Genomic DNA, 71,579 nt, shown 5'->3' with positions numbered 1-71,579 from the left:
CTTTGCATTTTGGTCCTGGACTCTATTTATTCATGGTTCTTCTCTGCCATTCAGACCATGGAAAGAAGTCATACAATTTGTAGAATGAGCCACCCATAACTCTACCACCACAAGAACATTCCTGTGCAGTTGCTCTGTATCGTTATCCTCTGCACACCTCCAGACAGACTGCATGCAGAAGCATAGCTAAAAAGAAGGGTGAACTGGGAATCAATGCATTGCAGCCACTCTACACCCCAAAAAGCCAGTGAACAGATTAAATCATTCAAGATTCTCTGATACTGTGTAATTGTAGCATGGTGGCAACAAAGACTTGACTGTGATCCTAAGCTCAGAAGTGTCCTGGAAGTAGAAAAATAGCAATCATGCCACTGGGAGTCAGACCTTAGAAAGGGATCACAGTGTGTAGCGTTGGGACTATACCTGCTCAGATCCCTCCAGCAGCACTGGGAGCAGGAAGGCCATGTCTTCAGCTTCAAGGCTAGTCCCATCTCTGCTCTTTGTCTCTTTCTTAGATGACCCAGCGCTGATTTGTGCTCACTCCTACCTCTTTTGAGTGACAAAACTCAAACCTCTCCTCTTTGTGGGGAAATCCAGAACCATGATGGGAGGCAGCATCACTCCAGCAGCACAGGTGAAACTGGTCCTTCTCTTTGATCCTTAACTTTGATAGCAGGACTAGGATCTGGCAGAATTAGGACAAAGCAGGCTGTGGCAGTGATGGCCACAAATGGGGATGTTTAATGTGCAGGGCCATATGGAATGGCAAATACTTGAGGGACCTTTTGAACACAGGTATGAGGAAAATAAACCCCATCCAGCTCCACCTCTGGTAGATTCCATTGGTTGCATTTGTGCTTGTGTTGGTGATGCTTGCTTCACTGAAGGAGGGAAAGGGGGAATTGTTTTGAAGGGAGCTTGTTAGATCTAGTTAAAGGTGGTCAGAAGGCAAAGTTACAAGAGTGGGAGAGATCAAGGTATTTTTCTTACTTTTGGGGACACAGATGAAGTATATACTGGTATTCCTTACCCAAATGGTGTAACCCAGCTGTGCTGACACCGTGGGGTCTCTGGGCACTCTTTGGATTTTTAGTGTGAAGGACCAAAGGTCCAAGGTGCATTTGCCTCTATTCCCTTTCCCAGTTTCTCCAGAAAGGCAGGAATACAGCAGACCAGGGGTGTGACACCAAGGCAAGCATGGCTGTGCATCCAGTGCAGACAGACAGTGGAATTCAAGGGTGCGAGGATACATATGCGCTACAGATGAACTCAATGGTACTGCTCTGGCCTCTCTGTTGCCTACTGTGTAACACTCATCAAGTCACTTTCTTCTTCTTTCTGCCTCTGATTTATCCACAGAGATCCTACATTTTTCAAGGTCTGACTGATCTCCTATTTCTGCTCAGTGTCTGGTTAACAGTGCTGCACATTATTGGCTTGTGCCTCTCAGCACCATTGTGATACAACAATAGTTTTAAGAAGGAGGCCAATTTTCTTTCATGCTAGGATTTGGCTAATTTTACTCTTACTAATTTATAAACTGACCCACACTGAGAATTCAGAAATGCCAGGATTACAACTTATTATTTAGACTTGGAAAAGAAAAATAGACGAGAGCCTAAATCCTATAAAAATATAGTGCAAAATATGAAAGGAAATTCATGAGGATACTCTCTTTAAAGGAAAAGAACAGGTTTCTTTGTTCAATAAAGAAAGAGGAGGTAGGTAGGCACAACAGAGACATGATGATAACAAATCTCTTCTGCCCTACAATGAGCTGTAGTGGCACCAACAGTACTTTAATAGTGATCCTCTTCAGGAGAACATTCAGCATAGCTGCCTGCCCAGCAACTCCTAATGCAACAACCCACAGCTAAGGCAACTTCCCTGGTTCTTAACCTTCATGTGAAACTTCTTGCTTGGCTGAGTGAGTTTAACAGTCTCAAGCAACAGGAATGGCACCAGAAGCCTCCTGTGAAAACCCTCTGTCACTTTTCAGGTCTTTATCAAATTTGCAAAATCATGTTCAGGCCTGTTTTTCAGCCTTCAGATTATATTTATATGAGTGAGAGAAGTCAGCTATTCTGTTTTGCTTTCCTTTCCATGGTCTTTTGGCCCTTTAAGCCATGTAGTGTTTAATCCTTGCTATACAAAACTGCCAAGCTTCAAGCTGGCACAGAGCAGGATTGTGAGGCAAAGAAGAGAAACTACTATACTACTTTTGTGTTACTATTAGATATTGGGCACTTGCATTTCAATTGCCTGAGTTTTCCAGGTTAAGTGAGCTGCAGCTATGTGTTGCTCCCAGGAAGCATATCCCACGCTTCTGCATTGGAAGGCTTTTTAGGGTTTACTTCTTGGCACTCCCTTGCCTCTTTGCAGTGATGTAAAATGCCCTTTGCAGGGATATAAGAGATCATCTAAGTTGCAAAAAATAATTCCTGCAAGTGTTATTAACTTGCAGTCAGGTACTCTTCTCATTGCTCTTGATACTTAACAGGAAACAAAAGTGGGATCAGGGGGAAAGTTAAACATTTAGTGGATATTCCCTGTATTTGCACAGAGAAACTTAGAGCTATTTTCTCCACGTTTAAACGGTTCTTGGCTATGCTTTTGTAATATTGTGTTATTCTTCTGATTACCTTCCAAGGGTCACTTTACATTGAAAAGCCAGTAAGAAGACAACAGGTCTCAGAAAAGCTATGCATCACTGCAGCCTTCTGCAGCTCTAGGTAGGTACAACACAAATTTCTCCGCTACTTAAGTAATCTGCTGTACATCAGAAAAAATATTGTCTCACTTTTAAGACCATGGTTCAGATTATTCTGTAATAGACCATGCTTAAAAACAGCAATAGCAACTATGAATACTTTCTGCACTCAATTACACTGAAAAAAACAGAGATGAACCTAGGCTCAGAAAAAACAACAAAGTCTTGTGGTTATGGCCCTGGGGAGTGCTGGGTTCATCTCCTTGCCTTGCCATTCTGTCTGCTTTTCGGCAAGTGATCAAATCTTTCTGGGCCTTAATACCCCCAGATTAAACTATGGATGTCAATAAAGCTTTCTTCGTCTTTGTATCTTTTAAATCACCAGCACAATTTGCAGCAGAGTTCTGGCCTGTGCAAAACAGCATTCCCTCAGGCAATGTATGGACATGATTCAAAGGACACCAGTGTGCCAAGGAGCATTCATGGTGGGCAGTTTCCTTCCTGTGCTGGGAAGGAAGAAGGGTCAGGCACGAAGATCTGGACTGTGCTACACCTGCCCTGCTGCTCAGAACAGAGCTGATGGCTTTGTTTACTCATAAGCATAGAGCTTGGGAGCAGAAGGGACTTGTTGCTGGGGGCTTGTTGAACTCACGTCAGCAGATGCGGTCAAAGGTCCCCATGGCACACTTCAGCATGTCTGGAAGTAGGGATGCTTGTCACTTGGAAAATCCCTCCCCAAGAGCATTTTATATTTAGTCTGTGTTGCAAACATGTTTGTTTGCTTCTTTGTTTGTAGACTCCATTTCCTCATTAGGAGAGAATCTCTGTGTTCATTCAGAAGGGAAAATTCTAGGCCGTCTTTATCCATTACAGTTATTTAGAAAAAACTCTGACAGCCTGAATACAACAGGCACAAAAACCATGAGGTAAATAAAAATCCATAATTACAATGCTTTTTTCACTTACCATTTCTGTGTTACTGACTTGTGACCACTTTAATGTGTGGCATTGACAGGATAATAATCTATTTTTGCCTATAACTGAATATATTAAACTATTTCTCTGTCACATGTACTTAAATGGATTTTATAAACTTTTTATAAAATTTTTAAATGTTAATTTAAAATTTTAATTTAAATTTATTTTTTAAATAAATAAATAAATTTTTTAAATAAATAAATTAATTAATTTAAATGTTAATTATAAAATTTATAAAATTTTATAAACTTAACATTGGAACAGAATTTATTTCAGCTAAATAAAATCATTTAAAAGCTTCAGATCTAGTTTAAACTGGTCCTCCAGACTTTTTCTAGAGTCAGTGGTGAAAGGCACTCTTGGTGGAGAAATATCCACCTTGTCTGAATGAGATCAGTTGTCATTGGAAGTGCCTACTGATGTTACAGGAAGCCAAAGAGGTGTCTTAAACAAACCACCCATTTTGAGGGGGCTAGATTTGATTGAGCTGAATCCCATCTGGACAGACTTATTCAAGGCAACACAAGAACCATATAGGAAAGGATAAACTGGAACCTAGGTGTCTCTAATCTTGAGTTAAGGCTTTAAACTTTTTTTAGATTCTACTTGTTTCCATAACTAAAAAATATGAAATTCCTCAGACCATTCAAAAGCCACAAATCATGAAGATTAAAAAGTATTTTAGCTGTTCAACTTTCATTGTTTTCCCAAAGGTTTTAAATTGCTGTTTTTTTCCTGAAGAAACACAATTAGGACAATGATGTTATTAGTATTTGAATGATCTCAGTTTGACTGTGAAAGTCACTATTACACAGACCTGGGCAACAGAGGGAACATGAATTTGACCCTTTGTTGTTGCAGAAAATTGTTGGTACTTGTAAGGCTCTGCTAGTAAGGCAACAGAACATTCTCTGTGGCACTCTCCAGGCACAAAAGAGTAATCTTTCCCAGAAACTGAAAAGGAAGATTGGAACAGTGGGGTCAGTAAAAGTGTAAGTATTGCAAAAGCACCCATAAAGCCATGAAAATAAGGCAAATCCTTGAACCTTCGTATTTTCTTTGCAAAGTCTTCACTTGCCCCCAAAAGCTACAATATCATTTCATGTTGTTAATTAATAAAGTTTCAAGCTTTGTTAATCCAGTTCAATAATGTATTTCCTCTTACCTGTTCTCTATCATATAAGTTACAGCTCTGCCAATCTGGCAGAGAGAAAGAACGTGTGGTTTTATCCCAAAAGTTTTGTATACTGGTCTAGTGGAAGGTGTCCCTACCCATGCCAGGTAGGTTGGAACTAGATGATCTTTAAGGTCCCTTCCAATCCAAACCGTTCTGTGGGTCTGCAATTCTATGACTCTATAATTTGAATTCTTTTCAAAGGTACTTTCAGTCCACTGATCAGTCCAGATAGTTGCTTAATCCATCAGACTTGCTATTGATATGTAGGCTTCAAGACGTCCAAATGATGAAAGGATAGAGATCATATGCCAGGGAAACAGTTATTGAAGGATTCACATTCTGGTTACAGTCCTATAAATGTTAGTTGCCCACAGGCATCCCTTACATCACAGAGACAGGCACCCTCCATATGAAACGTCATCCTATCTATCTTCAGCTGGAGGTTGCCTGCCCTTCACATATCATAATAAGAACCTATATAATCAATTTAAAATAGACTGCCTAACTTATTCATCTCTCTCGTGACCCAGCTGACTAGACTGCTGGGGCTCCTTGAGGAAGGTGGCTATTCTTTGTAAAAACAGATGAGCAGCAGCCATAGATTAGATGGACAAAGGGATTAAGTATTGATTGTTGTGATGGTGAAGACTCTGGTCTAGATCGACCAAACCAGAGGAGACTCAGGTAACTAAGGGAAGGAACTGTGCTAATGCATGCTAACAGGATAGCACAGACACAGCCTCTAAGACTGATTAAGCCCCCATATTAGTCTATGACTCACTTTGTTCTGCCAGCTCTGCCATAAAAGTGCTGACTTTTGGCAAAACATTAATAATAAAAACCAGAAGAATGATGTTATCTTGAACGGTGGCACCCAGCTGCTAAATTAATGTATGCCGAAACCCCAGGGTTTGCAAAGCCCACTGAAGCCAGTGGAAAGATTCCCATTGACCACAGTGGGCTATGAATCATTCTCGAATGGAAACAGAGCTCCAGTTCCAGTGGCTGTTCTCATCTCCATGAAGATCCTCGGGACAGAACCCTTATCAGCCATGGTGTTTGTTGAGTGATAAAGCTATTGCTGCTGATAGGCAAAGCATACCCTCATTGTACTCTGAAGTGGGGATGGAATGCGTTCATCTAATCCCATTGGACATCTACATCTAAGTTGATCACCCTCTGCTTCTCTGGTACTCAATGAAGAGAAATCAGCATTTTATCTGGAACTCATCACTCTAAAATGGACATCTAAAATAGGTCAGATGACTCACACTCTAAATGCCTGTTTCTTCCCATTGACAATAAAGGGAGCCCGAGGTAATTTTCTCAGATTCAGACATTGACATGCGGTTAGAAAGAATTTCACTCCAAGCATCTTCATTAGACAAGCTTCAAAAATGTTGTGTTTTTATATCTGATTGCTAAATGAAACAGCTAAGTCAACACAAGATCCTAGCAGAAACAGGTTCATGTAAATCCAGTTGGCTTTGAGTTGTCTTGCATGAACTACAAAATTTACTTCAGTAAGATTTCATATTAACAGCTTAAAAATATATCAAGTTTTTTGCAGTGACAAGATAGCCTCTGAAGTACTCTGCTCTGGTTATATGTTCTGGATGACAGGTCCAAAATAGCCTCAATTATATTCCAAAGATCACAATACTACATGGACAAGCGGCTTCAAATTATTGCCATTACTTTGTTCTCAGAAAGCTCCTATCCCACTGGTGAATGCTGTAGGGTTAAATTCAGCATCCATTTCAAAACTAAATGGACATGTCTATAACAGACTGTCAGGTCCTGTAATACACAATGAAGAACTAGTCAATACAGGCAATAAAGAGTGGAAAGCAATTCACTTGCCTAGAGGTACTTACTTCAGAGTGATGTGCACTACCCTGTGGGCTCTGTTGGCTATAGGAAATCTTTCTCCAAACCAGGAATTTGGCCACTAGCTCTGATTTTGTCACTACACAAAGAAGATATCCAAATTAGGTAATTGTAGTTGAATCTCATCCACTGGAAACTGCCTGCTTGGTTGCCTAGTAATAAAATCCTTACCTGGACCACATCCTGACAAGACACAGTGTGATGAGATCTGCCATATCCTGGACTACTAGAGCTATTATGTCAGGAGATAATGAACTAATACAGAGACAAAAAGAAACCCAAAATAAGTTTTGAAGTAACAATTTAATTTTGAAGTGAAGTTTCCTGTGTACACACATACATACATATAGATTTGTTTTTTTAAAGCAATGTTTTTCTAAACAAGCAGGAGATTTTTTATAGTTGTGGCTTTGTTCATACTGAGAACAAAAATACACTGTAAAACTTTGACATGAAATGGAAATGTTGAGTTTCAGACAGCTCAAGTAAATTCGATAAAGCCCTGCAAAGATGAAGTGTAGAACATCTTTAGCACAACCAAAACCATAAACTGGCTCCACAAGGGGACATGAAGAAAGACTGCCAGTCTTTGTTGTATCAGTCTGATCCCCTTCCACCAGATGTTTCTCGGATGATAGTCCAAACACACCAACATAAAGCTTCTCACAAAATTGCCCAAAACATAATAGAGTCCTTGTGTATTTGAAAAGCTCTATTCTTAAACACAGCTTCTTATTTGGCACTAATCCTTAAAATATTCACGATTGTCAGCAGCTATTAAAAGCAAGAATAACAATAGCTATTTCCATAATAGCTGCATTTTGAAATCTCAGAACTTAATTTGTGAACTTTGTGAACTTAACAGACTTATCTGAGAAGTAGGGACTCATATCATCTATTAGGGAATGCAGCTCCCTCTGGGGAAAGAATTGGACCTCTGTTCTCAAAAATTCTATAAAGAAATACAGGTAAAGCATGAATATAGGTTTCTGAAGATTGAACCCAATTTGGATATTCAGGTAGGCTGAGTTTTGCTCTCAGACTGTGCCCAGACACTATACTTAACCTCTGAAAGAGTGGACTGATTTCTTTTTTAATGAGCTGCAGTAAGCAGCATTTCTCTCTTTTGCACCAGGGAGATGCCATAATGTTTCAAAGAACTGCAATATCAGGCAAGGGGACCAGTGCAAGGAGGTAGTGCAGCCTACAGAATTGTCAGTGCAATAAATAAACATGCCTTTTGCATTCCCAGTGATAACAGTGCTGAGCTGGCACCTGGGACATCAGGACTGTGTTCCAGTTTTCTGTTTAGGCAAAAGAGTACTCTCTGAGGTTTTTTTCTCCGTCTCTAAAATGAGATTTTCCTTCATAGTATCACAGTGAGAAGCCTGTCTAAGGGAAATATGCTTTGGTTTGTTTCTGAGTGAACTACTCCAGGTAACTTTAACTAGTGATTCGGAGAAAAGTCTAGGAACAAACTCGTCGACAGTTTCAAGTTGACAAGCAAGTAGTCTTTATTGCGGCGCCGGGAGACACGGGGGATAGTTCCTCCTAACGTGTGTCCCCGTATTGCCATGCAGGCCATCCTAATATGGTCACTGGGCATATTACATCATTTTCCAGAAAGTTTCCGGCATGCATACAAAAATGTGGTGGTCTTCAAGGGTCGTTTACTTGTCCCAACAATCTTCATAACCAGCCTAATTAACATTACAGACATAGCAATCATCCTGTCCTTCTACTTATCAGTTAACTGCTCCCATCCTGGACATCAGCTAGTCCCGGATACTCCCATCCCCAGGTCCTGTTTTTCTATTCTGCTTTTCTTACACCTTTTGTAGTAAGGTCCTAAGGACCTGAAACTATGTCAACTATCTTCAAGCACCGCAGTTATTTTCCATTACAAAGCCATCACACTTAACATTGCTTAGAACTGATTACATTTTGTGCTTTTGTGCCTCCTTGTCTCACTAGGGAGAAGTTAGTCAGAGTGAACTTGGCCACATCTGGAATATATGCTAAATGCAGGCACAGCAAATGACTCTCTGGAAAAAAAAACAACAGACAACAAGTACTGTTTCTGTCTGCTAGGGGAAGAATAAAGTGTCTTCCTACAACGTGTCACAGGTTGGTCTCTGGGAAAGCACTGCAAGCTAGCGGCTTGGGACAGCTCAGAGAAATCATGTGTACCAAAGTAAGTTTCGTCCTAGCTCCTTTCTTCAGAAAGCTCCTTCTATTCAGTGTCATGTGAACCTTATTTCCCAGAGCAATGCTTGCTTGTGGGTCTCATCTGTGCTTAATTACACCATAGCCATGGCGAATATAATGCCTTTTGACTGATAAGTCACCCTAGTAATCATTCGACTATAATGAGAAGTCCATACCACTTGGTGAATGCCTCCATCACTTCTAACATGCTGTGTAACTGTCACTTATGCAAGGCAAAAGACGGAAAAAAGAGTATTTTGTACTTGCATTAATGGAATTTGCTTGAAGCCAGATGTGGTACTCTGCAATGTACAGGGGAAAATAAATTCTGGAGAGGATTTTTGTATCACATAAAATGCGCCTCATGTGTTTTTCCATTATTAGAAGTATAACCTAAACTATTTTAGGATGGAATAATATAAGCTGGAAGGAAAATACAAAAATAGGTTAGGAGGGACCTGACCTGTTTAGCTGGGGAAAAAGTTGCAAACATGAAAAGCTTTGGCTTCTTTTCCATAATTTTATGTCATTTTCTGTCTTCCCAGCATGAATAATATAGTTGATTTATTCTATGATTATGAAGCAGCTCCAGAATGCATAACTAATTTGAAAAACAACTGAGAATCCATTTATCTGTTTTGTTTTCAATGGAGACACTCCTCCCAACTGCAAAAAAGTAACCAAGCTGACTATAAGCCATAACCCACATCTGATCAGCATATACTTATAGTTTTGGGGAGACTTTTTTAAGAAATCTTTTGGAAAAGAAAAATGTTAAATATATGGTATAGACAAACAAAGCACCCTTTTAGGTAGTCAAACGAAGTATCCTTTTTGCAGCTGCGAACAGCAGCCCTAACTTTAGATGCCATCTAAAGTAGTCTAGATTCCACTTTGCACACTACAAAGGGTATTTCCAGTCAAAAGACTCATCTTTTAATGTAGACATCTAAAGGTCACGTGGGCTGCACACTAAAGGTGCTTGTTTTTCTTTTGTCCATAGAAAAGGGCCTTAGGTGTCTAGTTTAAAGGAAGCCTTAGAGAAGGGTAGGTAGGTGAGGTAGTAATACTTTATTCTAAGAATTGGCAAAAAAGGAAATCACAGAATCACAGAATGGTTTGGGTTGGAAGGAATCCTAAAGCTCATCTAATTCCAAACCCCTGCAATGGGTCTACATTCCACTAGAACAGGTTGCTCAAAGACCTGTACAACCTGGCCTTTCCAGGCCATCCATATAGATGGATTGAGTTCTACTGCTTTGTGCAGGTGTCTGTCACTGTCTACTTTGTCGGTGCGGCCTGGCAGAGACAGAGATATGGATGGATAATTTCCAAATGGCAATTGGGATCTAACCACCCAGTTTTGGAGCATAAAAGAAATTCACAACAGGACATGAGCAGATCCTATTATGAAGACCTTCAACCAGAAAAAAGAAAAACCCTGCCACATGCAAAAAACATGTCAAGAATCATCTAAACAATCAAATAATATCCACTCAAAGCAAACAGAACATTGTCCATTTTGAGTGAGATGCCTCAGCCATCTGTTTATCATGTTTTTGGGTTGGTCTTCAACCCTTGTGCCCGTGAAGAAACTGTTCCATAAATAAAACATGTAGTTTATTTAATTGGTGGGAATGTTTTATTTTAAGTTATTTCAAGTCCATTAGGATACATAAAAACTAAATAAAGGAACTTTTTATTGTTATTTATGTTCAGCCAATTGAATAGAGCTTGCAGTCAGTATTACCTGAGTCTAGAAAGAGATCAGCTGACCAAATGGACGGGTACATTGTATTGTCTAAGTAAATGTAAAGCCATTTGAGAAGCCCTGATTTATCTTGCCTGGTCTACAGATGCTCTTTCAGAAGGTCTCATTTTTCCATCATATCTGTCATATCTGCCTGCCCACACAGATGTCTCACATGCCCTATGGCACCTCAAATGTTTGTAGACACCCATGTTTAGGTGACTGAACCATGTAGTGGCTGATAAGCTTAATTACTTCCTAAGGTCTACTATCTATAGTGGGAGCTTAGACATCTGCTGTACCTGTGGACACATGTGGTGCAGGTCTCTTGAGTTGTAGCTCAACCTCATTTCAAGGTTTTAAACCAGTTCATAGCTGGACTTGTAGCACTCTTTTAAATGCTCTGCTGATAGGAAACATCCTCACAGGGCTGGACAACAGGACACAGTCAGGATACCTGCTCCTTCCAGACCAGCAGTAAAAACAGCTGTAGGGTAGCCAAGGGCTTCTTGATCAACCCAAGGCATCTACCTATGTGCAAGTAACTGGACTAAGCCCTATGTCTTAATCATAACCTGAACTCCACCAATAAAGCTGGTTGCTTCTTGTCTGTACAACCTGTATTTTGGTCTTACACGCTCCACTGAAGAAAACTTCACACAGATGGTAAATCATTAAATTCTGTCCATTAGGCACATATACTTTTCTTCAGCTGTGGGTCACTCAGCAACTGACAATTTGGCAGTGATACACACATTTTTATGATTAACCTTGTCAATCCATAGGCATTTGCTTTCCCAAACAGCTGATCTCTTCCTACAATATTATTTTTGACAAGTGATGGCTCATTACTCACTGTTAAACTGTAATTTAATGTTCAGTTTTCAAATTATTATTGAAGGCAGAGGCATTAATATTCCATATTAAAGTTTCCTCACACTTTCTATAATAAAGTCTTGCTGGAACTTTCAAGCTGAAATTTCCTTGGCCATGTTTGTTTCACATTGATACCTTTTTCAGAAAGATTCAATTAAAAACCCCCAAAAACCAGTAATTTCCAAGACCAGTGTTAAGCAATATTTTGTGTACATAAAATAATTAAAAAAATACAGTCAGTACTACACTAATCTGAAAAGTTCTAGTATTTCTGTGCTTTGAAGCTTGAAACGGAGGAAACCTTGGGTGAGATGACTTAGTGTGAGGTCTCCCTGCCCATGGCAGGGTGGTTGGAACTAGGTAATCTTAAGGTCCTTTCCAACCCTAACTATTATATGATTCTATGATTCTAAATCAAGCTATACACGTAACTCTGGGGACAACGTTGTGTCTAGCTGTTTTCATTATGTTCTTCCAAATAAAACACAGCTCTGAGCCCCTGAAAAAATTCAGTTCATACATGCTCACAATAGGCTTAGTTTGACAGCTATATTGTCCAGTGTGCTGGCACTGAGCTTCTCCCAGCACAGCTCCTTTTCCCACCATTCCTGGGATCATTAGGCACATCCACCCTGGGGTCACTGGGGCTCAGCAAGGCTTTCCCTGTAAAGATTCCCAAGAAGCTGCAGGTCACCAAAGTGCAAGTCAGTGATACAGTCAGAAGGGAATGCTGGAGACCCTACTGTGCAAAGCAAGGTGTGAACTGAGTCAAATGAAGATTTCTGAAAAATGAGGGTAAGACTGGGAGCAAAAAGGTTAGGAGAGAAAGAACAGGGACAGAAAGCAGAAAGAAAGGAGATAATGTGGGGAATGCAGAAAGAAAACTGGCAGGTGGAAAAAAGAGAAGAAAACTGTAAACGAATAGAAATAAGAGCAGAAGGAAGAGCAGAGTCTTCAGTGTTTCTTGCAGAACATGGGCAAGAGATGAAGGGAAGTGGATGGCCTATGCATTTTAGCATGTATTTAAGACACAGAATCCCCCGGACTACCTCCCTTCTAGGGAAACAGCTGCAATGAGGACTGCATGATAGAAATATTTCGTGTCATCTCTTGCTCCTCTCTCAATCTGCAACAAGCCCCACAACACAGAATTTTCAGCTAATTGTTCAGATCAAACCAGGAAACAACATTTAGTTTTCAGTGTTACTAGTTCTTTCTGCACACCTTCAAGAATAGCTACTTTGGTATTAGACTCTTAAGTGTGGCTTTACAAGAAACACTGTTTTGATTCAGAAGTCTCAGACTGGTGTCCTTGCTGGCAGAGATCCTTCGTCTTTCCCATCAGAAAGGTGCAAGAGAACTGCAGGGAGAGAGAATGGATTGTTCAGTAGAATTGATTGTTCTCAGTTTACCAGAGAAAGGCCTTTGTATTTCCATGTTTTCCTGAGTTCTACCTTCGATATATTTGTCTCCTGATTCAGGGAAATGCTGTGTATGGCAATAAATTAAAATCTGTTTCCAATTACCAAGAGCTGCAAACACTTACAAAATAGCACTGCACTGTTGTCTTAAAGCAATGTGAAGAATGTGAAACACTTTGCTAACAACATTGATTTACACAAACCTGCAGAACGATCAGGAGTGGAAATCAAACATCCTGGCTTCTCTGCCCTAACCATAAGACTGAATTTCTCCTCCAGTCTTGAGTTTGAATGAGTTCAAGGTGAACCTAATGACAAAGAGATCAGCTTGGAGCAGAAAGTACTGAAAAGAGAGTGCTCTGTGGACTTTGTGTGACTCTCAGTCCTGAGCTGCATCTCTCTGTGGGCATTTGGTGTTAGAAGACTCTGTCCTTAAGTGTTGCTCAGCTTTTTCTCAATGATTAGCTCCTTACTGATGTGTTTTCTTCTCTTCCCTCTGGAACGGAATTCAGTCAAGCTGTTTGCAAAAAAAAAAAAAAAAAAAAACAAAAACAAAACATAAAATTGAGTCAGTGTGAAAAAAACAACACCAGAGCAGGTTTTACAATAAAGGAAGCCAGTTAGTTCCTAAGTCTTGGTTTGCTATTGCAACATCCTAGCTTTTAAAAAGCTGTCAGTCATTGCAGGTCACAGTCCTAATACAGCTGATACTGTGCTGACCAACCCTCCTAGAGATATCTTCCCTCTTTACATTAGCTGATAAATTAATGATTTTATTTCCAACTCATCCATCCTGTTTCTGTGCTTTTCCAGCTGGATGTGTAGTCGGCTACCACTGTAGTTGGCTGCTTGCTCTAATTGCCAGACCATAACTGCTCTTACATTATTTTCCTAGGAAAAATTCTCTGACTCTCCCTGGTCTAAAAGTGACATTATCTTTTATCCCTGGGGTTTCAGGCTTTTTACTCAACTAGGCTATTTCCAGCCTGATTTTTGTTACATGCCAAATCTGCAAAGGTTTAACTGAAATTACTAGGAGCAGTGGATGTTTTTGTCCAGCTGAGAATCTGGAAGCATCTACAGCTGATGGTATTTCTCTTGAGGTTTTAAACAGCATATTGTAACGCCCATGAAAGGACTTATATTGCCATCTGCCAGCAGTTACAAATGACAGGTTCTGATGGCATCAATATGAGAGATGATGACAGTCATTGAGAGAAAGAGAATCAGGAGCATGAAATACAAAATGTGTAACTGCTGCAATAGTAATATTTATACAGCAGCAGCACTTGGAGGCTGTAATCAGACTGTGCTCCACTAAGCAAAGCACTGTGCAGACAGATACCAGATGTACTAATCCTCATTTTAGTGTTGTAGCCAAAGTTTGCATATCAGGAGTGTAATTTCCAAAGTTCTTCCATAATCAAGAGAGGTGGCTCAGTCTAACATCTCACTCACCTCTGTTCTTACTGTATGGCAATAATTTTCAACCTTCTTCAGCTTTCTGAAGACTTAAGGCTACCTTTTGCAGGTACAAGACCCTAGCTGGCAAACTGAAGCATCCTGATGTTAAGACCTCATGAAATTACTGTTATGGGTCCTGCCAATGCACAGCATTAGATGCATGAGGACCAAAAAAAAGCCTGCTCTAGGAGCAGCCTAGGGTGACTGCACTCTCATGTCACACATTTCAGGTCAATGCCTTATGTTGACGTAAATATGGGCCACCTTTCTGGCCCCAGAGATGTCAAAAATTCACACTTCAAATAATTACATTTCACTGGGGATACTTCAATTTTCTGCAGTGTTAGTGTCCAATACTTTCCAAATTGTTTTACAAATTTATTATCTTCCAAAAATACAAGATACATATTTGACTGTTAATCAGTATAGACAAAGTCTCAGTACAAATCAGTGTCTGATTTTTATCTTGCAGACAAAAAGATTGTTGTTTATTGTTAAAGTACACTTAAAAATACACTATATGCATGTTTCTGTCACTGCTGTCTGGCAAATCAAAGGAAAATAGAACATTCACTGGCCAAGACACATGCATGCATGGATAATCATAATCGAAGCTCATAAATAATGACCTTTGGCTACCAATTAATGTCAACTCCTCCTCCATTTAAGAGTGGGATGTTCTCCTTCTCCCGGTTTTGTCACAGAGTTAGAAGGCATAGATGCAGGAATCACAGAGATTCCTTTCAAGATACTTCCCACAACTTATTCCTTTTTTTCATTCTGGATTGTGGGCACAAGTGTCATTGCAGGCAGATTTTCACTCCACTGCAAGCTGAATTTGCAGAATAGAGTTTTGTGCAAAAGGGCTTGTAAAGGCAGATCCACTGTGACCCAGACTCACTGTCTATAGGCCACACTTCAGCCATTGCATGATTACTTTAATTGGTGGATGATGGCATTAAGGAGTACTAGGCTGAGAGTTATAGTTTGTTACTATAAGAAAAAGTTGAAATACTCACTTTCAAGGAAGAAGGCTTGTCATGCAGAGACGCTGATAGAGCTGAGCTTGTTCAGCCTGGAGAAAGCTCCAGGGAGACCTTAAAGTAACTTCCAGTGCCTAAAGGGGCTGACAATAAAGCTGGAGAGGGGCTTTTCACAAGACAGACAGGGCCGGTTCTTCAAGATGAAGAACAAATCAGAACTAACCTAAAACACAGACACAATTGTTAAGTAATTTACGAGTCTTTTCATATGCGCAAGCAGAGATGAGTCAGTAGCAGACTATACACAACCATCAGAGACCTCTGGAGACCACCACTCAGCAAGAAAAGCACATGTGTAATTAAAATGCAAATATTACAATTAGTTTCAGGAAATCTAATGTAAAACATTTCCTAGAAAGGTTGCAAATATGCATATTTTTTTTTGATATATGGATGGTGCTTGTAGACTTTAGGTGCACTCACCTTTGCAAAATGATTTGTGTGTGCGCTCAGTGCTGCAATAAAGAATGCCTGCTTTTTAAAACTCTGAATCAAATCTTAGAGAGTTTCTTAGACTGTCTTTTGCGGTAACAATATGATTCATTTTGAAGTCACCTATAAGATGGGAACAACAAATGTGTGGGAAATTACCTTTTCATTAGTTTTGATAATTACAACTGAGGTGATGTTCTTTTCCCCCTTAATTTTCTACTTGAAAATCAGATCTATCACCCCTTTCCACAAGAGATGCTTTGGACCAGATGAACAGGAACGGGATTATTGGTGATCTCTCGTGTGTTTTGAGGTTCCCCCATTTCAGAGCCTTTTCCAGCACGGCCACGGAGCAAACCCGCAGCTGCAGAGCCCTCTTGTGGAGAAGATTCAGGCGGTTCTGGCAGGAGGAGATGTTTCTGCTTGTTTTTTTTTTTTTTTCCTTTTTTTTTTTTTTTGCTTTTTTTTTTTTTTCGCACAAGGAACAAGAAGGACGTCCTATGGATTGCTGTGGCAGGGAACAGTGTAGGCAAGACATCCAGCTCACTCCAGAGTCAAGATATTGCTCCATTCTTATTTGCACAAAGATGGGGCTAGGTGGTAGTTTCACGGACCTAGCACACCCTCAGTCTGCCAGATATTCACTTTCATGCATTTCAAACAGTGAAAATCAGTGTTTTCTGTACATGTAACAATCTATATCTACAATCACTGTCTCTTCGATTCTCTCATCTCCATTTAAGGACACAGTACATATTTACTTCATTACGCATGTTCCATGAGTAAGGGTCTCTGTGGGGAGGGTCTCATCTCAGGGGGTGTGATTTTTGCTATTACAATGAACTAAGTTCACAGAGAACACAGTTATCTTCTGCTTTGCTGCACTTTTCAAAGTTAGTTCTGGATTTTTGACCCTGGGTTCCTTCCTAATCTTTCCCTAGTTGTTACTCCTGATCCAGATGTACCAGTCTTTTACCTCTTCTCAAGGCCTGTAACTTTAGTAAGGAAACACTGTTTTCCAAACTCAAGATTTTCAAGCTTTCACACACACAGTCCTTTACAAATCTTAACTTCTTCATTGTCAGATAACAGAAACTGCGTGCTTTACATTCTAATTGCACTATTATTGTTGAGATTTCTCCTCCACAGAAGTATTCTAAATGCAATCTTATTTTTCTTTTAATAATAATTAGATCTAGACTAATAATGATTCTTGAACTAGATTGTTATCAGTTGTGCTAACAACAAATTCTTAGCTTGATACATAAGGTCTGCCGCTTCTTTCCCCATAAATGAGACTTTGAGCACCCCACCAGCTATTGCAATGATCCTTACTATGGGTGTATATATATACATATATATATAGTATGCATATTTACAGATGTATGCATACCTATTCCGTTAGCAGAATCCAGCATGTTCAGGCAGTGAGGAGGAACAGGATCAGGGCACCAAAACCTCTCATATTTGTCTGCGTGCTTTGTATTTTCTGTCTGAGTTAATCTGTGTGGCTGATTATTACACACATACATGCATGTATACATATATTTAAATCTGTGTGTGTATATATATATATTTGTATGCTGGGTATATGAACATGAGTGCCTTTTGGCAGTACATGCTCAGCCTTACTGCTGGCTGGATCTGGCAGTGAGGAGCTGCAGCAGCCTCCCATTTAGTGGAGTCAAAGATTCAACAAACCCCAACACTTTTCCCTCAGGCCTTGTGTGAGGGATTCACTGCATCCTTACCTTGCTATAAGGGACTGCATGTTCTGGCAGCACATGTGAGCTTATCAGACCAGTTGAGAACAGTCCTTTCAAGGCAAATATAAGCAGTTCTACCCTCATTACTGGTTTACTTTTTATTTCAGTTTACCTTCCTGTGCTGTTTTTTCTATCAACAGCCCCAGAACATGGACAGCCAGGCAGTAAACTAAAAAGGAACAAAATCTCCTACTCCTCTGTCAGATGGCCATCAGCACCTGCACTGGCTCCAGCTGGGATGGTGTTAACTTTCCTCATAGCTGCTTGCAAGGTGCTTTGTTTTAGATTGGTAACTAAACTGTGTTAATAACACACCAGGTAGTCATACAGTCTAGAATGACCCTGTAGGTCACATGGATCAAACTCCTGTGGGGAGCTGGGGTCAGCTGTCCTGGATGGGTCCCATCCCAGCCTCTTGCCTACCTCAACCTGCTTCACAGCTGGGCAAAGTGGGAAACAGAGAAGGCCTTGATGTTGTGCAAAGAGCAGCTGAAATACTGGTACATTATCAACGCTGTTTTGGTCACAAACACAAAACATGGCACTATAGCGGCTGCTAGGAAGAAAATAAACTCTATCATAACCAGACTTTCTGTGAAATCCTTTGGGCCTAGTGACACAACGACTTTTTGGTTTATAAGCTGAGTTAGCAAGGAGCTGGCACAGAGGAGCAAGTGAGGCAAAGCAGTCTTTAAGCCCCGAGACACTGTTTGCTCATTATGAAACTCCTCCGTGTGTCCTTAGTACACTCATCTCTGAGCCCAAACCCTCACCAACACACTGAAGCTCATTCCTGAATGAACACCTCTGAAGGCTTGTCCATAACATCCTGGAAACAAGTTCTGGATAAGCTGCTCAGGACACCATGCAGTTTACCCAACTCTCACCAGCAAATTATGTCCTCAGACCTATTCTGCAAGCCTCTCCCCTGCCCTACCCTGCCTGTTCTCTTCCACCTCCCCTCCTCAGCAGCAGGACCAAAGCAAACATCATGAGATCACTGCGAGAACCTGGCGTATTTCAGCCGAGGGGGGAAGGAACACTCGGGACACGTAGGTCTGAGCCCTCCACCTCCCGGTTGATGGGCTATCTTGTTTTGCTTAAAACGCGAACGGATTTTGCAGAGCTTTCGAAAACCCCTCCCTGCTCACGGCTGGGGTATTCCAGTCCAGGCACCGGGTGAGTAAACCAAACTTTAAACCAACATAAACAATCCTCACCAAGACCCCAACCACGGCCACACAGCCCCCTCAAGGAAGCGGACACCCCACCCCGGCTCAGGCCACGCCTCCTGGCCGCTTCCTCCAATCAGGAAGCGGCAGCTGCGCACGCCCCGCCCATCTCCTCCCGCTGGCCGCAGGGAAATCGCTCTCCGGGTCGCGCTGTTTTCCGCCCTGATACGTGCCCGTGGGCGCGCGCAGGGCCGGGGTGTGTGGTGTGCCGTTGCGGCCTTGTGCGTAAGCCTGTGTGGGTGGCAGGAGGAGTGGACTGGAGAGGACAGCAGAATGTCGGTGACTCAGGGGAGCTCGGAGCTGGCGGACGACAGCGGTAGGTGCCCGCTTCCCTGGTAAAGATCCAGCGGGGGCTGGAAAACGCTTCTCCCGATCGCATCCGTGCGCGGAGCCTGTACCGCGGCGGCGGCTTGGTCTTGGGCCTGGGCCTGGGCCTGCACGGTGGGAGGTGCGCGGCACAGCGGCGGCCGTAGAATTAGAGAGTGGTTTGTGTTGGAAGGCACCTTAAAGCTCATCAAGCTCCAACCCCCTGCCACGGACAGGGACACCTTCCACTAGAGCAGGTTGCTTCAAGCCCCGTCCGACCTGGCCTTGAACACTGCCATGGATGGGGCAGCCACAGCTTGTCTGGGCAGCCTCACCACCCTCACAGGGAAGAATTTATTCCTTTTATCTAATCTAAACTTCTCCTGTTTAAGTTTTAGCCTGTTACCCCTTGTCCTATCACTACAGCTCCTGATGGAGAGTCCCTCTCTGGCATCCTTGTAGGCCCCATTCAGGTACTGGAAGGCTGCTATGAAGTCTCCACACAGCTCTCTCCACGCTGAGCAGCCCCAACTTTCTCAGCCTGTTTTCATATGGGAGGTGCCCCAGCCCCCTGATCATCCTTGTGGCACTCCTCTCGACTTGCTTCAATAGTTCTGTGTCCTTTTTGTGTTGGGGACACCAGAAATGTATGCAGCATTTTGGAAATAGTATTAATACTCTTTTTTTTTTTTTTTTTTTTTGTTCTCAGGTGTTTTTGAAATTGTTCTCCCTATCACCGTGCTTGTGCTGAGTGACGATGATTTTCTCCCAGATGACTCTGAGGAGCAAGCAGAGTCAGTTCCCAAGTCAAAGGAGGAGGATGAGCTGGAAGTGACCTTGAACAGTAGCATTCTCTTACAAAGTAATGGAACAGCTTCAAATGACAGTAACAGTGTGAGCATTTTGGAAGAAAACAAGACTGCTTCAAATGAGGATAATAGTATAACATACACTGAAAAAAACCAAGTTGCCAAGAGTGTGTGTAATGAATACGAATTAACTGATGGGAGTGGTGCATTCATGGACGAATGTCAGAATTACATGTTGCCTACATCATCTTACAAAACACAGCTTACAGAGAGAAATGAAGCCAGTTGTAGAGAAGAATGTGATGGTGATGACAGCTCTCAGAAAATTCCTCCTCTCTTCTCTGCTGGCATTGAGGGTAGCTATGATACCATCAGAACAAACAGCCAGGTGACATTGACAGTGATACCCAAACATGAAGAGGAGCCTGTCAGTGCTGCAAATGGTAGCAGTCAAGAGAAACAACCAGAAATCCCCAAGGAGATTGAAACTATTGTTGAAATGAAACGTAAGTTGTTGGTAAACCTAGTGCAAGAGCTTCAGAAATCTCAAGGTTTTGAAATAGGTAGGAAAGTGTATAGGAAGAATGCGAGACCCATTTATTTTAGAGTAAGCATTTCAACATGGATTAATATCAAATGCAGCAGAAAGAGAATACTGGCTGGAGTATGCTTAGTTCTTTCACAGACTCATGTGAAAATTAAACTAAGTTGGTACTGTTGCATTTTGCTGCAGTTTGCAAGGCATCCTTTCATTAGGAAAAAGTATCTGAAAATAAGAAGCAAAACAGGTGTCATATTTGTGAGAATGGAACCCTAGCAAAGTTTGTTGATGGTACTTTTATAGGAATTTTGGCATAAAGCTGTTCCCTAAAAAGTATAGGGGATGTAGTGTTGTCCAGTGGAATTTGGAGCTTTAAGTGGAAAGAAGGCTTCTATTTAGGATTTTTTATCTTAAGACACTAAATGTGGGGGTGGGGGTGGGGATGGGATGTGGAAACATACAGAGAACACAGTCACCGAGTGGTTTGATTTGGAAGGGACCTTAAAGGTGATTTTATTCCAATCCTCGGCCATGGGCAGGGACACCTTCCACTAGACCAGGTTGCTCCAAGCCCCGTCCAACCTGGCCTTGAACACTGCCATGGATGGGGCAGCCACAGCTTCTCTGGGCAACCTGTACCAGGGCCTCGCCACCCTCAGAGGGAAGAACTTCTTCCTAATATTTAATTTAAATTTCCCCTCTGTCAGTTTAAAGCCATTCCCCCATGTTGTATTGCTGCAGGCCCTTGTAAAATACCCCTCTCCAAATTTCTTGTCAGCCCCTTTAGGTACTGGAAGAGAGACATTAAAAGAGTGGAGATGGGAAAGTATTAAGGAAGCAAATGGAGTGCAGAGCAATCAAGTCATTAGATAATTCAGGATTATTACTACCAATTAATCATGAACATAGGTGATTGTATGACCTGTCATGCATGTGACTTTTTATTCCCCTGTAGATCCTGACTCTTCAGAGAATGGAGATAATAAAGCCAGTAACAATAAGAGAAGCAAATTTGAAGATGAAACTCTGGGTTCTCTTTTGAAGCGTGGCTTGAAAGAAGAACCAAAATTTACCTATAATTGTTCTGCTCCGTTTGTTAATGGATGTTCTTCTACTTCACAAGAATTGCTACAAGAGGCAGGGAAACCGGAGATGAGTGCCTCCACTTCTGCTGAATCAAATACTCCTGGAGATCATCTTTATGAGACATTATCACCATTTCCTAAAAAAAGATGTCGGCAGCAAAAAGTAATTTCTCTTCATGCAGGCCCAAAAGAATCCCCAAACCAGCAAGAAGGTTTAGCATGCCTAAGTAATATTATCACCATCAAAACCCTTCCTAAAGCGTCTTCTACAAATAAGCATGAAAGATTGAAGTGCAGATTTTGTAATTCTGTATATAAATGCAGTGCACATCTAAAGAAACATCTTTATTCAGCTCATAAAGGTAAGAAAATATATAAATGCTGCTTCTGTAAAAGAACCTTTTTCTTTTCTGTCAACCTTAAGAACCACCTTAAGCTTCATAAGAAAATAACTAGGTTGAAAAATGCAAGAAAAAATAGAAAGAATGTGAGAAAAGTTGGTCAGAAAAGATCTGAAGAAAGACAATCTGAGACCAAGAAAAAAGAAAGTAAATATAATAAACTTTTCAGCAAAATAGAAAGGGACTTCACACCTCTGAGTAGACCAGTTAGGTTTTCCTGCAGAATTTGTTTCTTTGCTTCATCAGATCCTAGGGTTTTTATTAATCACATGAAGGGACATAAAGAGAGACCACCCTACCAGTGTCCTCAATGTGATTATTCCTGCATTAGCTTATCCTATTTGTTGAATCACATCTACTGGCATGCTGGATATAAGCTGTACCAGTGCAGGTTTTGCACCTTTTTTTCATTGTATTTTGCAAGCATGGTAAGGCACAGCTACATGCACACAGGGGCTCGACTGTATTCCTGTGAGTTCTGCCAGTCAAATTTCACAAGCACTACAGCATTAAAGAGACACAGAAGATTACATGCAGGCAAAGAAACTTGCCGAGGGCAGCAGGTTGACTCAGCAACTAGAACAAAGAGAACTCGAAGACCTGTAAAGAGTTACACATGTGATGAGTGTAACATGGTGTTTTACACTAAAGGACATCTCAGCTTTCATCAGAAATTTCATGAACAGTTTAAGGCTAATGGTTATATGAATCAGAGCAATGAATATCATAAAAGAAAAATATGCAAAGCTAACAGTGATTCCCAGGAGACTGTTTCTCTGTCTCTTCCTGGTGGTGAAGAAAATGATTGTCTTGGTGGGAGAATGCTAGCTTCAGCAGTAGACTCCAAGCAGGAAGATAATGTGTGGGACAATAAGAAAATGCGCTCTAGAAAGAAATTCTCTGAAAAAAGCCGTGGAAGCAGCAGCGTACCTGTTGGGAATAGATCTGAAGTTCCTCTGAATTCACACCATATGGAAGCTGTCATTTGTAAAGCGGAGCCTCTCTTCAACTCCAAGGGCTCTCATTCACAAGTTCAAGATGTTGATGCGTATCATAAATATGTGGAAAACCTAAAGGTGACATGGCCTTCCAGTTTGTCTGCATTCAAAACATACAGGTGCCAACACTGCAGTTATGCTACCACTGTTCATAGCAACTTTAGGCTGCATTTGAAATGTCATACAAATGAAAGACAGTTTGTGTGTGAAGAATGCAATAAGGCATTTAGAACAGCAGATGATTTGCAGAAACACAGCCTAATTCATGTAAAGAATGGATATGAGTTTGGCCGTTGCTTCTATGTAAATAGTTATTTAGAGGATCTTGAATGGCATCGTGACACACCTGTAGGTATGTGTCCAGAAAGAGATTTTGGTTCCTTGGAAGGTTCAAAAAGTGTCCATTCCTTGCTTGGTTCAGAATTCTCTGGACTACAGCCAGATATCCAGGGGGGCAAAGGGAATGATTTGCTAGGACAAAGTCAGCCACAATACTATCAGTGTGCAGAGTGTGAGTATGCTACTTACATTTTAAGTAATCTTAAACTACATGTAAGAACTCACACAGGTGAGAGACCTTACAGCTGCAGTGTTTGTCAGAAGAAGTTTCGTAATTCCAGTCACCTTAAAAGACACAGAGTCATGCATTATAATTCAGATTATCTCAAGTGCAGGAAGTGTGACTATTCCACAAACAAATGGCTGTCCTTGAAACGGCATCTGGCTTCACACTCTTATGAAGAAAGCTCATCTACTGGCTGTCTCTATGAACAAAAGCAGCTACCTGTCAAAGCATACACTTGCAAGGAGTGTGGCTATTGCACACTCCACAACGGAAACCTGAAGCTACACATGAGGATTCACACAGGGGAGAAGCCATACAAATGCAGTCAGTGTGCTGTCGCTTTCCGCACATCAAGCCACCTGAAGCGCCACTTGGTGACTCATTTAAAGTTGCACTGCAGAAGGTGTAAATTTTCAACGTTTGATAAATGTGCTTTCCAAAAGCATGTGAAAACACACAAAAGAAAGCACAACTGTAGGAAGTGTAATGTGATGCTGCCTACCAAAAAACTTCTGGAGCAGCATAAGCGGCAACATAAGCTTGAAATATAATCTCGGGAATTGCAAGTTGGCACCTGGTTCTGAAGAGATTTGCATGTCCTGAGTTTGTTCTTTGCTTTACATTCCTCTGCTGTCCCCATAACAATGACTGGTAATGGATGCATCTGGTGGTGTGGTCCGGAGGGTGAAACTTGAGGTACTGACTTGCTCCAGGTTCTTGCAACAGCTCTGTTTCTAGTACAGGCTGTGCTAAAGATCTTGGAGCTGCATAACTTAAGGTTATGAGGTCAATTATGACTTTATATGTCCATCAGTTTAAAACAGTTATTCTGTGCCCCTTTTTTACTTAAAAGACCCCCAAAACTTTACTAACTGAAAGAACGCTTGAAGGGGGAAAGGAAGTGCGCATTATATTTTCTAGTGAAAGCTTTGCATTTAAACATTGTCATTGTGTTTCAAGGCTTAGTGCTGCATCCCATCTGCTGAAAGGTTCATTTACTACTTTCAGGTTCTCTTGCAAGTGTTGCAAGAAAAAAAGTATCTCACAAAATTACAGAAAAAAAGATTTGTGTCATCACTCGATTACAGGGTTATGTTTGCTGTATGTGTGTATACATGAAAGGTTGATAAAACCATTATCTTGACTGTACTTCTGGTAATTCCTTTGAGTAGTCTGACAGAAATGGTGATATTGTCCTTAATCAGATATTTTATGATCCTGGGAATGCTTAAACTGATCTTCAATTTTTTGTGGATATGTAATGTTAATCTAGTATGAAATGCCTCTTCTTTTCTCAGGGTGATAGTTACTCCACTCTTGTTTCTTAAAATAGACAATACTATACTTTTCAAAGAACTTCTGTTAATTTAAGCTCTTGCTGATGTATTGAGAATTAGCAATATCTTTAACTATAAAATTTTGTTAAAGAGCTTTCCTGTGCATCTACAGCACCATGTGTAAGGATCACTTGTGCTGAACAGCAGTTGTTACCATGGTGAAGACAGATGCTTCTTCCACTTTATATTCAAATATAGATGAATCTTTCATTGCTTTGTAGAGTTGCATGTTCTAAGAAGCTCTGTGTGGACATCACTGGCTGTAACATGTTCAGTGGTATTGATAACAGGGGTGTTATCCAAGGAAAGGCAGTAGCAGAGGACTGGTTCAAATCGCCCCTCATGTTACAGTTCAGTCCATGAAGCAGCAGAGTAAATGTACAGCTTAATTTAGAGAATGGAAACATGAAGCTACCACTATGTTTTTAGTGCTCTCAAATGTATGTTTTTCTTTATAAATATAGATAGTATTTTGCAGGGGCTTTCTGGTAATGTAGAAGACAGGTTGGAAGCAGTTGCTGGGAGGTAGTGGAGTCCCCCTCTTCAGATATCCTTGGAAGCCACCTGGAAGGGAGGCCTGGGCAGCCAATACTGTGTGTCCCTGCTGGACCAGGCCTTGAACCAGGTTAACTCCAGAGGACTCACAGCCATTTTGTAATTTGGAATGCAATTTTCCAAGTGTGGATCAAAATTCATGAATGGAAGCGTGTAGTTAAGGCCAGATCAGCAAAGCTATTTAAATGATCTAGTTCTTTGTAGTAAATCAGACAAGTAAATATCAATGACTCTGAGCCCTGATGGTTACACGTTTTTACTACAAGCCAGGAATGAGTGATTCAGATCTTGGAACACCTGAGTTGACCACCTAATACAGTTGTAAGAAAGAACAACATTATCCTGACATGAATAAAGAAAAGCATTTCTGAGAAATATTAACAGTTACACAAGTGTGGAGGAATTTTTACCTTACTGTACAATACCAGTCATTTATTTGAAGAAAAATTCAAAAGAACAGGTACTAAGAGGAAACAAAAACGGTGGAGAGAATTGTAAGCCTATGTATCTGATGTGATTAGGAAAGCTAAATATGGTAGAGAATGATTCTTTGAAAGTTTGGTATACAGCAATGAAGGGACCCCAATTTAAGGCAGTTAAATTCATTGAAGATTTTTTTTTAAAGACTTTGTAAACAGCATAAGTTTCTTTTAGTTGTAATAAAGAACAAGAGGGGATACTTTCACATGAAGCTTGTTAAGTTTGTAAAAATGATTATTCCAGGTGGTTGCCTCTAATAAAAATAAAATATTTGACTTCTGAGGTTCCTCTGTGTTTCTTGTGCAACGCACTGCACTTTTGGGGATGAAAAGTGATTCTTAGTCTGCCAAGGTGGAGAAATTTAAATGTAAGGGCATAATCCTTTTTAAATAAGGACATAGGCTGTTCTTGACATTTTTATTATTATTATTGCTAGTTTAAAGTATAATCTTTTATTCTTGCAGAGTTTTAACAAAACTCAAAGTCTTTCCTAAATCCTGTTTTCTATTTCAGCAGAAAAAGAAATTGCTTTATTTTCTTTATGGACGCACCTTGAATTCAGATAAAGCAATGACATATACCAGGAAATCACACTTAATGAGAACTTGAGCAAATGGGTGTTATTTTATCTGCTATACGTCTACTAGATAAGTGGATAACAGTTAAGCACAGTAAGTAAATCAGCACAGGTGAATCGGACCATGCTGCTATATTGTTCACCACCACCCAGATGTATCTACAGTGGAAGGAAGGGAATAACAGCATGGTTTTTTACATCGCTGGATGCTGCTCTCAGTTGCCATTTGGGCTGCAGAAAATGCATGTGGGTTGGTTTTTATTTTTTTCAAATTAAGAAAACGCACCTGAAGTGCAGCATCTACTTTTGTTCCTCTTCCTTCTCCATTTGTCTGCCCCCCCCGCGCTGTGCACACCTCCGGCCCGCAGGGGGGCGCTAGCAGCAAAGCGCGTCCACACTGCAGCAGAGAAGGCACAGGTCCACCCTGACTACGCATGAGCAGCCAGCTTCCCCCGCTTCCTTCCCCCCTGTGCGCCTGCGCAGAGGACGACGCTTCCCCGCGGAGAGCGCCTGGGCAGAGTGTCTGCTGGTTCCTGTGAGGCGGGCGGTGTTCCGTTCCTTTCCCTCGCTGCTTTGTCTGTGCGGCACTGCCAGCCCCTTCGCAGCCAAGATGCCGCGGATTATGATAAAAGGCGGTGTGTGGCGGAACACTGAGGTAGGTCTCTGGTCGCTTTAATCCCGGGGGGTAGTTTTAGCGGTTTGTGGGGGGACGGCCTGTCCTGCACTAGTGCGCAGGCGCTCATTGAGGGGTCGTGGCGCGCATGCGCGGGGCATTTGTGTGTTGTGTGCTGTAACAGCGTGGGGTTGCGGGAGATACTGGGTCTCTCCGGGGTGGAGAGGGGATTTAGATGGTTAGGTGTCTGCAGGCACATGGCTCTGGTGGCTTGGCTCCTCGGCAGCCTGCCTTCCTGCTTGCCCCCTCTCATCAGGTCCGTGTTGTTTCTCCTGAAGGCTGCGCGTTGGGGAGGACACGCAGCTCAGGCATGCGTGTGTCGTGTCTCTTCCCCCCCCCCCCCCCCGCCGAGGAACCGTCCCCTCGGCAGCTGTAGGGGGTGTGTTGGTCAGGTTGTTCTTGGAGATGCCCCTTTTGCAGGCTGGAGTGTGTCTTGTACTGTACAGTTAGGGTTCTTCGTCTCTGTGGGTATGAGGCAACTGGAATGTTTTGCCCTTCAAGACCATGCCAGATGCGAGAATGAGGATGGGTACACCCTCTTCATCTGCGGGCCAATGTGTGTTGTACACACAAATCTATGTGTTGTTCACAAAGAAAAAAAAAACACACCCTTTTCTCACCTTTGCCACCACGTGCTTTCAAAACTGCAGTTGGTCATGAAAAGGAAAATAACAACATGAGAAGTCAAGAATGTCAGCTTTATTAGATGCATGTTTAAAGTAAAAGGTTTTACCTGACACTGAGGTGCGGAACTGCCGCTGTATACCCCGAACACTAGACATGTACAGTTTGGAACGCTAGTTCCAAAAAGCAGTGAGAAAAATAATAGATCACAGAATGTGTTGGAAGGGACCTTAAATCTTATCTAGTTCCAACCCTCTGTCATAGGCAGGGACACCTTCCACTAGCCCATGTTGCTCAAAGCAGCTAGATAAAGGTCTAGCCTTTAATAATGTACAGAGTGCTGTATGTGTTTTTAACCACTTGTGATGTTACCAGCTATGTGCCAGGAAGCAGCTAAATTGGGGGTCAGCAGGGGACAGGAAGAACTGTTGTATGCTGACACCATTCTCATGGTCTTCCAAAATTGACTTATTTTGGTGGCTGTTAAGAGATACAGCAGTGTGTTAAACACATCATTTTTTCGCTGCTTTGTGTACCAGAGATGAAATTGCTCTCTTTTGGTACTATATTATATTTTTTTAATTAACATTTTGATTATACATACAAGACTAAAAATATAGAACGTGGAACCAGTTGATATCAGATCATTTGTAAAATGACTCATTTCTTGCAAAAACACCTGCTAATGTCATCAGTATGGCTACTGTATGCTACATAGCACCAAGTAAATAAAAAACAACCTAAACCCAAGAGGATTTATTATTATTTTTTAATAGAAATTACAGTAATTGCTTCCTGTAGCAGTTCAAACCAGAGCTAATCATCATCTTACAGATTAAGCTGCTGTATGCTCTGAGAGATGTCTGTGCTGGGCCACAGTGTCTGCCCGTGATGACTAGCATCTGCATGGTACAGCTGAACGGATTCTGAACACAGCTACAAGTACTTACTGGGTACAGAAGAGGAACATCTGTGCTTGACAAGGCTGCAGAATAGCTTTGATGTGTTTAAAATACCACTTTCTGGCCTGTGAGGAAACCAGAAATAATGAACCCATTTATCAGAGCGACAGGAGGGGAGAGACTGGTAGATGGATTGACAGACAACTGATAGGGCTTCTAGCTTTTGATCAAATCTCAATGTGCTCTTTGATGTGTATGAGCCATCTGGCTCCCAAGCTGAATCCATTAGATTTTTACTTTTTTTCCCCCCTAAGTTTATAGGCTTTGGGATCAGAACTTCTGAATGTTGCATTCTGAACGTTCAGGTGATTTATTTTAAGATGTTTACATGTAAAAGAAAAATTTATTATCAAGTATTAATATCTTTTTAACAGCATATTTCATTAGTAGGTAAATATTCCATTTGCATTAAAATATGCAAAAAGGTTATGATTTTATGGTATTGTTTGAAAAAAGCCACCCAGAGGTAACTGTTAGTTCTGTATTTTTCTTTCCAAATGTTGTGTCATTGCCAGAGAAGCACTTCCCTACCTCTTTACTGCTGTCCTTCAGGGAAGACATACAGAACCTTTAAAAACTGAGCATTAGAGAGCATTGAAAGGCGTTGTTTTGGAAGATCTGTTGGGTCTGTAAAGCTAGCCATAATCATCATCATGTGTCTTTTTCATGTAATCTTTATTAATTTAATTGGCCTGTGAAATACAAATCCTCATTCATCTTGAGAATAAAATGTGGATAAGAACTGGGTCAGCCTGTTGGATGACAGCCACAGTGATCTTCTCTGCTTGAGCTCAGACTTTCTGGTTTGCAATTTCTTGTGATCTGTAACTATTATTATGTTTTTTAAGGATGAAATTTTGAAAGCAGCTGTGATGAAATATGGCAAAAACCAGTGGTCTCGTATTGCATCTTTATTGCATAGAAAATCAGCAAAGCAGTGCAAAGCCAGATGGTAAGTGAGAAGTGCCATGACTGGGAATGAGAGATTTATAATTAGTGGGAATTGAGAAATTACCACAGATAAATTTATGTCCATGAAGCAACAGTAGTTTTAAGTTTGTGTGATTTCTGCTCTTGTGGATATTTCAAATTCCTGTTGCTTGAAAGTAATTGAACAAAAGTTCTCTTTGCCAGTGCCTGCAGTGTTAGCAAATGCAGGATCACTTAAAATTGTGCACATGCTTTTTCCCCCCCCTCTGTTTGGACATTTTTAATCAGAATCACCAAGGAAGTAAAACTGTAGGATATTAATTGCTCTTAAAGGTAATTTCCTAGTTTTTCAGAACAGTAATTTGGCTTGAGGATAAATGTTTAGATATTGCACAATGGAATTTAACTTCATATTAAAAAAACAGAAGCGTAAAACTAATTCAGACTGTTTGAAAATTAGACTTAGTTTCTTGACTGTTGAACTGCACATAGAATCACAAAATGGTTTGGGTTGGAAGAGACCTTAAAGGTCATCTCGTTCCAACCCCCCTGCCATGGGGGGGGGGGGGGGGGGGGGTTGCTCCAAGTCCTATCCAACCTGGTCTTGAACACTGCCAAGGATGGGGGAGCAGCAGCTTCTGTGGACAGCATGTGCCAGTGTTTCACATATTTATTACAGTACTTGTATATAAAGGTAACAGTACTGGCAGAGTTTGAGATTGGTAAGATGACCGTTAAAGGATCCAGACCAAACAAATCTACCACTTATGGAACCTTTAGTTGCTGCAGTTTTTACTTTTGTTTTTCTGGATTCTGTGACTCCTTACTTTGCTAGACTAGAGATGTCAGAAGAAAGAAGAGTCCATATGTGTATAAAAACTGATGGACAGTACACTTTAAAGCTTGAATACATTTGTCATAAAAATACTCTGGAGTGACATCCTCTTGCACAGACAAAGCTTCTGTGAAGTTTGTATGACAAGATTTTGAGATTTCATTGTAGTTTTTTGGGTGGACACTCTTCTGAATTAATTCAAGACAAATCAATGGATGGCTTGGATCTGTCATCCTGATTTTTTTTCTGTTTTTAACAGGTATGAATGGCTAGACCCAAGCATCAAAAAGACAGAGTGGTCACGGGAAGAGGAGGAGAAACTCTTGCACCTGGCCAAGCTAATGCCAACCCAGTGGAGAACCATTGCCCCAATTATTGGGAGAACTGCTGCACAGTGTTTGGAGCACTATGAATTTCTGCTGTGAGTTACTGTTTTGCTAAAGGTGCATGCCAAGAAAATCTGTTGAATTTGTTGTAGCAGTGTGTCGTTCCCTTCTACCATGGTGCTGATGGTTTCAAGCTGACAGTCCTTTTGTAAGCAAGTCCTTAAGGACCATTTCTTTTCAGTGAGCGTGCCTGGCTTGAAAGACACAGCTTTTGGAACCCAGAGAACAGGCTTGAATAGAGATAGGTGTATGTTTTCTTACTTCTGGTCCTTCTGGCTAGAGGAGTGTCAAGATTGATGTTTTTTATGGGCTTACATTTGAGGTTTATTTGGGTATTTTTTGACTGGTTGATTAGTACGTGTGGGTGTGTGACAGAAGAAAAAAAAGACATAAACCACATGTTGTTGAAATGACTGAATGTGCTGTATGCTCTGTATGAAATGCTGTATGTGCTGTATGAAACGTCTCTGTATGCTACAGAGGGTTTCTTTAGGCTGTGAGAAGAGAAGGAAACTGCTCTTTTCCCTCATGATCTTGCTTAATTCTGTTGTGATTGGTTTAGTGTAATATATAATGGGAAACTCAATTATTTTTTTTTGTCACACTGCTTGAGGAGAATTCTTTACTATTAGCTTTATCAATATTGTGTTTTATACAATATTTTATTATAATGTCATACTGCATTGTGTTCTTTCTGATTAAAGATTATGTAACTGTACCATGTTCATGATTTTTTCCTGCAGTAGTTGTATAACAAGCTTAATGTCTGGTAAGTAGTACAAGGTTACCCTTTTTTGATCAGTCTTTGGGGACCTAATGGTTATTATGAGCCTGGGGGAAACAAAGAGCTAGTTGTCACATTCGTAAAATGCATTTTTAGGGACAAAGCTGCTCAGAGAGACAATGAGGAAGAAACTGCTGATGATCCTCGGAAACTTAAACCTGGAGAAATTGATCCAAATCCAGAAACTAAACCAGCCAGGCCAGATCCTATTGACATGGATGAGGGTAAGATAGGAGTTTGTTTGCCATTTCTGATAGAAATGTGATCTCTTTTTCGTTTTATCTTTTTACACAGCCTCTGTACCCTGGGTTTCTCTTGTATTTTTTTTCTCCACGCCGAGATCATTTTTTTCTTACAGGTCTTGTCTTATTTCTGTGTCTGGCCAGTCAGCTGTACTTTTCCAGTTTCCTTCTCCTTGGTGTGTTTTCTGCTGTTGAAGTTGTCTTCATTGTCTCTTAACCATGACTGACTGTTCTTTGCTTTGACAAATGCTCTGCTCATTTGCCATTCTTGTTTCTGTATCTTCATCTTTTCCCATCAGCTCGTACCTTCCAGATGAATCCATGCAGAAGGACTACATGACTATTTTTTTCCTTGCACATAGCAGTGTTATAAACTAAAAAATGAATGTTGCTAAAATTCCATTAATGGACTAACAGTGGTTTTCAAGAGTCACAGGCTCACATATGTAGCAGTCTTGGATCTGGATATAAATAAAATTGACAAGGTCTAACAACAGTCCTCTTAGCTGAAGATGTAATTGATGTAATTACATTGGTGTGGTCAGTTTGCCTCTTTATGTAGACATTTTATGGCCGTCATATTTGAGAAATCATGGCAGTCAGGTGAAGTTCCCGATGACTGGAAAAAGAGAAATATAACCCCCATTTTCAAGAAGGGGAAAATGGATGACCCGGGGAATTACAGACCAGTCAGTCTCACCTCTGTGCCTGGCAAAATCTTGGAGCAGATTCTCCTGGATGGCATGCTAAGGCAATGAAAATCAACAAGGTACTTGGTGACAGCCAACATGGCTTTGCTAAGGGGGAATCCTGCCTGACCAATTTGGTGGCCTTCTATGATTTGGCTACAGAACTGATGGACAGGGGTAGAGCAGTTGATGTCATCTACCTGGACTTGTGTAAAGCATTCGACAGTGACCCACATGACATCCTTGTCTCTAAATTGGAGCAACATCAATTTGCTGGATGGACCACTCGGTGGATAAAGAACTGGCTGGATGGCCGCACACAAAGATTGTGGTCAATGACTCAATGTCCGGCTGGAGACCAGTAATGAGTGGTGTCCCTCAGGGATCAGTGTTGAGACCGGTCTTGTTTAACGTCTTCGTTGCTGACATGGACAGTGGGATTGAGTGTGCCCTCAGCAAGTTTGCCGATGACACCAAGCTGTGTGGTTCAGTTGATAACCTGGAGGGAAGGAATGCCATCCAGAGGGACCTTGACACACTTGTGAGGTGGGCTGATGCCAACCTCATGAAGTTTAACCATGCCAAGTGCAAGGTCCTACACCTGGGTCGGAGCAATCCCAGGCACAGCTACAGGTTGGGCAAAGAAAAGATTCAGAGCAGCCTTGTGGAGAAGGACTTGGGGGTGTTGGTTGATGAGAAAATGAACATGAGCCAGCAGTGTGCGCTTGCAGCCCAGAAAGGCAACCGTATCCTGGGCTGCATCAAAAGGAGCATGACCAGCAGGTCGAAGGAGGTGATCCTGCCCCTCTACTCTGCTCTCGTGAGACCTCACCTGGAGTATTGTGTGCAGGTCTGGTGTCCTCAACATAAAAAGGACATGGAACTGTTGGAACAAGTCCAGGGAAGGGCCACGAGGATGATCAGGGGACTGGAGCACCTCCCGTATGAAGACAGGCTGAGAAAGTTGGGGCTGTTCAGCCTGGAGAAGAGAAGGCTGCTTGGAGACCTCATAGCAGCCTTCCAGTGTCTGAAGGGGGCCTATAGGGATGCTGGGGAGGGACTCTTGATTAGGGACTGTAGTGATAGGACAAGGGGTAACGGGTTAAAACTTAAACAGGGGACGTTTAGATTGGGTATGAGAAGGAAATTCTTTACTGTTAGGGTGGTGAGGCACTGGAATGGGTTGCCCAGGGAGGTTGTGAATGCTCCATCCCTGGCAGTGTTCAAGACCGGGTTGGACGAGGCCTTGGGTGATATGATTTAGCATAAGGTGTCCCTGCCCACGGCAGGGGGGTTGCAACTAGATGATCTTAAGGTCCTTTCCAACCCTAACTATTCTATGATTCTATGAGTTTGATTTGCTGTAGATGTTGAATAATCTTCAACAGAAGGCATTTTTTTTCTTGAAGTCTTTATTTCATTTTTCCAATGATTCAGAAAATAAATTGGGGCAACTTGGAGAAAACTAGTTTATTAGTCATAGAATCATGGAATAGTTAGGGTTGGAAAGGACCTTAAGATCATCTAGTTCCAACACCCTTGCCATGGCAGGGACACCTTACACTAAACTGTGTCACTCAAGGCTTTGTCCAGCCTGGCCTTGGAACACCGCCAGGGATGGAGCATTCACAACTTCCTTGGGCAGCCCAGTCATTTAGAGTGCCTGTAAAAGCACTGATTCAGTTTTTAAAAATTGCTTTCTGATGTTAATGTAATTTTTTCCTTGTATTTGTCTGTACTATTTTAGATGAACTTGAAATGCTGTCTGAAGCTAGAGCTCGTCTGGCTAATACACAGGGAAAGAAGGCCAAAAGGAAAGCAAGAGAGAAGCAGCTGGAGGAAGCTAGGTAAACTTAGTTTTATATATTGGAACTGCTTTTGCTGTCTCTGGAGCATTTACAATGCATAAATTCAGTCACAGCCTTAAGCCATTGCAGAATCAGATATTTTTTGTTATTTGCAACAATAGCTTCTTTCTTGTGGAAGTACATGTAGCCCTATCTCAGCAGCAACCTGTTAAAGTAGTACCAGATCTTAGGATACAGGATACGCCTATGGTATGCATTTTAAATCACATGGTGTTACTGTTTCTATAGACGGCTTGCTGCTCTCCAGAAAAGACGAGAACTTCGGGCTGCTGGAATTGAAATTCAGAAGAAAAGAAAAAAGAAGAGAGGTGTGGATTATAATGCAGAAATTCCATTTGAAAAGAAGCCTGCTCCTGGTTTTTATGACACATCAGAGGAAAACTACCAGTCTCTGGATGCAGATTTCAGAAAGCTACGTCAGCAAGACCTGGATGGAGAATTGAGATCGTAAGTGTGTATTTTACCAAGGAGAAAATAGTATATTTGAAAAAAAAACCCAAACTTCATATATATATATGTGTGTGTATCTGTGTGTGCATATATGTGTACATATGCAGATATGTTAGGTCCTAAAAATGCCTGAAGTATAATATGGGCAGGAGTTGTATTTTCTGTAGGACAGAAAGGTTGCTTTTACCTTTTCAGTCTTTATATCTTTCTAAAAGGCATAGTTGACCTTTTTTATCCATGAGAATAAAGTTTCTCATGCATGTTCTTGCTCTTTAAATGGAAATCTTAGGATTTTTTTCGAGGTTCATTTTCTGTAAGCAGTGCCTTTGCAGTCCTTTCTTGAAGTAATAGCATTAATAAGATTGCTTACAGGAGTAGATGTTGCTTGTTGTAGTATCACTTCTGATAGAATCGTTCTTAAGTAGAATTTCCTGAAATGGTTAATTTCTCCCCCTCCACAAAAAATGCAGTTGAGAAATAAGATGCCCATCTTCATCATGATCAGCATGTTACATGTTTAATTATACACTTGCATTTCCCACTACTTCTGCCAACTGCTTTTTACTGAGAGAGTAGGTCCAGTACTATGTATGATTTGGTTCATTAGCTTGTGATGAGATCGATTCTTTCTGTATGGCTCGTAGTTCAGAGGGGCTGGCAGGACCTTCAAACTGACACTTATGATTTCACAGGCTGACTTCACTGCTGTTTGAAGAAAATACCATTTTTATTACATACTGAAGAGGAACTGGTTCCCATATCCCACAGAAGATGTTTGTGTTCCCTTAGCTGCTGCTGAAGAAAAGGGACTGTTCACATCCTCTTATTCTTGCTATCTGCATTCTTGGATTGACATTTTTTTCTTGTTCCAGTGATGCTGTTGATTGTAGCTGAAGCAACCACCTGTTGCCTAAGTCCAGAATTTAGAAGCATTACACTGTCTTGTAGGTTCTGCTGCAAGATCTGTAGACCATATTTAATCACTTAACTTGTGCTCCACAAGGTGTTTCACTCTTCCTGCAACATGTTTTATTTCAGCATATCCAATTTTTGATAGTTAACATACAGTATTTTAGATAACGTACAGCATTTTTGCTCATTGCTTGTTTGGTTTACTTTGTAGCTGTTCTGAATGTTCTGAAATGATTCTGTTATCTGTAATGACAGTGAAAGGGAGGGAAGAGAGCGCAAAAAAGACAAACAACATATGAAACGGAAAAAAGAGTCAGACTTGCCTTCAGCTATTCTACAGACCAGTGGAGTGTCAGAATTTACCAAAAAAAGAAGTAAGCTGGTTCTTCCAGCTCCTCAGGTAAGCTGTTCATTGATCAGTAAATGACTTAAAAGACCAATGCCAGTCAGTGAGTTCTGTTTTATCAAGTGGATCTCGTGGTTGTATTTTATTTTACTATGGCTTGGGATTTTCTCTTTTAAAGATATCTGATACGGAGCTTGAAGAAGTCGTGAAAGTAGGCCAGGCAAGTGAGATTGCACGCCAAACTGCTGAGGAATCTGGAATTACAAATTCAGCTTCCAGCACTCTTCTGTCTGAATATAGCGTGACCAACAACAACATAGCACTGAGGACTCCCAGAACTCCTGCAGCGCAAGACAGGATCCTGCAGGTAGAGTATAAATGTATAAAATCAGAATCATAGAATTACAGAATGGTTTGGGTTGGAAGAGACCTTAAAGACCATCACATTCAACCCCCCTGGCATGGGCTGGGACACCTTCCACCAGACTGTGTTGCTTAAAACCCCATCCAACCTGCCATGGATGGGGCAGCCTGTTCTGGCGCCTCACAGTAAAGAACTTCTTCCTAATGTCTAACTTAAGTTTACTCTATGGTCTTGTATTTTTAGTGAAGGTGTAAGTATCATAGAAACATTCATTAGGTTGTATGTGGTACTCGGGTTTGAACAGACGTGATCTCCAGGGCACACTGAAAAGCGTAGAAGCAGATCCACTTCTATCTGTTAAATACTGTGATTTTTTTTTTTTTTTGTATTACATACTGTGGGCAACTTCTAGCATTAACCATTCTCCTGGTGTTTTTTGATAATTTCCTCTAGTATTGGGTTCCTCTCAGCATTGAAGATGTATATAATGTTGATGTCCTTAAAGCAGTCTTTTATGTTGTTCCTAATTATGTTCTGCTGTTCAGTTTTTAGTTCAGTTAACAAGAAGTAATTAACTGCAACAATACAGGAATAGTTTTCTAGCACTTTATTGGCTTAAAACCACTGAAGAGAAAGGTTGTCAAAAACCTGCAAGTTATATTTGTGTTATACTGATTGTATGAGTGTCTGGGTTCTTTCAAAACCTGGTAGTGTTGGGTAATGTTTTGCTGACTGTGGGGACATGGCTAAATAAAATCAGTGTTGCTAGTGTGCAAAACGAACAAAAGTCCACCCCAAAAAACCCACCCTGAAACAAAAATCCCCAACTTATGTTGATAATTAGCTGTATTCTAACAGTTTCATGATAGTAGAAAAGAGAAAGCTCCTGACTCTACAGATCATGACCTAAGTCTCTATGCAGTGTTTGCCGGAGGGATCACATTCACCTTCAGATGGAGTAATCTCACATCATGTATGTTGCAGTATTATGTGTATACACAGGTCAGCAGTTGCAGTGGTAGTCTTCTCTCAAGATAATGGCTATATGCAGTAGTTTCATTATGTCAGCTCATTTTCAGTGACCTAATTCTTCACTGTAGAAGAAAAAAGAAAAAATAGGGGGGTATTCCTAAAAAGCCCAACTGAATCATGGACAAAAACTCTGGATAGTGACCCTCTCTGTTGGAACATTCCCTTTGAAGTACAGCTTGGATAAACTTCACTGATGTTGCATTTCAGAGTGCAGCTGTGCTGCTCCCTGAAAATTGAGATCCTTAGGATGACTTGAGTATTCACTCAGTAATAAATTTTGCAAATTTATGGAGTCTGGCAAACTGAAGAAAGCTGAAACATTAAGTAACCCACTCATTTTTGCAACTCCAGTTGGTAACATCTTCTGCTGAAAATAAAGTTTAAAATCCCTTTCAGTGGAACAGTCAGGTTTGTAAATACCTGTGTATGGGTGTTAAGAAGTGTTAAATGTTTCCCACAAACTCACTGGTATTTAAATAATTCTTCAGCTGTTGTTACTGCTAGTGAATCTGTTGTACAGAGTAGAGTGTGACAATGAAAAGTCTTAGTGATGTACTGCATGTATTGTCTGTTTTACAGGAAGCCCAGAATCTGATGGCTCTCACAAATGTGGATACCCCCCTGAAAGGAGGACTTAACACTCCCTTGCATGAAAGTGATTTTTCAGGGGTAACACCACAGAAACAGGTTATCCAGACTCCAAATACTGTGCTTTCCACACCCTTCAGGTAAAGCAGACTCCTTTTCTAATGGGCGCTGGGATGGGCACGTATCTGTTGGAGATGGGTGAGCAGAGTGGATTTCAATGTGTGAAATAATAGGTCATGATCAGTGCTTTGAAACAAGTTTTAACACACTTTTTTATTTCAGGCCCTTGTTGTACACCTTTCTCCTTCTCTGTGTCTTTTGCAAGCTCTGCCACATCATTGGCTGTATTTGTACAGTGTATAGCTCACTGGAGTTTTTGTCCAAAAATGAGGCCTTCTCTGCTTTGTAGCTATATAAATTACACTGGAGTAATACAGGGGTATAAATAGTAAGATACAGTGTCAGTCTGTATGTGGATCTTAACCTTTCCAAAGTATTACCTCTGAGTCAAAAGTGTAGGAGGTCCCTTAGCCAAACCCACACTGAATTTTTTTAAAGCTGGATTAAATATTTTATAAGCTGTATATATGCAAAATAAAATATTTCTTATATTGCCAACCTAAATAGCATGGAATTGGTGGTTAAACTATTGCAGTGGGTCCTGAATAAGTATATATCCAACAAATGCCAAGTATGGTTCAACTACTACCAAATACTACACTTGGTACATTTTGTCTGTCAATTTTTTTCCACTTAAGTTTTAATTTTACTTGTATCATGCTAGTAGGAAAAGTGGAGAAAGGAATAAAAAAGCCTTTATGGCAGCTTTTCAAAAGAAGCTTTATTTTGGTGTTTTAAAGCTATGTGCAAAAGCCCTGCTCTTTTTAATTGGATCTACATAAATACCTTTCTGGAGATCTATTAACATTAGTTCAGTGCAGAATGAATGTAGAGTTTGGCCTGGAGTGGTCTGGCTGCTATTTGGGTGATTTTATATTAAAAAATGTAAAAACATTCTATTTTTGTTTGGGTGTTGGGGTGTTTTGTTTGTGGTGGGTTTTTTAGCTTCTGAAGTTCAGATTTGCACATGTAAATGTGGTACCTATGTATCAACTTAGCTTGCTTGCAGAAATGCTTTATCAGCGTGAATATCCAAGACTGAGCAGAAAGAACAAAATAAATTCGTAAAGTGGTAAAAAAATAGATAAAGGGAAGCCATAACTTTTTAAGAAGGCAGAGTAGTGAAGCAGAGTCATTTGCAATATTTAATCTAAATACACCCTTTCCTCCTCTGGTCGTATGAAATTTGTAATGTTTTGATGCAAGGTTTTTATGGAAGTTGTTGCCTTGCATTAGGTGTTTTGTTTTGGTTGTTGTGGGTTTGGTTGGTTTTTTTTTTCCACATCCTAGTTATAAGATTTTTCTTAAAAGCTGTGAGGTTATAGGGTTTTAAACACTATATGGAACTGAGACAACTAGAAGAAATAACCCACTTACTTGGAAATTGTTTCTTCTGGGAAGTCAGTGTAAAACTTTTCTGCTAGTATAATCAACAAAATAAATATATCATAGAATCATAGAATGCTTTTGGTTGGAAGAGACCTTGAGGATCATCTAATTAAAGCCCTTCTGCCATGGGCAGGGACACCTTCCACTAGACCAGGTTGTTCCAAGCCCCATCCAGCCTGTCCTTAAACATTTCCAGGGATGGGGCACCCACAGCTTCTCAGGGCAACTTGGGCCACTGTCACACCGCCTGGCAGTAAATCTCAGTATATTCTACGAAACATTAATTTTGCTGGGTTTTTGTGGGTGTCATCCTGCAAATGCTATTGCTTCTATTTGTTATCCTAAATGAGAGTTCATTAAAACATCTGTGAACAATGTCAAGCAAGAGGATGGTATCACTTGCCTCTCAAACACACACCCAGTAAATAAGGTGCTGTTGTATCATTTAGAAGAGGACCAGTAGTGCATGTCAGGCCAGTTGTGTTTGTCCACCATTATGGTATCTTCCTTGCACTACAGAATTACAATATCTAGTGGTGGAAATTATGTATTAAATCGTCTGGTCCAGCTGTCTCTGCCAGCATGATTCTCTACAGTACACATACTTATCATTACTGTCTGAAAATAATCACGTAAGCACAGGTGAGTACCACAGTGTAGGCTTTTTTCTAAAAGTTTTGCCCATCCTGAACTTACTTTGTTTGAGACAGTTAACAGTATCTTATCAGTTCATTGTTACTGCCATAATCACCACTATGTGAAACCTCATTATAAGCTGGCAACAGAAAACTTTTTACTATATCCAAGACCATATCTGCAAGATTTTCATATAGTAGGTTACTGGGATAGAGAACAAAATTTCTTCCCAGTCTAGAAGAAAAGCAGCTGAGCCGCACAGAATCTAAGGCTTAATCTAACTTGCCTAACCTTAGATTCCTAAAAGTAATTATTGTAATGTAATTACTCCTGAATAATCAGTGAAAGCAGAAAGACATCTTCAGAGTGATTAATGGAATTCTAAGTTGGGACAGCTGCTAGGCCAGATGAATTCAGAGTGAACGACTTGCCACAGGTGGTAAGGAAATCAGAGCTTGCAATCAAATCCTCGTTACTGTATCCCAAAATAGTGCCTGGTGACTGGATAATTTCTTCTTTCAAACGTAGCAGTGGGAGGTTGTGTTGATGTAGTTTCTGAAATGTCTCTTCACATAATGATGTGTCTAGATTTCAGACTGGCAGGTCCTTGGTCACACCTTGACAGGTTTAAACAATTTATTTTTTGGATTCTTCTAATTGCATGTTATAGTTTTACCTCCTCCCAAGAAAAAAATCTAGATTGAATTTGTTAATGGTATTTACGTAACTTTATCTAGCATTCAGACTTTGGTAAGTAGAGCTTTTAAGGGAAAAAATAATTATCTGCCTCTGCATTTCCTCTAGGACACCTCATGGACAAGAAGGCTTAACTCCTCGTGGAGGACTAACTCCTAAACCTGTGCTTGGTACAACTCCTGGTAGAACTCCACTACGTGATAAATTGAACATCAACCCAGAAGAGGGAATGGCAGATTACAGTGACCCATCTTATGCAAAACAAATGGTAAGAAACACTTAAGAAGGGAAAAAGCAAGTGTTATTTCTACCACTTGTCTGCAGGTCTGTACTCATCACCTGATAAAATCAAATCTTTATTTGAAAGAACAGAAATCTTGCCACTTAGAATGGATTTCAGTGTGCTCAGTGAAAGCACGCTCAAGCTGTTTGTCAAGGAAGACATGCTTAAGTTTCAGTCCTACTTGTATCTTTGAAGCTGAGCAGGAAATATATCAAGCAAAGATTCATTTTTCTTGCTGTTCCACACAGCCCTCAAATCCCTCATCATCTTGGCTTCCCAGTTTACCTACAGGACCTTTTCATCAGTCTGTCGTGTTGACAGCATTGAGCTAAAGGAGTTTAATTTTTGCCATTAGGAGCACTTGGTTTTGAGATGTCCAGTAATCCGAGTCCCATCCAGATTCTTTCATCGCCTTTTCAACAGATGTTTCTATTCTTGGAGAGTGAGCCAGATGTACCCTGCCAATTAGCCATGGTATAAAACGGCATATACCTAATAGGTAGCACCTTGGGAACTCCTTTTATGTGGCTGATTCTGCAGCCTTAACTGTGGCTTGGATATCTCCCACCAGAGCTATTGACATTTTTCTTTTTGGGCTAGCTAAGGATATCCACTTCAAGTGTTTGGCACGTTCTGCTCATGAAAACAGCTCTTCAAGTTCAGAATTTCAGATTTCCTCCTAGCTTGCAGGGCAAGGATTATTTATTGTCTATTTACTTACTTTGGTTCTGTCTTAGCCTTTTTATAGTAAAAAGGCTTTTTGCTGCTAGAAGGAATACTGGGGCTTCAGTTTCCTGATGGACTCCACTGGTTCCCAGATCTGGTATTGTGACAGAGGACGAAAATGAGGCAAACATTCCTCAGATTTGTGAGCAACTTCAAGGAAGAAAGTTCCCGTTAGGCTTGCAGATAACCTCTGTGTCCATCATCACATTTCCACATATTTTCAGTTTCTTGGAAAGTGTTTATGTGAGTTTCTGCTGTTGTACTGAAGCTACTGTGAGGCAAAGGTGCTGTGCTGTTGTTTTACTTGAGTGTATTTCAGCCTGTTTGAAGATTTCATTAGCTGTCTTTAAGAAATCTGCCTAATGTTTTTTTTTTAGTATCAAAGAGTTTCTGTGATGAAAAGTGCATGAACTCTGGTATGGTGGTCTGTAGCTAGGCTGGATTAGTAACATGCCTCTTGTCAGACTTCAGAAGATCTTGTTTCTGTTGACTTTGTAGCAATCAAAGATAGCTGGATTATATCAGCTGTGTATTGTTCATGTCTATTAATGCAGATGAATGGAATGTTATTGAATTGCACCTTAATTCATGAATCCAGAAGCATTATATCTTACTGTTTATTTCAACAGGAGAGAGAGTCTCGTGAACACCTGCGCCTTGGACTCATGGCCCTTCCTGCCCCAAAGAATGACTTTGAGATTGTTTTACCTGAAAATGCAGAAAAAGAACTTGAGGAACATGAAATAGATGAAACCTTTGTAGAAGACACTGCTGATATAGATGCCCGCAAGCAGGTGAGTGTATGTGAGGCAGATAGTGCCTTTGGTTTATAATAAAATATTTCTTGTATTGTTCCCATAGTTTCATACCTGTTCAGTGGCAGTGGTACAGCTTCTACAAAGTAAAATGTACCTGTTTTCTCTGCTGACTTCAGTGTACACACACACATAGGCTAAATCAGTTTTCTCTCGGAATTGTTTTCTTAATTTGTTAATGTTATGTATCACATTTCGTTTGTCATTTTCTACGATGAAGTCATGAGTGTTTATGCCCCAAGTCCTGCATTTCTCCCCCAAAAGATAAAAATATAATTAAAAGCATTTCTCTGCAGAGGCACACTCTTCACTGTAAGCACATGGGAATTGTACTGTTGTACCTTTTTTCTTTTTCAGTTTCATATTCTCTCAAGTTAAAAGTTACTGGTTATGAAATGTAAGATAGGTAACATACAAATTCAGCAGGCTGGTAGCACACAGATACAGATCTTCCAGGCAGTGAATTGGTTCCTTTTGTATGACTTGCACCAAAGGATTACCAGGCAGCTGAGCCGTGAATGGGTCCCTTTTTTATTTTCAGAATCAAGGAAGGCTTGATAAAGTGATGCCTTAAATTCTGCAGGTTAAATAACTGCACTGGCATGTAATTAGAGACACCTTAAATTTTTATGTTTGTAAGAACAGTGTCTTTTCCATTTATTGCTTATCCTGATTTTTATGATACAAATCTAATTTTGTTATATATCTTCAAATAAATGGCAATTTTTAGTTCAGAGGGTTTTTTGCCAATCAATGCACTTGGCAAGTTAACAAAATACTAAAAAAAAAAAAATCCTATGCCTTGATATCTGCTAAGCATTTCCCAGAGTTGAGTTTCTAGCTTGTCCCGATTGGGGAAGATCACATTATGTGCATATATATGCATGTCTTATGCATACATCCCTTAATAAAAAGTTTGAATAAATATGGATAATTTACGCACGTAGAATAGAGAAAACAATTTGAGTTGTAATATCATGCAAGAGAATGAAGGTTTGACATGTCTAGAATTAGAGCATGGAGGATATTGGTTATTTTTCCTGAAGTTTTAGGTGGCACTGCCTTTTCATGTTAATTATTGACTGAAAATTGAATATAAGGAGAAATCTTATGTTTTTACACTTTCACGTGTATTGCTTTAATGAGTAGTTACTCCAAGTCATCGAAGAGAACAAACACAATCCTGGCTGCAAATTTAAGTGTCTGTCTTTTCCTGGTGGATTTTGTGTCTGGAGAGTTCAAGCAGCTGTCAAACCTGATGGTAGAGAAATCTGTGAAGAATGAAGTCTGCTGGGCTTGAGGATGAAGGAGAATGTGATGGCCGGAAATTACATTTTAGGATATCTCTCCTCTTAGTCTGCTACACTCTTCCTGTTTAGAGGCACTAAATTATGATGTCATCACATTATTTAGCTCTGGCTTTTTAACATGAAGTCTTTAAGGAATCTTTGCTGTGGTAATTAATTAGTTTTTATATCATGTATATTTCTAGGAAGCATCTGATTGTACTCCAGTAGCTGGATTAACATTTAGCTTGTTTGTCTAGGCTCTCCGAGAGGCAGAACGTGTGAAAGAACTGAAAAGAATGCACAAAGCTGTTCAGAAGAATCTACCGCGACCTTCTGAAGTAAGTGGAAACAAAATATACTTTTAAGGAGAAAAAAATACAGAGGTTTTAACCATTATAGGAGGAAATACAGTCTAAGTAGATCATGAGAAAATGAAATCTCTATTTGATTATGCTGATTTCAGCATTATGGGAAACTTTTGCAGCAAAATTGTCTGAGGTATTTCATATTCACAAATGAAACCACAGTTGAGTGTTTGGGTTGCTGTATGTGTGTCACACTGCAAGGGATTTTGGCACCTCTTCTGCATGGATTAGCTCATATATAAAACTCGTATTCAGGTGGAGGTGTATAAATTTAATGTGATCTTTGGTGTATATGATATTTATGAACTTTTTTAATTCCTGGACAGGTTAATGAAACAATACTGAGACCCTTAAATGTGGAACCACCTCTAACAGACTTGCAGAAAAGTGAAGAGCTAATAAAGAAAGAGATGATTACTATGCTTCATTTTGATCTTTTACACCACCCATTTGGAGAACAGCCTAGTGGTAAGAAGGGAAAAGGCCCGGGATTTGGAAGCAACAATGCAGAACATATGGCTTACTTGGAACAAAATCCTTATGAGAAGTTCTCCAAAGAGGACCTCAAGAAGGTGAGAATTGTATGGCCTAATTACCAGTGACGTAATCTCTCCTTATGCCATGGTCATGTAATCTTGCAAATAAAGGTGAGCCTGCACAGAATTTAAATTGGAGATCTCCAGAGTATTGTATGAAGAGCTGTAAGGATAATTTAAGTGCACATTTTCTTTTCTGTGATCTTCTGTTAGTCTAGGCACTTAACAGAGTGATGAGGATGCTGTATTTGTCCAGAGACATTGTCTTTTTAATACAAATTTGGATGTGTTGTGTGATTGCTTGTCATTTTAAGTAAGGGTAGGAGCTGTAATGGCCCAATAGTTATCCAATTTAATTTACTATTCCTGGAAATTACTAAAACCATTATTAATGATTACTAAATCATTGAGGCTTTAACTAAGTGTGATGCCCACCTTCTGCTGCCTGTGTAGTTTGTTAATCCAGAATTCCTAAGTGTTTTTTTGTCAGTGCAAACTAAATATGGCAGTGATGGCCAGTTTATAACTTGAAGCAGCAAAACCAGTTGTTTAATTGTGCTTGTCAAGCTTGATCCAACAGATCTTTGCTAGTGCAGAGCCTGCTGGGCTACGCCAACTGATCTTAGAGCATACCTGGTTAAAAAGCGGGTGAATAGGGGGAATAGGTTTTTGCTGAATGAAATGAGTAGGCTGTCTGGGCACTCAGTCTGTTTAGCATTGTAATGCTGAGTTAAATAGCAGTCCTGCACCAAGGGTTCTGGTTTGGGTTGTTCATTTATATTTAAGCAGCTACAGATGTTGCCTTTTGTTGCCAAGTGACAGATGGACAGTTCAGACGCACAGTGCTGTGCTTAGTTCTTTCAAAGAGTTTCACCTGTGAAGTTGTGCCAGTAACCTTTGACCATATGCTTACAAGAATAAAAGTGAAAAGGACAAAATCGTATGCCACCAAGTCATCTATTTCATGCAGACTCCTGCTATCCAAGACTTGGATTCTGACAATAGCTGTGGTACCTTTACACCTAAATCCCATAGTACTGTAAAGATATACAAGCAGATTTTAAGTCTGACCATATCAGACCAAGGAATCAAGAGCCTAAAATGAGAAACACTGAACAGTATGTAGTTTCAGTTTGCTGTTAAATGGAAAATTATACTTGAAGATTTCTGAGCAGGAGAATTTAAAGATTGGAAAATACGGTTAGATCATGAATTTCACTGTCCTGCCAGTGTCAAATTGTTCCCTTAGGAACATTCTCTGAGTGTTTGCTTGTTTTGAAGTGCAATGAGAGTTGGGTTTTCTGTCACTTCCCTTGAAGACTATTACACAGTCCAGTAGTTTTTGTGTGGAAACTTTCTTCAGAATCTCTGCCTGATGGGCAGAAGTTTTTTGCATCCTTGCTCCTGCTTGCTCTCTAACTTTCAGCATATTTCCTCTTTGTCTAAAATCAAATTCAAACCAGAAAGTTTTCCTGTCTTTGAGCTCTCATCTGAGGCTTGCTTATTTTGCTTTACTTCTTCATTTGTTTTTAGAACATCTTCCCACTAAAATCCTTTAATAAAGTGTTCCTTTCTTTTCTGATATGTAGTGCTTGTTTCGAAAGGATTAGCAGTGTTGCTGAGCATGGTGTACTGAGCTGTTAGAGCTATAGAACAGTTGTGGTGCCACAATTAAATAGCCTTAAGTAGTTCTCGCAGTGTACAAATAGAAGCTGATTGAAAGTGAACCTTTCCAAGGTTCAGCTCTGTCAAGTGTGGTTAGAGAGCTCCTATTTTATTTGTCTCCACCATCAGGGACAACTGATTTATTTTCCTTTCTTCCGTATCTCTGGAATCATCCTATCTGGTGATACCTGAATTGCTTGATATGAAAATTTGTGATGCACATGTAAATGCTGTTGAGAGAGAGGACTTGCATTTATAATCAATGAAGTCCAGACTGGTGAAGATAGTTTAGGTTTTTAGTTACAAATAAAATGCAAAGGACCTGGGTGTCTCTGTAGTTTCATGGGCCAGGCTCTTTCTCAGAAATCTTAAAGGTTATGAGAACAACGTGAATCTTTTTATTTGACTGTAAGTTAATTTTGTAAACTAAACTGGAAACTGCAGAATGCTCATCTCACTAGTAGTTCTTCAGACACATAATCTGTGTTAAAGTCAGATATTTCTTGCAATGGAGCTTATGCAGCTCCATTATTTTTGAAGTTGATTTTCCAGGTTCTGTGGAAAAGGGCAAGGAAAAGGAAATGAGAAGTAATTTTTTGTTTCGTAGAACAGCTGCTTCTGTCTGTAGAGTTCTCCCTCCCCTAAAGATCTTTGCTTTTATCTCTTGTCTTCTGCCACAGGATGAAGGATCTAGCTGTGACACAGGGTTCATTAGCTACAGCAGTGTGATGTCAAGTTTGGCCAAATTATATAAAATGAGGGATAGTTGTGCTGTGAATAGCCTTCTAGCCTGGGTTTCATTTATAATCCACAGCATCTGTGTTAGATTTCATAGTTAGCTTAACCTGATGGTGAGCTTTTAGTATGAAAAAAGAAACTACCCCCATGAATTGCACACTGAAGAGGAATTTTCCTGTATCTTTTGTATTGTAACTGGTTTATTTCTCGTAATTTCCAACAGGCACAGGATCTACTGGCACAAGAGATGGAAGTGGTAAAGCAAGGAATGGGGCACGGAGAGCTCTCAAGTGAAGCTTATAACCAGGTGTGGGAAGAATGTTACAGTCAAGTGTTATACCTGCCTGGACAGAGCCGCTACACAAGAGCTAACTTGGCCAGCAAAAAAGACAGGATAGAGTCTCTTGAAAAGAGGCTTGAGGTCAGTGTCACTTTTGTTTTGCTTTTTGCACACCCCCCCTTTTTTTTTTTCTAAGTTTCTCCCCATGTGTTTTCTTTTTTTCTACGTAAGAGTTACAGAATTCTCTATTAATCATTCGGGTCCTTTGTTGAGGAATTTTCTGAGGGAGTTCATAGATGCCCTTGAGGTGTTCAAATCGCATTTTCTCACCCTCCTCCTTTTCTTAAAATACCCCCAGAGTATTCCCACACAGTTTCTCTTTGCACTATTAGCTGTAACACAGCTCGTCTCACCCACTTGATTCTCAACTGGAAAGCAGGTCAGGTTCTGCTCTCTCATAATTCCATGTGGATTTTTTGCTGTTTTCTTAATCTGCTATTAGCGGAACAAACACCTGATCTGTCTAGTTTCATGCTTTGTCCCTGTTAGTGACCAGTCTGAGATACTTCAGAGAAAGATGCTTAAACCCAACATCTCTGTGGCCAGACTCCTTTTAACTTCTCTTTCAGACTTCAGATTTGGTTTCTGATTGACTCTTCTGTATAGGTCCAGATAGTTCTGAATTCTCACCAGACTGGCATCCTCTGCTGATTCCAGTGATTCCCTCCAACAACAGTTGTACAGTGGATGTTTGTCATCCAATTTCAGTTAATCAGGAAATAATAACAGGCTTCCTTTTGAATGCATCTTAAACTCAAATTTTGAGTTTGCTGTTGTATGTTTTTGTAACTAATTTATTCTGCAAGTACTAAATGCCAGACTTCAGGTAGCAACATCTTGCCAGTGTGTCGCCTTACAGTCTGAGTCCTCTGTGCAGGGCACTGGTACTAAGGGACCAAGAACTGACCATCCTCCTCTGTTGAGTTACGGAGTAGTGTTCTCCAGTGTCAACATACTTGCATCAGTTTATTCAAAATGCAACTGTCACAGATCTTAACAAGCTGTTAAGATTTGGTGCCCTGGGATTGAGGGAGTTGGATGTGGAGAGGAAATAATTTGAAGTATGGGGGACTTAAGTAGAAGGTGAAAGTTCAAACACTTTGATACTGAATTCCTTTGCCCTGTGTGCCCTCTCTAGAGTTCCACCCAAACACTTCACCCAAAGCACACAAATATAGTGCTTTCATGATAAGAAGTAAGGTGGTTTTGAATGGTTTCTTACCACAGAATGCGTTTGTTCAGACTTGCAGGAATTCATATTAACTACTTTCCAAAATACCTTTTTAGCCCCAAAGCTTCCCAAAATTATGCAGCATCAGATTGTTATATATATAAAATATAAACATATTATTATTTCCATGGTGAAAGGAAACTTAAAAAGTTACTCTGTATTTGACATCAACATAGCTACTGTTGCTAGAAGAAAAAGTCTGCTCAAACAGCTACTACCACAGAAATGAGAGGCCAGAAACACTGAATTTTCACTTGATTCATGCACGTGAAATAAAGCGTGAATGTGTGTTTTGTAAAGTTTATCTGTCAAGAATGTCGTCCTGGTACAAACTCGACCATTGTTAGTCACCCCTTCGGTCCAGGAGGCGCTCGCCGACAGGTAGCTCGGTAGCCGGAGGGTGTTGATGCCGGTGCGCTTGTGTTGCTTCTGTTCCCCAGCAGAGAGCACCATTGCCCTGCCCAACGCTGCCCCTGCTTGAACGCTCTGCTCTGCTCAACTTTCGTCTCACCAAAACAGTGTGTGAGCGCAGCAGCAGCCAGCCTGCGCGGCAGCAGGGGCTGTGCTGGCGTCAGGCCAGCGATCGGAGGGCTGTACCTCATTTGTGTACAAATGCTTTTTGAAATTTAAATACCTCACGCCCAAAACTGCTTTAGAAGTGCATTATTAAAGTTGCAAAGTCAAATAGTCAAAGTCAGGAGATGCACAAACAGCCTTAATTTGCCTATGCACGTGCATTATGAGACAAACTTTAATTTCATTATTACAGCCTAGTTTTTCCACAGAGTCATTTACTGCACAGGGTGGATGGTATTTGCTTAGTGAGTAGCTATTGAATATTTTGTTTTCTCTTTATTGTTCAGTGTGTGGCCCTGTGCTTTTACGCTGCACACTATTTCTTGCAGTGGTTACTTCTGTGTGGGCTTTCTTGTGCTATTGGTTTTGGTTCATCTCCTCCCAATATTTGAATGAGTAGTTGGTAGTAGTGTGTTTATTAAGGATGTTGAAGAGAAGAAAGTTCAAGTCATCCATTCATCTGACTCCTGTTCTGTTTGTTCGTGCTGTAAGTGCTCGCTCTGCTCTGTAGTCAGAAGGCAGTTACTCAGGAAGCAAAATACAAATCCAAGGTCTTGCTGAGAAAAAAATATTGTTTCATTTGCTACCAGTGTTGCATGGGACTCCATGGGAAACAGTTAAAAAAATCCAGCTAGCTGTGCCTATGTTCAATTGCTGCAGTCAGGTGACTCCATGTGTCACTAATGCAGCTACATCTCCTCAGATTAGCTGAGAGCTTGGCGTGCCTCTAGACCAGGCTAATTATGTGTTGCATGTACTGTAAAGTGAGAGAAAAGCTTGTGTATGTGTTCAAAATACCACATACCTTAATTCAGTCAGGCACCCAGGGCCAGCAGAGCTGTCTGCGCCCTGCAGCTGCAGGTGCACTGCCTTTCACAACTCACTGTTGAGTGCAGGTGGACTCTGCGAAGCTAAATTTGAGCTGAAAATCTCTCCCAAGTGTGCGCAAAATGGAGTTTAGTGCAGCTCTGTTGCTTGACCTATTTAGAAGGCCCTTCCTAAAAGCAAGATACACGGTTTTGTAAGTATAGGTCACCAGCTGGATCATTTTTTAAATAAAAAGCATAGCAGTTTAATGAACAAATGAATATACAATGAGACAAGCACAGCAATTGTTTTTTTTCCTAACCCATTCTCAGCAATGGTAAAACCCACCTTTGTTTTAATGCTTTTCCAAAGAAAATTGAAAGCACTATCAGTTGAAATAGATATTTTAATGGGAAGTATCAAACAACCTTAATGAAAACCAGGAATATTAGCTCAGCTTTCAATACCCCAAGATACTTGCTTGTACTCTTTAACTTCCTTTGAGAGAAGAGTAGAAACTATAAAACAGAGTTTGCCAGCAACAGGAACTGATGTTGGTCAGCTTTTGGGGCTGCTTTTTCCCTTTCATATTGTACTAAGATCATTAGGAAAAAAAACATGACAGTTTAGTGACATTTGCTGGAGACAGCTGCACATTGGGTAGTCACTGTCTAATACTTCCATATGGGACTGCTTGCACCCTGCAGATCCTGTGCTAAAAAGCCAGCTATTTCTACTGCTGTCTTCATTGCTCAGAGATTTCTGTGTGGATTGATGGCGTGGACAAACAGTCATTTTTTCTCTAATTGGCTTGTTTTCACTGCCTGAGTGATTTAGTGATGGCAGCCTTGTATATGTTGACATGACATTTATCTTTTCTGAGATTGATAGTCATATCACAAACAGATTTGTGCTGTTACTGATGAACTTGAGGAGGCAAAGTGGAACAGTTGTGGAGAGCTTCTGTTTGGCTAGATATCCTATCCAGGATTCAGTGGCAGTAATGTACAACTCGGCAATAGTTTTAATACTGGAATGTACTCCTCTGTATTAGTAATAGTTTTCACTACTCCTTTATTTGGAGAGTTTTGGACTCTGAATATGTTACTTAACGTGGCTTAAGAGTGTTACCAAATTAGTACGCGAACTTTTTTGCATTACAGATGGGGAGTTTCAGGTCCATCCGAGTGAATCCCTGTGACCTCACTATGTGTCAGTGGTGCAGCATAGATTTGTTTGAATCCTGGTGGAATTTTCTGATCTGCCCAGTAGGTTCTAAAAGTCTAGTATACTTGTTCAAGGCTAGGCTACGCTACAGAGCTAGTAATTTCAGAAGTGGGAGTTTTCTGATGCTCAAAGTAATTTGCAATACCTGTACTCCCCTCTCTTCCAAGCAATATATTTATAAAGAAAAACATTCCTACCTAAGTTGTACATTAAACTAGGACCCTTATCAGATGAAATGAGGCAGTAGAGGTATCTATTTAACAAGGTAGTTACTTCCATTTCTAGTTCATAATGTAGAAACTTCCTTCCAGCATTACTTTTCCTTTGAAGATGGTTCATAAACTTGGCTTGCAGCATAAAAATATTTTTATTAAAACTGTGATAGTTAACATCGTCATCTCAGTTGCTTCCTGAATTATAAACACTATTGAAAGTCTACAGGGGAAGAAGCTTTAGTTACGCTGTGTACACAGAGCATAGTAAATCATCTTCTCTTTGCAGTATCCAAGATATACCAAGATGGTAATCTACCTGGCCGAAGTGTGCATTTTTGCTTTTAGTTGTAGCCCAAGTCCTCTGAATTAATTTACAATGAAAACCAGTTGCTTAGCTAGAGTTTTAGGGATTACCTAGTATACTCTCGCTTACTAGTTTATTGGAGACTGTGTTTTAATTTCTGTTTTAGTTTACATGCTTCTAAAGCTTCAGTTTCTTTTGAGTTTTTGGGTGTGCTGTTACTGAGAAAACACCAGGGGAAACTAAGAGAATGTGTAAGATTAGTAATAGGGATGTTACCCTTTAAAACACAGTGAAATCTCTGAGCAGTCTGCTTTTATGGTCACATGTATTCGTTTGTTGCCTGTGTTGCCCTTGCAGAATATGCTTTTATTTATAAGGTCTGTTGCAAACGTAAGTTGGCACCAGAGGATCACCTATGAGGGATGTTAGTTGTCCTCACTGGCAAGTTGTTCAGAATCTGATAGAGCTGACTGTTTATACAAGATCACTGTTGCAGTGTCTGATCTTTGCTTGATGTACAGTTGATCATCAAAGTAAGTGTATTTAGCAGTTCTGGAGGGTATATACTTCTCCTGGGTAACACAGATATATGGCACATCCCTTAGGAATTTACCAGTGTGTGAAAACACTTTTACTATATACAAGAATGGTTATCATGCGGTTTGTTCTATAGTTATCATGCGGTTTGTTCTATAGCCAGGATGTTTTAACATTTGACGCATTTGAAATTGGCAAACGTGATGCCCATATATAAGAAGGGCTGGAAGGAGGATCTGGGGAACAACAGGGCTCAGTCTGACCAGTGAAAAGGATGTGGGGGTTCAGTCAACAGTCTGCTCAACATGAACCAGCTTGTGCCCAGGTGGCAAAGAAGGGCAGCAGCACCCTGGCCTGTATTGGAAATAGTGTGACCACCAGGACTGGGTGATTGTCCCCTTGTATTTGGCAGTGGTGAGGCTGCATCTCAAATCCTGTGTTTAGTTTTGGGCTGCTCACTGCAGGAATGATACTGAGTTGCTGAAGTGTGTCCAGAGAAGGGCAGCGAAGCTGGTGAAGGTTCTGGAGCACAGGTTATGAGGAGCAGCTGAGGGAATTGGGGTTGTTTAGGCTGGAGAAAAGGAAGCTCAGGAGAGACCTTATCACCCTCTACAGGTATCTGAAAGGAGGTTGTAGTGAGGTGGGGTAGTCAGTTTCTTCTCGCAAGTAACAAGCAGTGAGAGGAAGTGGCCTCATGTTGTGCCAGGGAAAGTTTAGTTTGGGTATTAGGAAATTGTCTTCACTGAAAGGGTTGTCTCATGGTGAAACAGGCTTGCCCTGGAACAAACTGCTACTTATTTTTGTCCGGCTGCCACCTGCCATTCCCGGTAACCTTGTACCCATGCTCTTGTAACTATGTGGTAATCTGGATCAGTTCATTGAATTGGCTGAAAACAAAGTAATTTTAGATTAAGCAGCAGACCCCTTTCCAGAGGAGCTGGATATTGGATCAGCTTAGCTGTAATATACATCACGTCTTTGCTTTCAGAATTTTAGAGTATTTGTGAGATCTACAGTGGAGGTAATGCATAACCTATAATGAGGAAAGTAATAAAAGTTTTTGTATTGCCAAGGATAACTTATGTCTACAATAAGAAAAAAATGACAGGGAAGATAAATGGATTTAGCCAAAAAGCTTGTGTTTTCTTTCTAGCACAGGTGAATATTTGCCTGTTTTTGAGCAAGTCCCATGAGTTCAGATTTGATACACCTTATTTTAGCCTCCTACCTAAACAAAGTTGCAATTGCCTTAGGTTCTCTTCAGTAAAGATGAGGTACCTCCTGAAAGCAGCTTGGCCCATTTTAGAGTTGAATTTCCCTCCGAGTTTTCTTTCCTGTGGTTTTTTTTTTTGTTGTTGTTGTTGTTGTTTTGTTTTTTTATTTAATTATTAGAGAGGCATTTACAGCACCTCAGAGGAGCAAAACAAAACTAAGTCTGAGGAAAATGCTACTAGTTGATTTCATACCAGTTCTCTTATTATTGACTTTGGGACCTTTGAAAGGAAGCAGATAACTGTCAGTAAGAGGGTTCTTCATATTCTTTTTTTTCTGTGATCTTGCCTATGAGTCTGAAATTTGTCTTCAAATTGGATTGTTGTGCTAGCCTTCCAAGTCATCATTTTTGTGGTGCTGGATAACTTTGTATAGAAAAAAAAAGTCTTTTTCTACATGTTCTCCGTCTAGAGTATTCCCAAACATTGGAAATGAGCAATAAAATAGTTCTTTAAAAATAATCTTAGACTGCATAGTAGTTACTTTTTTTTTGTCCATTTTTCATAGTATGGTGGGAGGTTTTTTCCTTCCATGTCTTGATGGAAACCATAGATTCCTCTGTGGTGGTTGGTGAAATCAGGATTTCCTACTTCCAGCCTGTCCTAATATGAGCAGTGTCAGAATGTGTGAATGTCAGGCCCTCATGAGTTGCTGCTAAGTAACTTGCTTCATTTATATCTGTTGTTAGCTGCAGTACCGGTGACTCATCATGCAGGCTTCTCATGGCACTTCTGGTATGTATTGAGAGGGAGGCAGTTTGTTAACTTGTTTATTGCATGACCTTGACAAGACTTGTTAGCCTTTTCTCTGGAAGAGACCAGTACAAGAACTCTGGGCTTGCAGTGATAATTTTTGAAGGTAACTACACTGTGCTTACTGCCATATTATCTCATCAGATACAGTAGTAACCCATGTTGCTTACAGTTAATCAAAGCTGTTAGTCCGAGGTAGCTGTTGCTGTCTGTGATCATACTGTGGGTTTTTTGGTTTGGCTTGTTGGTCGGTTTTGGGTTTGTTTGTAAAGAGTTTTCAGAAAAGCTTAGTAACAATAAATTGTTTGATGTTCTTAAACTGTGCTTTTCTAGACATGTTTCTACTGTGATTGTTATATACGATATCACTGATAATATTGCTAGTCTTAGAAACATTTCTGAAATAAAAATATTCAAAGTGGGATTTAACATCATTGTTGTAGATCAGCAGTGACTGCTAACAATGTGGTAACTTTCTGGATTATTCTAGTTCTAGATAGTTGGATGCTGTGAGCTTCCTGTGGGAGCATTTGCTTTTGATGTACCCTGTGCTGTGTTTACTCAGCAGTCCTACCAGTTCATGTCATGACATTTGAAAGCTAATTGCCATAATTTCTGAAACATAGTTCACATGGAGATTGCTCTTGAGTTTTGTTTTAACTATGAGAATAGCTTTCTGCAGATATCAGTAGGTTGTAATACATAATCTATGTAGCAAAGTGCAATATAGGAATTTAGGTTGAGGCTTCCCTATTAAAATGGGGAAAGGTAGCTTTATATTTCCATGCAAGCTTTGAACATTTGGTCTAGTTTTGATTGCAAAGTTGCAGTTGCGCACCGGCAGTGCCTTAATTTAAGGATCACCTGTGACCAGATCTTTCCATGAGAAAATTTGTTGTCACCTGAAAGTTACATGCTCTGTCCTCTTTTGACTGCTCTGCTAGTAATTAGCACCTTTTCTTAATGATCTTCATACCCCCTTGTGTGTTAAGTAAGCATCTTCAGTGTTGCAGCAGCGCACTGAAGCTGTGTCAAACCATGGAGTGGTTTCAGTTGATGAGTTGAGCTGATGTGAGTGTTGATGTCAGTTTGATAGATTTGAGACCATGCTGTTCTACTCTGGGAATGCAATTTTTTGTTTGATAGTAACCCCAAGCCTCAGTTTCCAGCAGAGTTCAGTATTATTTTTTTACTAACTCAGAGGTAAGAGGCAGGCTCTACAGAGAGTGTTGACTGGTCAACTGTAGACAGATAGAGCAGTGTTTCAAGCCAAAAAAACGGAAAATTCTGTCCAAGAGCATGGAAGTGGAAAAATATTTTTAAGTAGAGCAATTTGTTTAATTTTAGTAGAGCAATTTTTGTTTAAAAACGTGCTATTGTAGAGTGCACACTCAAGCTTATAAAGACAGATTATACACAGAGGATACCCCAGCGTTACAATCATCGTTGTCCTTGGGATGGTTTGAAGTGCTGGTGTAACCTGGTGTTGGGCAGAAGGCTGTCATCTGAGTGTGTATTGTCTCATTCCAGCTACTCTGCCTGACTGAGCCAATATGAGGCAAGTTCACAAACCCTGCTACTTAAATAAAGTTAAACCAGCTCCTGCCAGCAGAATTGAGTATGGGAGGGCCTCTTGTGGGTCTGAGGTAAGGAAGGAAGTTATAGTAACATTTGGAGTAGTCCTGTATAGATTCTGAAAGTAACCTATTCAGCCAGCGTAGTTGAAGCTGGCAGAGGATTTCTCTGGACAAGCTAAGCAGCTTTATAATATGTTGATTCTCCAAGGTCAAGGAGCAAGTTGGTTTACTTTTAACTATGGCCCTGGTAAGAACATGCAGCAGTTTTCTGTCATGCTTTTTATCCATCAGTCATGATTAAGAAAATCAATGAGAAGACAAGAGAGCTTAATGCTGTTTAAGGATTACCAGAAGGTCCGCATTTAATGGACACAAACAGTCAGTAAAGGGAAAACCAATGCTTTTGAATTGAACTGAGGAGGGGGGTCCTCAGTGAAATAAGGAATGTGAAAATTCAGTTTTGAGTGCACTTGAGCCATTCCTTCCTCAGGGCCAGTTATTCTTAAATCTTTCCTGGTGCGTGTTTGTTCTCATAGCAGTCTTCCCTGTTCTTTGTTGTCCTTAGTGAAACCTTCCAAGTAACCAAGAATTCCATGCGAAATTTAAATCCCTCTTCCTTTCTCAGTGGACATAAGAACAGACTAATTTTTCACAATGATCTTGGGGATATTTAAAACATGTTGTTGTGTCTCTTCTTAATTTTCCCTATTTTTTGTAAGGTGGAGGAAAAAAACTCAAACAAAAAAAAAAACAACAAAAGATCTACCCTGTTTTTTCAGTCAGTCTCCCTTTTCTAGGTCCTGTTTTATAAACCTCTGATTATGTCTATTGCTGTGTTCTGTTTTCTCTTGTTTGGATCTCTAGTGTAGTATTGGAAATTGAACACAACTCTACGAGGCCTGAGGGAAGGCTTTTTTGTGGGGATTTGGGATGGGATGAGGCTCTCATGCTTGCCCTAACATCATATATCATCCTACCCCGTGTCTGTACATTCTGTTCTTGTTTTGCTATAGCTGGTACAGAAGTCAGCAGAACCAAAGCTGGCCCAGGAGCAGCACAAAATAAATAACAAAGTGGAGAAATCTGTCAAAAGTCTTTAGTTTTCTGCTAGGTTCAAATGGTTGTCAGATTTTACTGAAATCTGTTTCTTAGCTTTAAGCAAATAATGTAGACTACCGTTTAAACACACCTCTTCATAACTGCTTGGAATTTTTAGCTTGGTATCTGATCCTTAAAATTTTACGAAGCTTGAGCTAAAATTATATGCAGTTGTTGGCATTAATGCAGCAGTCAGCAATTTTGAATAAATAGTATTTGTTACAAAAGCTAAGACCTCTTTTTGACCTTTTCATAGTAGGTCCTAAAATCTTGTAGTTGGGAGGGGGGAGGAAAGGTGGTGAGTGTTCGCATTTCTCTCTATAAGCAGAGAAGGACGAAAGGGCTGTTATTTCTTGTGATAGATACTTGCGAGGCTTTTTTCTCCCCCAGTAACACACCCTCCCACCCCCCCCCACCTCCGCCCCCGCCAGTAGAAAAGCAAGGTCTGAATAGCAGTATAAAACCTACAGAGCTCTAGTAGTTGAATCTATACCCAGATCAACTTAGAAATATCAACTCCAGTTCTTGTCTGAAAATTTCAGGAGTGTTTAAGTAGTCAGGGTCTGATACTATAATATTACAGTTGAACTGGATTTTTTTTTTTCTTGGAGGAAAAAAAGCTTTATTATATCTCGTACATTAAAACAGTACACACTTAGAGTGGGATTGATCCACCTGACCTTAGGTAATGCTGTCTGAGCAAGCCATCTGTCCTCCCATATTCGTCAGTGAAGAGCACTTCAGTAGCATGCTTCTTCTCATTCTGAGGCCCTGGATCAGATGATACATGCTTTAGAGTTGCCAGTTTGTCTTCTGGTTATGGAAAGATCTCGGGCAGCAAGCTCAGATGTTGATGTCTAAAGCTGAGAAAAGTGAATCCCAGCTCAAGTGTGTAAAAGTGTGAGACCATCCCAGAGCATGAGACGGTACTGCCACTGCTACTGGTGATGCTTAGAGAATACAGGTAATTCAAGACTTATAACTGCAGTGCCCTGATCCAGTCTCTTTTCTGTATGGTGGAGATAGTGCTTATAACTGTATTTCATGTACTCAGTATTTAACATTTTATTAGAAAATCTGGTTATTGACAGATCATCCCTCAGGACAACAGAATAGTTGAACTTTTCTAAATGGTCTTTTTTAATCTGTTCTAGGAGACTGACATTCTGATTGCAGTTTCATTTCACACCAAGCATACTTTATGTTGTCTATAATGCTGTGAAGCAACATGGGACAATTGATCTTTGTTACATTAGACCTCTGTTATAAATAAATTTCTGTTTGCCTGTGCATCCATCTGTTCCACGATCTCTAAATGTCAGTGGCTCTCAACACACATTTTTCATCCAAGAAATAGTAATTGGAAAATAGTTAATTTACTGCACAGCTGTATTTGTTGTTGCAGTAATAGCATATTATTTACCACTGGAAACATTCAAAGCTTTCATACTTTTCCATTAGAGAGTATCCTCACAAATCCCTAATCTATTTATTTAATTTTCTCTAGATTTATATAAATATTGAAAAAGAGGCGCCTTTCTGTATGCTTAAAGCACCTTGGGCATAGCTTAAGTCTACATTGCAAACAGAAACTGAAAGGCATAGCAGTCTGGGTCTCTCTCCCCAGGAGCAAACTAGACAGCTCAGAAAGTCAAATTTCTCTTTCACTCACCCATTAACAGTTTGCTCCCTTGACCATTCACTTTGTTTATCTCTGCACCACCTACTAAAACTGTTTCAAGTGAGTGAATAAATTGTTAAGGAGTAGGGCATTTCACAGAAACATACAGCTGTATGATAGAGCATGTGTTATTAAAGTTGGGATGGTTGAAAGGTTGATGAAATGTGTTTTGCAATAGCTTGGAGCATAAGACTGTGATGGCTGTGCTGGTCCTAGTGGCTGAGGTTGGCTGGCTGACTGTAGTTACAGCTGTAAAGAACAGATAGGAAAGTAGTTCCTTCCCAGTGCAGTTTAGTTTAATTGGTAAAAGATGATACCTTGGGTAATTGTAGAGTTCAAAGCAGTGAAACCTTCTTGGTTTTGGTTAATCAGGGTAAGTCCTTTGCATATGAGAACGATCACCAGCAAAGCTTTGATTTTTTTTTTTAAGAAATGAGGCAGGGTAGGTGATTCAGCCTCTGTGGTTCTGAGTTTTATCATAGAATCACAGAATGTCTTTTTACTATATGAAATATGATTTAGATGAATGTTGTTAGAATAGACAGAGGGATTGAAAGATGTAGCTGCTTTTGCAGACTAAGAATATAATTTGGAAAAGGAGGAATGTAATACCTTGATTTAGTTTTACTTTACTAAAGCATAGAACATCTCCTGTGTAAGCGGGATGTGGCATAGCAAGCTGACATGTGACTCGGCTGCTTAGTTAACTCAGCAACTGCAGCAACTCCTGTCTGTAAGGCGATACTCAGATCGTGTGTCATCACCCCTGTTTTGACTGTTCATCCCCCAGAATAATCTATTTACATTGTAAGGCTTTTAATCCAGAAATTTAGGTTGTTGTAAAATCTGCAGTATGATTTGTTAATAGAAATCGAAGAACTCAATCAACTTGATGGAGTTCCACAGATATATTTTTGCTACTTTTTTGGTTTGTTTTGTTTGGCTTTTGAATTCTGGGTAGATAAAACAATTCTTGGGTTCTTTCTGACAGATAAACAGAGGTCACATGACAACTGAAGCGAAGAGGGCTGCCAAGATGGAGAAAAAGCTGAAGATCTTGCTTGGTGGTTATCAGTCTCGGGCAATGGGCCTCATCAAACAGTTGAATGATTTGTGGGACCAAATTGAACAGGCACATCTGGAGCTACGTACATTCGAGGAACTGAAGAAACATGAAGATGCTGCAATCCCTCGGAGACTGGAGGTGGGATTCCTAAATGTAACATGTTAGGTCAAATACAGGCGCTTTGTGGAAAAGATGTTTTTACAAGGCTCTGAGGTTCACAGCCTGAGTTTGTATCAAGTTTTTAATGGTCTTTTAAAATTATACTTTTGGCTATGACCTGACTCCTCTGCTGTTCATTTCAATATCAAAGATTCTCTGATACATATATTAGAAGCTGGGACTAATCTACTAGTGTGTTCTTTAAATTTGTTTTTATTCTGTTTCCTTGTGTGGTTTATTTTATTAATCTTCTGCAATGCAAATCAGCAGAAGTTCCATATCTATCTTAATTTGGCTTGTCTTGTTTTTAATTACTGTCAGAACTTAAGGTAGATCTGAAACTTCCTTAAAAGTCAAGGGACCAAATGCCAACATACTACAGGAGATTCTCCTTTCTTTTCAAATGTTAATTATATTACTCCCTGAAGCTAACATTGTCATTGGACTTGCAGGTGGGTGGACTTCTGGAAAGCCAGTACTGAAATGGAGTTATTGTACTGATTTAAACATGGGTCGCTGTTTCAGAAGCTGAGCGGTTGTTCTGTAGTTATTGTTTTGAGCCATCCTCGGTGTTCAGGCCATTTGCCTGTGGTCCTGTTGCTAACTAACAACGTTTGCATGTGGACCTCCTGATAATGCCACCTGCCTTACTGGCCTCTAACTGGTTGGCATGGCTTTTAAGAAGCAAGATAACTTTCTCTTAAGCAGCCTTAACTTCAGCCAGGAACTAGCAGAAATAGTCTGAGATACATGAAAACAGTGCCTCAGACCCACCGCCCGTAGTTAAGGGTCTCCTGGATATTCTACGCTTTATTCGGCTAACAAGGCAGCCCTCAACCAAGATGCAGTCTTAGGCTTGAGCCAGTGCCAGGCTTGCTTTCCAAGAAACAAGTACTCAACGTAATTTTGAGTCTCAGATCTTCCCAACCACTTGCTAAAAAAAAGATAAAATATATCAATTCCAAAAACTGTTCTTATGAAGACTGCAAATGCTCATAGATGTGTTTGCAAATTCAGAAGTGATTGTTTTAGTGAAAGTTAACAGTAAAAATGTATTAAATAGCTTGATAGCTACTAATAGCACCTGGTATTAGTAAATGGGACTTTACCCAGGGATGATCCTCAGAATACATTTACTGCCTCTCCTGAAACTAAAGTGAAGGGAGATGAAATGAACTGGCAACTGGCAGTTTTAGAAGAAGCAGTAGTTCTTCATGCCTTATGTAGTTAGTGGAAGAAGGCCTGTAGAAGGCCTTGTTGCAGGAAGCAGGGTTGATTAAGAAGGTTACCCAAAAAATGTTTTGAACAAACTCATGGAAGAAGAATCCATGGATAACTGTTAAATTCAATACTTGTGTCAAGTTTCCTATTTGAAATCTCTCCTTTTGAGGCATTTAATATTAACTGTTGTCAAAAACAGGTTAGGATACCTGACATTTGAAATAAAGTAACTGTGATTCTTGATGCTCTCATCAACTTCTCTGTTTTACATTTATATTTAAAATAGGTAATTTTAGTGGTGTCTTACCTCAGTTCTGACCACTTCCTCTGAAGGAACTAAAATACAACCCTTGGTAAAGATCTTCATCTTGTGACCGTTGGAAAAACTGACTGGTTTCTTAATTATGTTTTCCTTGCAGTGTCTGAAGGAAGATGTGCAACGGCAGCAGGAGAGAGAAAAGGAGCTCCAGCAGAGATTTGCTGACTTCATGTTGGATAAAGAGACATTTCAAGCAAAGTATTAAAGCACAGAATTCCATTCATCGCTGATGTAACATTTTTAAGGTGTACAGATACTTCTCCAGCAGCTCTTACTACTGTACTGCAGAAATCAAATGTAGTCTGCTCTTTGCATCTTGTCAAGTTTTGTTCATTTAGTGGACTATTCAAAATGCTCTATGTATGAATGTCTTTGGCCAAAATTAAAAATCGAATTGAAATGGCCAAAATTTTATTAAAAGAAAAAAAAAAAATCACTTTGCTATGATTTTAGTTATGTCTTCATTTGCTAGGGTTATCACATTATTCCTAGTGTTTTACCAGTCTTAAAACTTGTAAGATACATGCCTGCAGAATAATGTCTTTGGAATAAATATGGAATGTTAAAAAATGAGATACAAAATGCCTGTCTTTCAACTAAAATCGAATCTTCCCCTATCCCGGGCCTCTTGTGTTTCTGGTAGATTGTCTTTCTTCCCTTTCTTTGCTGCTGCTTTTTATTTCCCAAGGCTGTAATTTGTAGTAGAAAGGACGTGTGTGGGATAATTGCAGTCCATGTAATAATCTTTTCATGGTGCATGTTCCTTCCATCTGGTTGATGAACCTTTTTCTGCTTTTATACAGTGTGCAGAAGAACTTGGGTAACATCACAGATCTACCTTGGCCCAGACCTTGTGGATGATGGATGTGGGGACTACATCCATACTCTTACACACCACAAGCACTGGAACTCAGCTGCTTGTTGTGTTCAGTTTTTAGCATTGTCCTTTGCTCTGTTCTGGCTCTGATCAGCTCGTGTCTTCAGAGCACCTCCAGGTCACGGTTTGTGAATTAGTGTAGGCCAGGGACACTGGGAATGCTCAATCAGCTGTGAGGATGTGGCCAGCCCCAGTAGCTTAACGGCATGTGTCCGTGCTGTGCCAATTAGCCTGAGAGCATCCTGGGAACATAATTACTTTACTACTGCAGACATGAACATTCACAAGGTTATCACTGTGTGCCTTCATTTAGGGGTTTGTGGAGTAGGTCCTGAACATGTAGTGCTTTTGAGATCCTTGGTAGTATTTTCTGTTGCTCCTTGAGAGCTGGTTACTCATGCTTTGTTGCCCAGAACAGCTGTGGAATGGGTTGGAGCAAAGCTTCCTGATTACAGCTCCTCTCTACACTTCAACAGGTTTTCATTTTCTTGCTGCTTTGACTGTTCTGAAGGGTAAGGATGGGATTGAAAGGGGTGACTGCATTATTTCCTATTCTTTTAAGTACTTTTCTAAATCTCATCCAAAATCTTTCTCCAAGTACTGTCTAGTCAGACTACACTTAAGTTTGATGTTAGTTGAAAATTTTGCCAGCCACTCCCAATGCTGTTCATACAAGCATTTACCAGAGTCAAGCATCTCATTAGAGGTTTGTTTTCATATTTTTATCTTTGTGGAGATGTCTTTCACTTCTTCAAGGATCCATGTTATTTCCAGCTCTTAGACTTTGGGTCCTTTGAGTAGTTGTTTGTGGAACTGCATAGGGAAAAAGGCAAAACTGTTCTTAACAACAAAAAATTCAGCAATTAGATACATCCAGTTGCATGCATCACCAAATTTTGCTTGTAGATACTTGAATTTAAATGAAGACTTTGCTGTCTGCGATTTTACCATGTTACAGAATGTCACTTTGTTTAGGCCTTGTCCTGGGGGACACTGTCAGGTTTGTGGTCCTGTGTCTGTTTATGTGCCATCCATGTTACCAGTGGTAATCAGATTCTTTTAAAAGTGACCTGTCTGATTTCTACTGGTCACTGGCAGCTACAGAGCCAGCCTTAAATATCTTTCCCTTTACTCACCAGGGCATCATTCTTCTGAAGTATTAATGCAATTATAGACTACATTCTTCTAGAAATATTCAGAATTAAATATTTAACTAAACCAGAGCGCATCTGGAAAGAAGTATTAAGCATCGACCTTTTAGTATGGGGTATTTTAGTCTGGGTGGTGATACCCAAAAGGAAAAATCATATAAATGCACATCATGACAGTTCTTGTGGTTATGTGGTAGCTAGAGGTATTAAGAGAAAAGCCTGGTAGGCTTACCAATACCACAACTGCAATTCTTTCTTTTTAGGGCTGCAGCAAAATCTCTTTGAAGTTTCCTGTATTTTTGACAGCTTTGGAGCAAGACAGGTATTCAAACATTCTGCCTTAGCAAATAGTTTTTAATGGAAAATTCAGAAGGACTGATAGATTACAAGAGACTTTTCATTCTTAAAACCCATACAATTAAGCAGTTTTTAGTTGTAGCAGATAAGAATTTTTAACGTGCAAAGCAGCAGATACAAGGTGGTTATATTTGAAAGGTGTCTACAGGAGGTTTATTCAGTGTTTTCTCCAGCTCAGCTTGTTTACAAAATGCTTACACTGTTTTCCCTGTTTGTAATCAGAATTTTGATTGGAAGTTTCTGCCTATCTCAGTAACGAAAGAAAACTAGTGAAAGAAAACAATGTCTCTTGCCTCACCTAAAGCTCAATTGTACTTTGGTTTGACTTTTTGCCTGCCCTTGGCTGCCAACCAATCCTGCTGTGAGCCAGGGACAGACCCTTTTGGTACAGAAAGTGCTTTAAGGCCCTCTGGTACTTCTTGAGCTCAGAAAGAGTGCTGCAGAAGGCTTGATGTCAGGTATAGCTGAGGGTCCTAAATGGGCCCTGCTGTAATCAGGACTGTAATGACCAGAGGACAGAAAATGCAGAGGTGATACTAAGCTATAAAGACTCCCTCTTCCCCATCTTGACTTTATCCTAGTTCTGGTGTCCTCAACATAAAAAGGACATGGAACTGTTGAAAGAGAGCCACAAGGATGATCAGGGGATTGGAGCACCTCCTCTATGAAGACAGACTGAGAAAGTTGGGGCTGTTCAGCCTGGAGAAAAGAAAGCTGCGTGGAGACCTCATAGCAGCCTTCCAGTACCTGAAGGGGGGCTATAGGGATGCTGGGGATGGACTATTGCTTAGGGACTGTAGTGATAGGACAAGGGATAATGGGTTAAAACTTAAACAGGGGAAGTTTAGATTGGATATAAGGAAGAAATTCTTTCCTGTTAGGGTGGTGAGGCACTGGAATGTGTTGCCCAAGGAAGTTGTGAATGCTCCATCCCTGGTGGTGTTCAAGGCCAGGTTGGACAGAGCCTTGAGTGACGTTTATTAGGGTGAAGTGTCCCTGCCCATGGCAGGGGGGTTGGAACTAGATGATCTTAAAGTCCTTTCCAACCCTAACTATTCTGTGATTCTGTGATTCTATCACTAATACTGGAGTCTTGGACCATTAATTTGCAGACACAAAATATTGGCAGAGGTGTGACTATGTCACCACTCCTGCCTCCTTTTCCAGAACTATTTCAGTGCCAGGGCAGTAGCTTGTCACTGTCAGATGCTTGAGATATTTTCTGAGGTTGGTTAGTCCTGGATATCATTCACAGCCTCAGTGCCCACTTGAAGTCTTAGATCTTCTGAAAGCACTCTTAAAACTTCACACTGGATAGTCTGTGCATATGTCTGTTGGATTCAGAGAGATGTGAATGGAGCAACAGAGCCTGGCTAGGACGTCCCCAGATTAAGGAATTCAGGTGTGGTAGCTTAAACAGGAGTGCTTAGGAAATTTGTTCAAATTTGAATGCTGGTAGATACCAATGCTTCCAACAGCAGGTGGTGATGGAGCTTGGGCTTTCTAGATCTCTTTCTTGGACTTAGGCCCAGTTTATGTCCAAAACAATGCTCCCTGAATCTCCTTCTAAAATACTTTGTAAATCTGATGCAGGTGTTTGGTGGACACCAGAGTGACCAGCGCACCTTGATACCAAATCTTTATTTTAAGCTTCTGATTTGGTCTTTGTTTCCAAGAACAATAACAAATATAACCACAAACACTGCAAACTAGTTAACAGTTTACTGCAATGGGTAAACCGTAACCTGACTGAGTGACAGAGGTGGGATGGGGGTTGTGCTGTGTGTGTTAACGATTATTTTGAGAATTATTTAACATTCTCTTTGAGAAACTCCTTCATTTCCATTTATCATGCCAAGATATATCTGCAAGTCTTTAAATAATTTCAGCTGATGATTTTCCTCTCTTCTTGGGACCAGACTCGCCATTTGCATATTGGATCAATCCTGTAGCTGGATCCTGCTTCAAAGTCTGTGGAGCTGTCGTTGCTTCAATTTAGTTGGATACGGGTACCTGAGGAAGCTAATAGTACAGTAGCATTAAATTGTAACAGCTGAGTGTTTCATCCATATGCACAAACAAAAATCAAGTGTGAGCTGGAGGTAAGGGGGAGACTTTTCTAAGGCACAGGAGGCTCCCTGTGAGAAATCCAGCAGAGCTGGAGTCAGCTCTTCAAAAGGTAGCAAATCTCCAGTGAAACATGCACTGTTTTGATGTTGTAATTAGTCACTCCAGCTGGCAATGGCCAAGATACACTCTAGTTCTCTGGCTTCTTTAAGCAGAGACTTAAGCAGTGCCAACAGAAGTAGCATCTTGTCTTTGGCTGTTCCTGCTTGTTCTGCTGTCGCACCCTTGTTTGCTGGTGCAAGCACTGGGGCAGCCACCTTTGGTTTTAGCTATGTTGATCCACACCTTAGTTGTGCAGTTCCCTGTACAGATGAGTTGGGCCAGCTTTCAAGGTAGGAAGTGCAACAGAAGGTGGAAGTGGGGCAGAATTGCCTCTGTTGGAGGCTGTCCCACTTCATTATCTGCTTAAAGTGACTGAAACATGGCCTGCAGTGCTTCAAGGCAAGCAGCTAACATGAGGCAACCACCCACAATTAGGCACTGTAACTGACTCAGCTGGATCTGAGCCCCTGATGATAAACTCTGGGGATTCATTGCTTTTTGCAAACATAGCTTGAACATAGATTTCTAAATAAAATGCATCCAAACCCATGTCTGAACTTTTTGCTTTGGCTGCAAACTAGCTAGCGGTATCTTAAACTAGTGTGTGAACTTTGGCTTGCCTTCGATATCCCAGGACAGTGATGCTGCTGGAGAAGATGACATTATTGTGGTCTGGACTTAATCTGCCTCACATTAATCTTGGGAATCCAGCTTGCAGTTATCTTCCATACTGTGGGTTCAAAGCAGCACCTGTCTTCCAAGCCAGATTTAAAAGTGAAGTATCAAATAGCATTTCCTCTGTTTTCTTAGTTGAGTGAAGTGCATGTTGAAAAATAGCCAGATACACATCTAAAAGCAAAGTGTCCTTATAACTGTTTCCAGACATGTACTTTCTGCCTTTCTAGGACCCCAGCTCGTACCTTTGCTTATGAACAACAGAACACCTGGTTCTGCTGGTCCTGAAGACTTATACTCATGTTAACTCGCATGGGAGTGAGATCGGACCCTGATTCAGAAAAGGACTCAAAAGATGTACTTAAAATGTATGTAAACCAATCCGTCCCTCTATCTCCTCTGAGTACATAAAATTATCCCACTGCTTCAGAAGTTCAACCTGGTCTCTAAGCTCTTTGTTGAATCAGGGTGTTAATAACTGCAGCAAAGGGGAGTAGCAGTGAATAAAAAGGAGCTTCACTTTTTGGTTGCATACAGGCACTGTGAGTCTCTCCTCTCCCCTCCAGCTAGCCTATGGCTCATTAATTTTTTGATGTATTTAAATGAGGTGGCTTTAACCAATTCCTGCTGCCTCAGGCATAACTGTTATCCTCACAGTAGGTGAAAAGGTAAAGAAGTGGGTGCAAGCAGTGTTTTACAGCATCAATTCTGCTGCTGGTATGATTACTCATAGTAGGTTTGATTGTTTGCCAGTTGTTAGGGGGTGTTTTCTGGTTTGGGATTTTTATATATAATTTATTAAGAGATACCTTAGTGTCAGGGTTAGAAAAATCTTGCTTTCAAGTTAAAGTCAAAGGTTTTTCACATATCAGGTTAGACAGGGTCTGCCTCATTAGATCACCTTCTGGTTTCCAAGTTACAACCGTGGTTCTGATGTATTTGGATTCCTCAAAGATTCCTCAGAGGAAATGAAAGTACCTCTTTTAAGATCATTTATGTACATTGAAAGCATTTACGAATTGTGACGCGAGGAAACACAGACTATTTTATTACTTATTCAGGTCATACATCAGATCTTTTGCCAAGTACATGCTACTGGTAAATGCCTCATAGGATCAGACAAACGTGTGTGTTAGGTTCCCCTCTTCTCCTCCCACTTCTCTTTCCCAGAAGAGAAACGTGGAGTCTATTTTGTATACTTGTCATGCCAGTAGCATTTTAAAGTGGGTTATGCAGCTTAGGTGAGACTGTGGCCCCAGTGAAACCAATGGGAGATTTGGCCTCAACTTCAATGAAGCTGAGATTTCCTCTCCTCTCCTGTCTGCATTTGATGAGCCTTTCTGTCAGGAGAAGAAAGAGATCCTCCTTTGAAAAATAGTCAGAGATGCTTAATAAAGCTGAATGAGCCAGCCAGGATTATGTTTTTAGCTCTATGGCCAGCAAAATCTATTCCAGAACTAATTCTGATTAAAAGGACTGTATCCACTGGTTGAACCTCAGACACAAAGGCACCCCTGGAGTAATTCAGCTGTATGATTTTTATTTTAATTAATTATTGCACTGATCTTCATTATATCTGGCTCTTGTATAAAGCATTGATTTCAAAGCTGTCTCCGTCTTATCTATTAATGTTCATTAATTATCTTAGGTCTTGGGCAAGACCATCGCTGCAGCTGGATCCTAAAAAAAGAGTGAGTTTGCTGGCCACATTAATTAATCTGCATGGCAGACCATAAAATGATATAAATAAAAGTTAAATTATTTCATAGATTGTGTCCTGTCCCCTCCCTTTTCTTTCTTAATTCAAGCTCAACTAAATCAATCTTTAGCACAGAACAGGCTAGCTCGTCCTTGGTCTGTGCTCCTACCAAAGCGCTTTCAAGGGTTTGGGAAAAGGAAGGGTCTTTCATTAAACCATTCAGGTGAACACAGCTATACATGAAGTCTTGAACTCTGAAACTAGAATCTCATCTCCCTTTTCCAGCTGTTTTACTGAATGATGTTCTCCCTTCAAATCATGCTGCTTCTATGTCCTTAGCTCATCCTGGTTACAACAGGGACCTCAGATACTTTTATTAACTTTTGTGCTGGTGTTTTACTTAAAAAGAAACAATACTGGTCTTCTTGTTTTAAATTTAGAGCATACAGCACTGGATCACCCAACATAAGGAGGACATGGAGCTCTTGGAGTAAACCCAGGGGGGGCCAAAAAGGTGTTCTGAGGGCTGGAGCACCTCTGCTCTGGAGACAGGGTGAGAGAGCTAGGCTTGTTCAGCCTGGAGAAGAGAAAGCTCCAGGGAGACCTGAGAGCAGCTTCCAGTGCCTAAAGGGGCTGATAAGAAAGCTGGAGAGGGGCATTTAACAAGGGCCTGTAGCGACAAGCTGTAAGAAGCGGAGACAGGACACCTGACTCAAGCTAGCCAAAGAGATATTCCATACCACAGCACGTCATGGCCAGGATGCACAGTCTCCCACAGCATCCTCACAGCTAAATTGAGGAAGTGTGGTCTGGATGATCAGGTAGTGAGGTGGACTGCGAACTGGCTGAAGGAGAGAAGCCAGAGAGTTGTAGTCTATGGGGCTGAGTCTAGTTGGAGGCCTGTAACTAGTGGAGTGCCTCAAGGGTCAGTACTGGGACCGGTATTATTTAGTATATTCATCAATGATTTAGATGAGGGAATTGAGTGTACTATCAGCAAGTTTGCTGATGACACTAAGCTGGGAGGAGTGGCTGACACGCCAGAAGGCTGTGCTGCCATCCAGCGAGACCTGGACAGGCTGGAGAGTTGGGCAGGGAGTAACTTGATGAAATATAACAAGGGAAAGTGTAGAGTCCTGCATCTGGGCAGGAACAACCCCAGGTTCCAGTATAGGTTGGGAAACGACCTGTTAGAGAGCAGTGTAGGGGAGAGGGACCTGGGGGTCCTAGTGGATGACAGGATGACCATGAGCCAACACTGTGCCCTTGTGACCAAGAAGGCCAATGGCATCCTGGTGTGTATTAGAAGGGGGGTGGTTAGTAGGTCGAGAGAGGTCCTCCTTCCCCTCTACTCTGCCCTGGTGAGACCCCATCTGGAATACTGTGTCCAGTTCTGGGCCCCTCATTTCAAGAAGGACAGGGACCTGCTGGAGAGAGTCCAGCACAGGGCAACTAAGGTGATTAAGGGAGTGGAGCATCTCCCTTATGAGGAGAGACTGAGGGAGCTGGGTCTCTACAGTTTGGAGGAGACTGAGGGGTGACCTTATAAGTGTCTATAAATATATAAAGGGGGAGTGTCACGAGGATGGAGCTGGGCTCTACTCAGTGGCAAACAATGATAGGACAAGGGGTAATGGGTACAAACTGGAACACAAGAGGTTCCACTTAAACTTGAGAAGAAACTTCTTCTCAGTGAGGGTGACGGAACACTGGAACAGGCTGCCCAGGGAGGTTGTGGAGCTCCTTCCCTGGAGACACTCAAAACCCGCCTGGACACATTCCTGTGTAACATTATCTAGGTGTTCCTGCTCCGGCAGGGGGATTGGACTAGATGATCTTTCGAGGTCCCTTCCAATCTCTAGCATACTGTGATGCTGTGTGATGTAACTGAGAGTTACCCGGACGGGCTAGTACAGTGCAGGGTTGGAGGAGGTATCAGTCAGTGCTTGGTTGGGCTGGGGGGGGCGAGTTATCAGTCAGGAGGTGATGAGGTGTTGTATTTTCTTCCCTTGATATTTCCTTTATCATTATTATCATTGGTGGTAGCAGTAGTGATCTGTGTTATACCTTAGTTACTAAACTGTTCTTATCTCAACCCGTGGGAGTTGCATTCTTTTCGATTCTCCTCTCTGTCCCTCCGGGAGTAGGGGGAGGGCAAGAAGAGGGGGAGTGAGTGAACAAGCTGTCTGTCTGGGTTTAAACCACGACACAGGACAAAGTGAAATGGCTTTAAACTGACAGAGGGTACATAATAGATTGATGTAAGGAAGAAATTCTTCCCTGTGAGGGTGCTGAGGTGCTGGCACAGGTTGCCCAGAGAAGCTGTGGCTGCCCCATCCCTGGCAGTGTTCAAGGCCAGGCTGGACAGGGCTTGGAGCACCCTGGTCTAGTGGAAGGTGCCCCTGCTGTGACAGGGAGTTGGAGCTGGATGAGCTTTAAAGTCTCTTCCAACCCAAACCTAGAGCAGTGGTAAAAGAGGAGATAGTTCCTTTAATACTTATGTGCCCAGCTCTCAGAGTTCGATGGATCCCATGTGCCTCAGAAATCACTCTGAGGTCCCAGTTCTGTGGGCTAAATCCCAAAGGTATTGCTTTGTGGTGCATCTTTGCATCTAAACCCAGCCTTGGGCTTTCTGGTGTTACAGAAACATTGCTTTAGAGGGCCCTAGCCAGTTTCTGTACCTGTAGCAGATGTTTAGTCACACAAGTGTGTCGTTTCTGTGTGA

General features: G+C 40.7%; 2 protein-coding genes across 3 annotated transcripts; both read left to right on the top strand.

Moving 5' to 3' along the window:
- The first annotated feature begins 19,936 nt into the window (after nt 1-19,936).
- LOC134173960 (zinc finger protein 91-like) lies at nt 19,937-24,403 on the top strand. The gene is made up of 2 exons (XM_062638486.1): nt 19,937-20,568; nt 21,559-24,403. Exons 1-2 carry the CDS (start codon nt 20,274-20,276, stop codon nt 24,201-24,203), a joined length of 2,940 nt encoding a protein of 979 aa, XP_062494470.1. The 5' UTR covers nt 19,937-20,273; the 3' UTR covers nt 24,204-24,403.
- A 2,671-nt stretch (nt 24,404-27,074) lies between these two features.
- On the top strand, nt 27,075-62,497 carry CDC5L (cell division cycle 5 like). 2 transcript variants are annotated; one of them, XM_062638487.1, is made up of 16 exons: nt 27,076-27,256; nt 29,709-29,812; nt 30,885-31,046; nt 31,892-32,019; nt 34,474-34,573; nt 34,823-35,041; nt 36,212-36,356; nt 36,481-36,669; nt 38,278-38,426; nt 41,236-41,395; nt 42,766-42,930; nt 44,498-44,578; nt 44,932-45,177; nt 47,768-47,965; nt 60,153-60,365; nt 62,027-62,497. In XM_062638487.1, the coding sequence occupies exons 1-16, from the start codon at nt 27,212-27,214 to the stop codon at nt 62,129-62,131; spliced, it is 2,409 nt and encodes an 802-aa protein (XP_062494471.1). In that variant the 5' UTR covers nt 27,076-27,211; the 3' UTR covers nt 62,132-62,497. The 2 variants fall into 2 exon arrangements, with proteins under 2 accessions (XP_062494472.1, XP_062494471.1); XM_062638488.1 differs by lacking the exon at nt 47,768-47,965 and having other exon boundaries at nt 27,075-27,256.
- The last annotated feature ends 9,082 nt before the right edge of the window (nt 62,498-71,579 follow it).

This window comes from Pezoporus occidentalis, unplaced genomic scaffold (genome assembly GCF_034315485.1).
Source record: "Pezoporus occidentalis ecotype Australia unplaced genomic scaffold, CSIRO_AGI_Poc_V1 ctg57, whole genome shotgun sequence".
Lineage (NCBI taxonomy): Eukaryota > Metazoa > Chordata > Aves > Psittaciformes > Psittacidae > Pezoporus > Pezoporus occidentalis.
The sequence above is the reverse complement of the archived record's forward strand: the minus strand, read 5'-3'. Positions and strand labels throughout refer to the sequence as shown.

What these genes read in the sequence shown, in the direction of transcription:
- LOC134173960 (XM_062638486.1), top strand. Translation starts at nt 20,274, where the DNA reads ATGGACGAATGTCAGAATTACATGTTGCCTACATCATCTTACAAAACA. An exon ending in AACTATTGTTGAAATGAAAC is followed by an intron (nt 20,569 to 21,558) that starts GTAAGTTGTTGG and finishes ATTCCCCTGTAG; the next exon opens with ATCCTGACTCTTCAGAGAAT.
- CDC5L (XM_062638487.1), top strand. Translation starts at nt 27,212, where the DNA reads ATGCCGCGGATTATGATAAAAGGCGGTGTGTGGCGGAACACTGAG. An exon ending in CTGGATGGAGAATTGAGATC is followed by an intron (nt 35,042 to 36,211) that starts GTAAGTGTGTAT and finishes CTGTAATGACAG; the next exon opens with TGAAAGGGAGGGAAGAGAGC. An exon ending in GTGCTTTCCACACCCTTCAG is followed by an intron (nt 38,427 to 41,235) that starts GTAAAGCAGACT and finishes CATTTCCTCTAG; the next exon opens with GACACCTCATGGACAAGAAG.